The 72,089-nt window shown below is 35.9% G+C and overlaps 2 long non-coding RNA genes across 3 annotated transcripts; one reads left to right on the top strand and one right to left on the bottom strand.

The window, feature by feature from the left end:
* The first annotated feature begins 13,850 nt into the window (after positions 1–13,850).
* LOC137641550 (uncharacterized) lies at positions 13,851–51,135 on the top strand. Its single transcript, XR_011044546.1, has 4 exons — positions 13,851–13,886; positions 48,029–48,198; positions 49,365–49,451; positions 49,664–51,135. It is a non-coding gene; the product is annotated as an uncharacterized lncRNA (long non-coding RNA).
* Positions 51,136–59,785: 8,650 nt separating this feature from the next.
* Positions 59,786–67,308, bottom strand: LOC137640631 (uncharacterized). Of its 2 annotated transcripts, none has more exons than XR_011044426.1 (4): positions 67,251–67,308; positions 61,964–62,136; positions 60,420–60,507; positions 59,786–60,114 (listed from the first exon to the last, which is right to left on the bottom strand). It is a non-coding gene; the product is annotated as an uncharacterized lncRNA (long non-coding RNA). The 2 variants fall into 2 exon arrangements; XR_011044425.1 differs by having other exon boundaries at positions 60,440–60,507.
* Between the last annotated feature and the right edge of the window lie 4,781 nt (positions 67,309–72,089).

Here is a 72,089-nt window from a genome sequence, read left to right as displayed (position 1 = left end):
TGTGTGTGTGTGTATATATATACATGTGTTCATATAGCATGAATGTATATATATATATATATATATATATATATATATATATATATATATATATATATATATATATATATATATATATATATATATATACATATATACATATATATATATATATATATATATATATATATATATATATATATGTGTGTGTGTGTGTATAGCATGAATGTATATATATATATATATATATATATATATATATATATATATATATATATATATATGCATATGTATATATATATACATATATATATACATATGTATATATACGAGTATATATATATATATATATATATATATATATATATATATATATATATATATACATGTTTACGTAAGTATGCATGCATGTATAAATATATATGCAAATATGTTTGTGTGTGAATGTTGTAATCACGAACACATTTTGCACTCCCAGCAATTTAGAAACAAAAAAAAAATCCCTAATTGCCAAATTATCGAAAGCTTTTCAGTACCCTTCATCTGTATTGCTATTTCATTAAATATGGGCGCTGGCAATCAGCATTTCATTTGGAATTAAAACATTTTTCGATACCGTTTGCCCAACGGTGCAAATAAACAGCAATTGCACAAAATTCGATATCTTCATTACAACCGCGTTCTTCGTTATCTTTATTATCCGTAAGGAAAACATTTTGGGTAATTACATTAGGAATATTACTCTCTTCCACTTCCGGTAAAATAACTTGGATATGGAAGAAAAATATAAGTTGAACCTTTGTATATTAAATAACTTGGTCTCATTACGATAAAAGCAGATAGTTTTAAATATTTAAACGAGGCTCGCCAGTTCTTACGTGCAGAAGCAGACATATCAATTTACAGTGGATGAAAGCTGAAGCAGTAGATATATATAGATAGTAGTTTTCTGGTTAGAGACGTTGACTAGTGAGGACGGGTTACTGCAGTGCTCTGTTGAATTTTCGCCCTGAGCTATGTTTCAGCTTATATTTCTCGTTTGTGAAAGGTTTGAAAAAATTAGTTAATATTATGGAGAGACTTAAGTGGAAAGTAGGAGTACACCATGGCTGGTTGCAAATGTGTGGATTGTCGAGGGAAGACAGAAATAAAAGTGGATAAGATGCGGCTGTAAAAGATGCTACCACAATAAGTTTCTGTTTATAGAAGTGAACATCAGTGATGAATTCATAACAAACTTGAAATGGATTTGTCCACACTGTGAAGCCATTATGACCAAGACAACAATATTGAAAACGGAGAAGGACACTCCAAAATCAAACCATTGTACTCTTGTTTTAAATAGTGCCATAGTACCTGTACCATGGTCTTCCACTGTCTTGGATCAGAGTTCTCTTGCTTGAGGGTACACTCGGGCACGCTGTTCTGTCTTATTTCTCTTCCTCTTGGTTTTTTTTTTTTTATGAAAGATCTAATCTAAGGTTGTTACTGTCCTTGAATATTTTATTTTGATTATTTATTACTTCTCTTGTAATTAATTAATTTCCTTGTTTCCTTTCCTCACTGGGCTATTTTTTTTCTCTGATGGAGCCCTTGGGCTTATAGCATCTTGATTTCCCAGGTAGAGTCATAGCATAGCTAATAATAATAATAATAATAATAATAATAATAATAATAATAATAAACGGACATGAAGAGAAAGTCGCTGAAGTAGAACGCCAAATTGGGGAACTCACTGCAGGAACAGTAAATTCCACTCAGACCACTGATCTTACTGAGTAAGTTGATAATCTAGCGATGAGTATGGAATCAATTAAGTTAACACTTGAAATAATGATGGACCCCAAATAAAGCTAAAATTACATATACTGACAAAGCTAAGGAAAAAAATCTACTATTAATTAAATCGCCTAAAGCATCAAATAAAATCACTGATAGAAAAAATTATTTCGAACGTGCATTTAAAGGCATTCCAATTCTTTATACGAGGTCAACTTCAAATGGAATTGTTGTAAATTTTGTTGACAAAAAGATCAGAGAGGAAGCAGAAAACAAGATTCAAACCATAGTTGCCGACACCGAGACGAGGAAAATCTAAAACCTAATATAATGATATGCAATGTATACAATGATGAAGATTAAGAGGAAAAGAAATCGTTTCCTGGACCATATCCAAAACATAGAAGAGAAGATAAGTCTGGTATGCAAGAAAAGTGCTGCAGGTGGGCCTACCCACTACTTGTTGAAAAGTGATCCTGAAGTTCGGAAGGATATTCATGATAATGGAGACAAAGTTATGTTGCGATTGGGTACTTATAACATACGCGATAGGTACCATGTGATCACCTGCTACCACTGTCAGAGGTATGGATATTTTGAAAAAGGTTGCAAGTTTAAGACTGATAATAGAGTCTGCGGGAAATTATCAGAAACACATTCCACCAAAGAATGTAATTTGCAACAGATAAAATGTTTAAACTGTACTAGGATAAACAAACCAAATAAGCACATAGTGAATTCAAGAAATTGAAAAGCTTATGATTTGGAATTTATAAAACTAGCAGAAAGTACTGAACATGGAGACAAATTATGTCATAAGCTGTCACTATGTAAATATACAATCCGTTAGTAATAAAACAATTCATATTCGAGATTTGGCAAATGATAAATATTTTGGACATACTAGCATTATCTGAAACAGGGTTAAATAGCTATGACAAGGCTAAGAATGACACGCCCCACGCGTATGTTTTTTTTTTCATGTTCAGAAAGAGGGCAATTCTGGTGGTTTGGGGGGTTGGGTTCGGGCTCTTCATTCATAGGGGTTACTAAAATCTCAAGTTGTTAAAAAGAGCTAGTGTAACAAGCTTTGAACATATAGAAATAAACTTTATGTACAAAAAAATATATCCATTATAACAGTTTACAAACCTCCGAGAACAAATACTAGTATATTCTTTGAAAAATTCAGTGTACCCATTGAGATGATTATCATGGAAAAAATATTAATTAGTTATTTGTGGAGACTTCAAACTTTGGATGAATGACGCATCAAATCTTGATGCTTCAGCATTTAGTCTATTATTGGAATCATATCAATTGGTAAATAATGTTAACTGTGCAACTACCTTGACTGGGCATACATTCGACCTTGTTTTGGGTGATGGAATGATTAGTATCGTATCTAGTATAAATGTAGAAGAGAAGTGCACTATCTCTCCAGTGGACCATTTTATTACGTTTACGAACATGGTAAAATGACTGTGAAGGTCTTGTAGCCAGTAGTGTTCCCTTGCTGTATAGGACGAGAAGAGCAGCCCTTAAATTTAAGCAAAGTAAGCAAGGAGAAAAGTGGTTAAGTTGAACGACTCCAAAGTTATTATTTTAGAGCAAAGGAAAGGAAAAGTAAAGATATTAAACAAATTGATAAAGAAAACGCAGAAATAATATATACATACATATATATATATATATATATATATATATATATATATATATATATATATATATATATATATATATATATATATATAGAGAGAGAGAGAGAGAGAGAGAGAGAGAGAGAGAGAGAGAGAGAGAGAGAGAGAGAGAGAGAGAGAGAGAGAGAGAGAGTGGGGGTGTATGTATACATGCAAATAAACCTAAGACCTAAGACTGTCAATCACTGTCCAAAGGAAAGGGCAACCCTTTTTGGCTGAAGTGTTTGACAACAATCAGCAGGGTGATCAGAGTTTGAACATTAAAATAAAGGACACCTAAAATGGAGAGGTAGTTGAACAGTAGGCTATAGACAAACAATTTTAGGGAAGTTAGGCACGCAATGACATACCGCAAAGTCCTCAGTTGGGTCCAGATTGTCCAGGACTTACTTCATTGACTTTTCTTTTGTTTTAAAAAGAGTGCGTTCGTTGTGGATTTTGTCACAAACGTTAGTTTATTACACGCGTCAAAGCTTTACAAGACTGCAATTAATCATGTTCTTCAGCTTTAATGGATATTATAACTATAATTTCACTGGTATGTTGTATTTTTGTTTTAAATATTGAAAATACGGGGAAAAGGGCGTCCCGGTGAGGGTTGATATGGGACGATTATCATAAAAAGGGACAATACCGTTATATATGGGATGTCTGGTCACCCTAACTCAGACCCCAATGCTAGGCTATAGATATCAAATTCATCGATTGGTGAAAATCAAACTTTTATGAGAATGTTAGGAAGACTGAGCCTATCATGTAAATAGAGTACATAGGCCTACACCTGTAACTTTATCTCGACATCAGGATATGAATTTACAACCTATGTGTCAATCAATAGTTTGTTAAAGATACATGCACTTTATTGGTTAGGTTAAGAAATTGAGTGTTAAAGACCGAACATTTTACAAGTAGGCCTATTCGAATAATCAGTTTTGCTGATGCTATTTTGATTTCGTAACAGTTCTATCATTCCAGTTTATAAAGGAAACTGAAAAGGAAACAAGAAGCCTTTCGGCTGAGAAATAACTAACTTCTGAATGCAGGTTTTTTCGCTGATAAGACCACTTCTGTATTCAAGACATTGTTTTGTAATTTTATTCTTCTGAAATAGTCTAATCAGGTTTGTGTGAATTCGCTTTGTGTAAATTCAAAATTATTTATTTGGAAAATGTTTTCCCTTGTAAAAACTAGTTGTAACTACGGTTTTGGGGGTGTTTATGTAAATTATTGCCGGGGTTTTACTTTTATACTTATCTTTCTTTCATTTATGTAAATTAAAGATAGAGTGGGCTGTCTAGCAAGATCAATAGCTCGTTTTGACGCATTTTTACTTTCAACTTAATTGCAAAGGTTATGTCTTGATAGGCATTTATTTGTGATTCGCTTAGCTCAAAAACTATTTGACCGAATCTTATTAGATTTGGTTGGATGATTAGCCATAATACAAGGACAAATTTTAATAGATTTTGGGAGTGACTGGGCTAAAAGTCAAGGCCAAGGTCACGAAAAGGTCAAAAACGTCTTTATGCTATATCGTGGCCCTTTTTGTCTTATTTGCTTGAAACTAGTACCAAAATGTGCATAATTCATTTTCCTATCTTGTGATTGTACAACATGATATAGTGATGTCATTACCCTTGTTTATTTGTTTGTAACTTTGTTTGTTTGTGATTCGTATAACTCCAAAAAACTATTCGACCGAATCTCATGAAATTTGGTGTAATGATTGGCTAGATCCAAGGACAATTCATTAGTTTTCTTCGGAGTAAATGGGTCAAAAGTCAAGGCCATGGTAACCGAAAGGTAAAAAACGTCTTTTTCCTATATCATGGTCAATTTTTCTCCGATTTGCATGGGACTAGTTCCAAATTATGCATAATTCAATTATCTATCTTGCGACATACACATGATATTGTGACGTCATTGCCCTTGTTGGCGGTTTGGGTTCAAAGGTCAGCGGGTTCAATGAATTTGCAAAAGTGCAGATTTTGTCATTACGCGGACATTATTATCTGATTTGTTTGCATTAATATGGTAACAAAAGTGTCGTTGGCGGAGGTATGCGTTCTACCGAGTGCCCGTTCTAGTTCAATTCTGTATGTATTAATGTTCTCGTCAGTAGAATAGAATATAGGTGAACAAAACACTCAGGAAAATTAATACAAATTCTTTTGATATTTATTTCAAATTCAATTAATACTAACAACAACCTGTCTTTTCTGTATAATTTTTTTTTTATATATATGGCTGTTCTGTTAATAGCATTACACAAGACCTTAAGGTTCAGGGGAGAGAGAGAGAGAGAGAGAGAGAGAGAGAGAGAGAGAGAGAGAGAGAGAGAGAGAGAGAGAGAGAGAGAGACTTCACTCGATTGTGCACCTGAGCATTTTCTTTTTCATCATATCTTCTTCTTATTATTATTATTATTATTATTATTATTATTATTATTATTATTATTATTATTATTATTATTATTATTTCATAGTAAATATTGAAAGGAAAAAGGCTTCAATAAGATTTTTTTCATCTTTTACTTACCAACATATCCCTCAAGATCACGATTCGTTACCTTACTAAATATCGAATATATGATTTTTTTTTTTTATCACTGATATTTTTTCATAGTTAATTATGTAACCAACAGATGTCACTGGTTTTATAAGTGGTGGCGTAACGTCTTTTGAAAGCAACTTTTCTTAAAGATTCCTAGATAGTCTCTCGACCAATCAGGAGTCGTTTTCTCATTCTTCGTCTCGCAGTAATGACATGAACCCTTCTGATTGGTTGAAGCTTGGAAGAAAGCTGGCAAGAGGGAAATGTAGTATTAAGGAAATCAGGAAGCAATGTCAGTGAGAGTTGTGGTTGAGACATATTCAGACTTTGGTATAGATACTCCAGTCATTTGCATATCGTTTCGGATTTTTTTTTTTTTTTTTTTTTTTTTTTTTTTTTTTTTTTTTTTTTTTTTTTTTTTTTTTTTTTGTGGTTACATTAATCATCGATGTTTTATGTAGTGGTATGAAGGTGAGCATATTTTTACTAATCTGGTGTTAAGCGTTTGTGAGACATTTTAAGTTTTGGTATGATTTTTTTTTCTTCTTTTTAATTGACTTGCCGTGTTATATAGGAATCTTTTGATATCCTAACTCTAGAAGACATAGCCAGGATTCTTAAATGCTAGATGATGCCGGATAACCTCATAATCGGTGTATAGTAACGAATTTTTTGGTTTAAATTCCTATAAACTAAAGGTGAGATATAAAATAGTTTACCGTAATGTAATATACTATCGGGCATTTTTAACAGACTTTATGTAATTGAATTTGCCAAATTCTTAATGGCCAAACCCTTGGTTATAAGTCAAGTTGTGAACGTAAGTCTTTTATTCAGTATAGTAAGCATATTGCTTGTGCCCCTGCTAATTTATTAAGACTTCAACTAAATCATTCAAACATTTTGTTTAGAGTATTTACACGTGTAAATAAATCAAACTTGGATACATTCTCGTATCATATTGGCTAGTATTCAAATCTGAAGCGTTCAGTTCATCCTGTGAACTTTTATTCGGTAGCATTCGGTGAACTGCATAACTTGAAAGTAATTTATTTCCATTGAGACGATTTTTAAGTTTATTGGATGGGTTTTAAAACTTCCATTTAACCCATGCGGATATTTTGTAGTAATATAATTTTGACACTCGGAAATTTGAATTTTTTTTTTTTTTTTTTTTTAGCGATTTTGAATTCATGGTAAATTTTGCTACTTTATTTTTAAGAAACTTCGAATTCTGATATTAACATCTCGAGCAATGGCATAATTTGATGAGATTTTGAATTAAAATTTTGGTTTTCTATCAAGCCTTATGTCCACAGTGTTCAGTAGCAAGTCTTATACTCTATCGAGTTTCTAAGAGGTCCTATAACTTAAGGGACAAAAGTTACATAATGTAAATATGTGAAGTTTTGACATTGGTTGCAAAGTTTTCAGGATATTTTGATTTTTAATCTTAGTTGTGGTTGATACTATAAGTTTTCCCTCATTTAAGCGTATTATGCTGTTTAGTTTTTTATCTGATTCTGTGGAACTTGCCTTGGTGGTTCAACTAGATAGATAAGAGTTATTAAGTCTCATTTTAAGTGGTGAGATGTTAAAGCTAACGACTTGGACAATAGTGTTGTAAGAGATTAAAGTGTTAATCTGCTATTTTTTAATCTCATTATTTAGGCGGGTCTCATTTGTCAGTTTTGAATCTCTTGGCTTTTGTTCTCTGGAGTATTTTCTTTAATGATTTTAGCTTAAGAAATTTTTAAATCTAGGTATATTTATCATGAATTTGGTAGTCTTTATAGAATTTTCTATAGATTTCTGACAGTTTGATGTCTTACTAGGAAAAAAATTAATTTAGTTCGGGTAAACTGTTATTTGTAGTTGCTAATAGGTAGATTTGAGTAATGTTTAACATTATATTTTTTGAAGTTAGCGAGCACTCTTGCAGATCTCGCTATACAGTAATTGAGCTCGTGGAAAATAGCATTGTCCTGAGTTACATTAATTTTGAAAAGTTGAGAACCTTGGAAGTTTAGAATTAAATTTTACATGTTTTTTACCCCAATGCATTAGCAAATGAATGGATAGAAGATTTATCCTTTTATATTCTAATGTTACGTTCCCAGTGAATAGTTTTATTTAAATGCTGCTGTGATTTGATTTAAGCGTAGCTGCCATATTGATGCTTGAACCTTGTGGCTATTGCTCTTTAGTAAATTGCTTTCTCAGCCTTGGGATATCTTGTCTGGTTTTTATAAAATGTTTAAATCCATGATTTTTCTCATGATTTAAAATAACGTAAGTCTGATCTTTGTACCTTTTTGAAATGGAACACTATCCAAGTAAAGTCAAATTTGTTTGCTGTCAATATAATTGAGCTAATTTTGTACTTAATTCTTGCCTAATAAATTGCTTTAGGGTTTAATTATGGTTCTTTCCAACTTTAAAACCCGTTGAAACCTTTGACCATAATATATCATATCCAACATGTGTATATCAGGCTGTGTAATACAGAAATAATTGTGGTGCGTGGATAAATTGCAACTAGTGTGGACATAGATCTCCAAATCTGCAATAAATTCTCATAGCTTTTTAATTGCGAAGCACAGAAAAAAACGTAGGTTCATGCATCGTATATTCTTTTGTGCTTCTTATCTTGGAATTTATTTTAAAGGTCTATCAACGAGTTGGGATTTATTCACACCGATAAGTAATTCCAGAGACCTGACTATCTGCTGAAGCCCTGAATCCAGAGGACTAAGAGATGAATACGTAGTTTGCAAAAAAGAGAAAGCAACTAAAGACTTGTATGTACGTATCAATTTTCTCTTTGACTCCACTTACGCCAAATAGCCTGGCATATTCTTTACATAATCTCCTGTCCTCATACACCTGACAACAATGAGATTACCAAACAATTCTTCTTCACCGAAGGGGTTAACTGCTGCACTATGATTGTTCAGTGGCTACATTCCTTTTGGTAATGGTAGAAGAGACTCTTTAGCCTTGGTAAGCTGCTCTTCTCGAAGGACAGTCCAATATCAAACCATTGTTCTCTAATCTTGGGTAGTTTCATAGCCTCTGTACCATGGTCTTCCGATGTCTTGGGGTAGAGTTATCTGGTTTGAGGGTACGCTTTGGGCACACTATTTCTATATTTCTCTTCATCTTATAATAAAGAAAATATATCTTATATAGAATATATTTATTTTAATGTTACTGCTCTTAAAATTTTGTTTCCTTTCCTCACAGGGCCATTTTTTCTAATGGAGACCCTGGGCTTATAGCATACTGCTTTTTCAACTAGGGTTATAGCTTAAGAAATACTGTATATGCATACTACTAAAGAGCCTTTTTTCTATGTATATACTATTTGTTTTCTACTGCTGTTTTTCTAAGCTTCAATAAAATATCACCTTCTCTATTTGTTTTATATAATGTTTACGAAACGACTGGTTCTAATGTTTTGGTTTATTTTAATGATTTTTACCATGATCTTATTTGCACAGTCACGTATCTCTTAATTTTGTCCATCCTCTGAAGTTTCTTGTCACTTAAAACTGTATCTTAGAAAAAGTAATTTTAGATTAATTTCTTGGCAAAATTAACTTTTGTGAACTAATTCTTAGTGACATATTTCGGTTTGAAAAAAAGTTTAGGCTTCAAAATTGGTATTTACTCAGTCAAAAATTGATTGAATGTGAAATCTTAATTACAAAATTAAACTTTGAAACACTGAATTTTGAAACGACAAAATGAACATTTAGGATAATTTAAAGTTTGTTGAAAAAAAAATCATAAGTTTTGAAAAACTGAATTTTGAAATAATAAAATTAGTTTACCCTTTAAATAACTTAGTTTAGTGAAAAAAAAAATTACTAGATTACAGATTGTGATTATATATATGTATATATATATATATATATATATATATATATATATATATATATATATATATATATATATATATATATATATATATATATATATATATATATATATATATATATATATATATATATATATATATATATATATATATATATAAAAATTTATTAGAGCATTTATTTAGCATTTACCTTAGTTTTAGAAAAATTGCTTTAAGAATAACTTTGAAAAATATTAGAGCATTTAATTAGCATTTACTATAGTTTTGAAAAATATTAGAGTATTTAATTAGCATTAACCATAGTTTTGAAAAATTGCTTTAAAAGTAACTTTGAAAAATATTAAAGCATTTAATTAGCATTTACCATGGTTTTGAAAAATTGCTTTACAACGGGAAAAATCTTACCGAGTTATATAAAAATTAAGTTTGAAAAACTGAATCTACTACATTTTACATTTTCCATCTTCTTAACTGAATATATCCATTCTATATCCATTCGAAGCCAAATCGAACTTAAATGAAACTGCAATATGAAATAATGCAGTATTAGTTTAAAATGCTTTTTCTGCTAGTCGCATTGCTTGCCTTTAGTAGCTTAATGGCTAAAACAAAAATTTGAGCTTCAGAGTACTTAACTATGTTAAATGATAAATACCCAAATTAGCTAAACTAATAATGGATGGGTAGTAACTACCAATCCTTATGATAAACATTCACCAACACACCTATTTTCTACTCTTGTTCCCTTTAAACTGAATCTACAATGTTGGTTTTTCATATATTTAGTTTCCTTTTTCAAGGGCATTTACGTTAACTTTAAGTGACAGTTACATTTTCCAGTTAACAAAACTTTAATTTTTTGGTTGAAGTCTTTAATAATCAAACTTTAAAGCCTTAAATAATTAGCCATTAAAATTACGGCAATGAAACTTGAAAAAATAACTTACATATGGCTGACCACACACCCTAAAACACTAAATAAATAATTGCTTTCCCAATTTATGTCCACGTGCTACATTTAGTATTCCATTTTGTATTAAAGAATAAACGCTTTATTTTAGATTTTCAAATTTGCTTTTACAGCTAACGAAGACGTGAAAGATAAAGCTAAAGGTTTCATCCTATTACTTATACCAATGTTTCTCAATTGCACCAGTGAATTGGCAGAAAATTACTTTTTAATCAATGTCATTCCACAATACCTAAAGTATTTTATTGGTGAAAAAGCTGAGCTTGTCGTTTCCTATAAGCTCCTCTGCTATTAAAGACGCCTTAAAACTTGCCAAAGAAATTGAGCATTGGTGTGTGCAAATATTAATGTAAATCCTAAGTAGCCCTTTAAAATTGCTTTAATTTTATTATTTTTTACAATGAGGACTAATTTATATAGAGAAAATAAATTTCATACATAAGATATGTCTGTAATACCATTAGCATACTCAATTGCTATTACCATCTTGTCTAAATATCATGATGTAACTTTTAAGTATCTTTCTGTTCAACTTCTTTCTCACCTAAGCTTCATTACCGAAGTCCCTGATAGACACAAACTACTTTCTTGAGTATGAAGCTGAAATATTCACCTCCATAGACAAAGATGAGACAGATTAGAAATAATTTAGTTCCCTATATAAAATTCTTAAAAGAACGCGCTATAGTTTCTTCAATTGATATAATACTCCAAAATGGATAGTTTCCAAAGAGTTAAAACCTCGAAAATCAAAATGCATTTAATTAAAATCTTCCTCATTAATTTTAACTTTATAAAAACCATTAGCTTGAATCATTAGCTTGAATCATTGACATTAAAGTTATATTAACTGATTTTATTAAGTAGCATTTGCATTTAAATTTCCCCTAAAGCAATCGGTCAAACGTATCCAAAATTCACCAGAAATCTAAATATATCCAGAAAAGTCTTGTAAAAGAAAATAACCTCGCGTGTTAAGACCGTATTCTGCCTCGATATATATTTTGTCAATATCATACTTTTGGAAATTGAAATCTCATAATACATTAAACACTCGAGTCACGAAAACAAAGATAAGTGTAAAAATCTTCCAAAATCGATGGAAATTCAAACTGATTCATGTAGAGATCAACTAAAGAACAAAAACAAGGTTTGTAAGAGCTATAAAAACAGTATCATTAGTAGACATAAATGAGTATTGATCTTTTTTTTCGATTTATTTTTTTTTCCACTGATCTTTTCCCCATTGATGTCGATTTGCAGGAAAATTATTTTCTGGTCAAAATCTACAAAATCTAAAAATTTAATTATCTTAAATTACTATGATTTCATACCAATCGAAGATATTTCATAATATCCAAATGTTAAAATTTTGCATTGCATGAGATAATTTGATTACCAAGACTATCAAAGACCTGAAATTCAAAAAATACTTTAGTAGGAATACGAAAAATATTGAATATAAACTACAGGTTATGAAAAACAATTTTATAGGAAAGTTATACCTGCCACAAGAAATGTGTAAGGAAAACTTATACGATCTCTGGAAACTAAGTGTAGAAAGGAAAACATTAATTATAATGTCTAAAAATTCTGTGGCGAAAGGTCTCCTAAACTGCTGGAAATTACATTTAGAAAATAAAAAATCGACATTGTTGTATAGGAACGTCAACCAAAATCTCTTAACCTAACCCGCAGCTGAAAGATACTAGCCAAAATCAATATTCACAATGGTGTAACCACAGCCTCAAGAAACCAAGAGTATGCGAAGAAAAAGAACAAAAGAAAACTCAGAATGCAGAAAAAAACCGCTCTAGGAAAAGGCAGTATGAACAAGATAGACCAGAAGCGAACGCAATAGGTCGTTAAATGTTGCTTAATTTTTAGAGTAGTATATTTGTCTATTTGATCGAAGTGTTAAAGGAATTTAGTGTAAAGCCCTGTCCACACGATCGAGCATGACTGATGGGCAAATAGTGATACCAGGCTACAATAGTAAGTGAAAGTGGGGGTTGATGACGTCAAAAGCGGGGAAAACTAAAGGCAGGGATCTGGCAACACTGTATGATGCCAGATCCCTGTCTGTGGTTTTCCCGCTTCTGACGTCATTAACCCTTATTCTTACTATCTATTGTGGTCTAGTATCACCGTTTGCCCGTTGGGCATGCTCGATCGTGTGGACAGGGCTTTAGAGGGAAATGTGTGAATCTGTGTAGGAAACACTAATATTGTTAGCTGTAAAGTCACCTATTCTAGACTATGGTTGCTTCACTTGCGGATTGGTTAGCCGTTTCTCACATCTAAGATTCACAAACTATTTATCAGAATGTGTCCATGTAGATTGTAAACAATATGCAATAACGATGTGCGGAAAAAATAATTACTTTGAAGTAGAGTTTCAGGTAAACGCAGTTGTATCCATGCAAGGTAATTAAGAATAATAAAAAAAAAAAAAAAAAAACTACACCCAGACGATTCAGATTGTTTTACCTTACCTTGATTTCTAATGTTGGAAACAATGCTACCAAATTGATTGAAAGTATTGAAATTATTGAAATTATACTTGTACCCCATAAATTTGGAAGCAAAATGGCAAATTGTTTTAAGTAAGTGTAGATCTTGCCCAATGAGTCGCTTTAGTTGTCCTGTTTTTTAACTTTTTTTCACCTATGCAATTAGTGTTATCTTGCTATTCACAAAATGTTGAAAAAATTCAAAAATTTATAATCTTTTGCACCTGCTAAGGAGCAGAAACTTTTTCAATGATTTAATTGGAGGTGAAATAGTGCAGAAATTAAAATAAAACTATACAGTATGAATAAAATTGCTTCCAATGGACAATTCTATATAAATTTAAGATTTGCATAAGCAATAATAGTCATGAAGACCAAATACAGGTGGAGCCAACTGTCTCCCAAGGACGACAGAACAAGGAAATCGGCTTCCTTGATTTTCAAAGTTCTACATTCTGAACCTTTAGATAGGTAGCTGAGGATGTGAACATTAATCTTGGATATTGTTTGTAAGTATGCGTTTAAAAGATTTTTGTTATGAACTTAATTCATGACTTTTCATTTTCATATTATAATCACTACTCTTGGCAAAATTGAAGTACTGGTGTTGCGGATTTGATCTTCAGGGTGGCATAGCAGTCTCAAACTATACAAATTCCATACAATTCACACTGTTTTCATTTATACTTTCGTTTGGAGGCTAAAATTTGTTGTTTGTATCCTTCTATATTGTACAAATATTTTCGTGTGGTTTTTCAAAGTATTCTTTAACTACTTAATTAGGATTTGCCTTAATTTCCAGTTAAGAGCATTAAACACATGCTAAGGAATAAAACCAAGAAAAAGATTATCACGTGAACCTGTATTCAGTAACAGTCGTTGTAGTGCAAATTCGGTAAAACCTTTTCGCATAACTATCTTAGTTATTCGTTACCATTGTGAGGATTTGGATCTGAAATTTATTGAATAGCTTTTAAAACTTTGATATATTTTTCGTTTGCAGTAATTTAGTATTAAATTTTTGCGTAATATCTTTTGATGTCTATTGCTGGCTATTGTGTATTCATAACTTTTCTATTTGATTAAAAAAAAAACAATGTTATTTTGCAAGGTGAGTTTTCCCGTTATAGTTTTGGCTAGTTTTCTATCGTAAATGAGGTGTTATGATTAAAGTCAAATTATCTAGGTTACAAAAGAATATATCTATTTTGGTTGCTAGTAAATCTAGTTATGTTCATCAAACTTTTGAGTTTCTTGATACACAGCCTCCGGGGTTGGTTCTCAGTATGGACAAGAATAAATTTTTGATATATTTTATCCTTTATTAATTCAACGAACACATACTTACCCTTTTGTGTTCTTTTTGATAAGTTATTACATTGACTTCGATACTACTTTCATACTTCTGTTGCTGATGCTTTTTAGTGCTGGAGAATAAGAAAAAAGAAATTGATACTTTTAAATCGACAGTCAATTAAGTCTTCCCTCTCAACCAACTTGCACTAAATATCCCATAGTTTCAAACTTAATTCAAGCATGACACACATTCATGTTACACACACGCACACGCACAGCCTTCAAACTTGGCTACTTTAGAGTTACAATTTGAAATATTACACAGGAAAATGACTTTCAATATAAATAATCATAATACAATGGGGTAATCAACCAATCTCACACTAAAGAAGTTATTTTACTTTGCTTACACAAATGTGAATATTAAGTGACTTGGTTAAACGAATGGGAATATTTATGGGAATATTTAGTGACTTTGGTTACACAAATGTAAATATTTAGTGACTTTGGTTACACAAATGTGAATATTTAGTGACTGGTTACAAATATGGGACTACTTCGTGACTTTGGTTACAAAAATGCGAATATTTATTGACTTTAGTTACACAAATGTGGTTTTGTCTAGTTACACACATGTAAAAGCTTAATGATTTTTTTTACACAGTGGGCAGGTTTAGTGAATTATAACACTGACAGGTTTAGTATATTTTATTGAATTGCACACTTTTATTACACTAGTGAAGGTTTGGTGAATTTTATTACACTAGTGAAGGTTTGGTGAATTTTATTACACACTAGTGAAGGTTTGGTGAATTTTATTACACACTAGTGAAGGTTTGGTGAATTTTATTACACACTAGTGAAGGTTTGGTGAATTTTATTACACACTAGTGAAGGTTTGGTGAATTTTATTACACACTAGTGAAGGTTTGGTGAATTTTATTACACACTAGTGAAGGTTTGGTGAATTTTATTACACACTAGTGAAGGTTTGGTGAATTTTATTACACTAGTGAAAGTTTAATTAATTTGGTTACACTAGTGAAAGTTTAATTAATTTGGTTACACTAGTGAAAGTTTGATTAATTTGGTTACACTAGTGAAAGTTTAATTAATTTGGTTACACATTAGGGAAAGTTGAGTGATTTTTGTTACACAAACGTGCAGGTTAGTGAAATTTACACACATTTGCAGGTTTAATGAACTTTATTCGCACACTTGCAGGTTTAGTGAACTTTACTACACTCTTGTGAATGTTTAGCGAATTTGGTTACACACGTCAAGGTTTAGTGATTTTTGTTGCACACACGTGCAGGTTTAGTTAGTTTTATTCCACGCTTGTGAATGAGTAGTCAATTTTATTACACTAGTGAATGTTTAGTGAATTTAGTTATACACTTGTGAAGGTTTATGATTATTATTAAACACGTGCAGGTTTAGTAAATTTAATTACACACTTGTGAAGGTTTAATGACTGGTTACACACTTGTGAAGGTTTAATGACTGGTTACACACTTGTGAAGGTTTAGTGACTGGTTACACACTTGTGAAGGTTTAGTGATTTTTGTTACACACACGTGCAGGTTTAGGTAATTTTATCACACTTGTGATTGATTAGTATTTTATTACTATTGTGAATGTTTAGTGAATTTAATTATACACTTGTGAAGGTTTAGTGATTTTTATTAAACACCCGTGCAGGTTTAGTAAATTTAATTACACAACTGTGAAGATACAATGACTGTTTACTCACTTGTGAAGGTTTGATGACTGGTTACACACTTGTGAAGGTGGTGATTTTTATTACAGCTGTGAAGATTTAATGAATTTAATTACACAGTTGGGAAGATGGTGATTTTTGTTAAACATGTGCAGGTTTAGTGAATTTTATTACACTTGTGAAGGTTTAATGAATTTTATTACACACTTGTGAAGGTTTAGTGAATTTTATTACACGCTAGTGAAGGATTATTGAATAATTTTACACACTTTTTTAGATTTAGTGAATTTGGCTACACACTTTTGAAAAGTTTGGTGAATTTCGCTACACACTTTTGAAAAGTTTGGCGAATTTCGCTACACACTTTTGAAAAGTTTGGCGAATTTCGCTACACACTTTTGAAAAGTTTGGCGAATTTCGCTACACACTTTTGAAAAGTTTGGCGAATTTGGCTACACACTTTTGAAAGGTTTGGCGAATCTGTCTACACACTTTTGAAAGGTTTGGCGAATCTGTCTACACACTTTTGAAAGGTTTGGCGAATCTGTCTACACACTTTTGAAAGGTTTGGCGAATCTGGCTACACACTTTTGAAAGGTTTGGCGAATTTGGCCCCACACTTTTGAAAGGTTTGGTGAATTTAGCTACACACTTTTGAAAGGTTTGGTGAATTTGGCTACACACTTTTGAAAGGTTTGGTGAATTTGGCTACACACTTTTGAAAGGTTTGGTGAATTTGGCTGCACACTTTTGAAAGGTTTGGTGAATTTGGCTGCACACTTTTGAAAGGTTTGGTGAATTTGGCTGCACACTTTTGAAAGGTTTGGTGAATTTGGCTGCACACTTTTGAAAGGTTTGGCGAATTTGGCTGCACACTTTTGAAAGGTTTGGCGAATTTGGCTGCACACTTTTGAAAGGTTTGGTGAATTTGGCTACACACTTTTGAAAGGTTTGGTGAATTTGGCTACACACTTTTGAAAGGTTTGGCGAATTTGGCTACACACTTTTGAAAGGTTTGGTGAATTTGGCTACACACTTTTGAAAGGTTTGGCGAATTTGGCTGCACACTTTTGAAAGGTTTGGTGAATTTGGCTGCACACTTTTGAAAGGTTTGGTGAATTTGGCTGCACACTTTTGAAAGGTTTGGCGAATTTGGCTGCACACTTTTGAAAGGTTTGGTGAATTTGGCTGCACACTTTTGAAAGGTTTGGCGAATTTGGCTACACACTTTTGAAAGGTTTGGTGAATTTGGCTACACACTTTTGAAAGGTTTGGCGAATTTGGCTACACACTTTTGAAAGGTTTGGTGAATTTGGCTACACACTTTTGAAAGGTTTGGCGAATTTGGCTGCACACTTTTGAAAGGTTTGGTGAATTTGGCTGCACACTTTTGAAAGGTTTGGTGAATTTGGCTGCACACTTTTGAAAGGTTTGGCGAATTTGGCTGCACACTTTTGAAAGGTTTGGTGAATTTGGCTGCACACTTTTGAAAGGTTTGGTGAATTTGGCTGCACACTTTTGAAAGGTTTGGCGAATCTGTCTACACACTTTTGAAAGGTTTGGTGAATTTGGCTGCACACTTTTGAAAGGTTTGGTGAATTTGGCTGCACACTTTTGAAAGGTTTGGTGAATTTGGCTGCACACTTTTGAAAGGTTTGGTGAATTTGGCTGCACACTTTTGAAAGGTTTGGTGAATTTAGCTACACACTTTTGAAAGGTTTGGTGAATTTGGCTACACACTTTTGAAAGGTTTGGTGAATTTGGCTGCACACTTTTGAAAGGTTTGGCGAATTTGGCTGCACACTTTTGAAAGGTTTGGCGAATTTGGCTACACACTTTTGAAAGGTTTGGTGAATTTGGCTGCACACTTTTGAAAGGTTTGGTGAATTTGGCTGCACACTTTTGAAAGGTTTGGCGAATTTGGCTGCACACTTTTGAAAGGTTTGGTGAATTTGGCTGCACACTTTTGAAAGGTTTGGCGAATTTGGCTACACACTTTTGAAAGGTTTGGTGAATTTGGCTGCACACTTTTGAAAGGTTTGGTGAATTTGGCTACACACTTTTGAAAGGTTTGGTGAATTTGGCTACACACTTTTGAAAGGTTTGGTGAATTTGGCTACACACTTTTGAAAGGTTTGGCGAATTTGGCTGCACACTTTTGAAAGGTTTGGTGAATTTGGCTGCACACTTTTGAAAGGTTTGGCGAATTTGGCTACACACTTTTGAAAGGTTTGGTGAATTTGGCTACACACTTTTGAAAGGTTTGGTGAATTTGGCTGCACACTTTTGAAAGGTTTGGCGAATTTGGCTGCACACTTTTGAAAGGTTTGGTGAATTTGGCTGCACACTTTTGAAAGGTTTGGTGAATTTGGCTGCACACTTTTGAAAGGTTTGGCGAATTTGGCTGCACACTTTTGAAAGGTTTGGCGAATTTGGCTGCACACTTTTGAAAGGTTTGGCGAATTTGGCTACACACTTTTGAAAGGTTTGGTGAATTTGGCTGCACACTTTTGAAAGGTTTGGTGAATTTAGCTACACACTTTTGAAAGGTTTGGTGAATTTGGCTACACACTTTTGAAAGGTTTGGTGAATTTGGCTACACACTTTTGAAAGGTTTGGCGAATTTGGCTGCACACTTTTGAAAGGTTTGGTGAATTTGGCTGCACACTTTTGAAAGGTTTGGCGAATTTGGCTACACACTTTTGAAAGGTTTGGTGAATTTGGCTACACACTTTTGAAAGGTTTGGTGAATTTGGCTACACACTTTTGAAAGGTTTGGCGAATTTGGCTGCACACTTTTGAAAGGTTTGGTGAATTTGGCTGCACACTTTTGAAAGGTTTGGTGAATTTGGCTGCACACTTTTGAAAGGTTTGGCGAATTTGGCTGCACACTTTTGAAAGGTTTGGTGAATTTGGCTGCACACTTTTGAAAGGTTTGGCGAATTTGGCTACACACTTTTGAAAGGTTTGGCGAATTTGGCTACACACTTTTGAAAGGTTTGGTGAATTTGGCTGCACACTTTTGAAAGGTTTGGTGAGTTTGGCTGCACACTTTTGAAAGGTTTGGCGAATCTGGCTACACACTTTTGAAAGGTTTGGCGAATTTCGCTACACACTTTTGAAAAGTTTGGCGAATTTCGCTACACACTTTTGAAAAGTTTGGCGAATTTGGCTGCACACTTTTGAAAGGTTTGGTGAATTTGGCTGCACACTTTTGAAAGGTTTGGTGAATTTGGCTGCACACTTTTGAAAGGTTTGGCGAATTTGGCTGCACACTTTTGAAAGGTTTGGCGAATCTGTCTACACACTTTTGAAAGGTTTGGCGAATCTGTCTACACACTTTTGAAAGGTTTGGTGAATTTGGCTGCACACTTTTGAAAGGTTTGGTGAATTTGGCTGCACACTTTTGAAAGGTTTGGTGAATTTGGCTACACACTTTTGAAAGGTTTGGTGAATTTGGCTGCACACTTTTGAAAGGTTTGGTGAATTTGGCTGCACACTTTTGAAAGGTTTGGTGAATTTGGCTGCACACTTTTGAAAGGTTTGGTGAATTTGGCTGCACACTTTTGAAAGGTTTGGTGAATTTGGCTGCACACTTTTGAAAGGTTTGGTGAATTTGGCTGCACACTTTTGAAAGGTTTGGTGAATTTGGCTGCACACTTTTGAAAGGTTTGGTGAATTTGGCTGCACACTTTTGAAAGGTTTGGTGAATTTGGCTGCACACTTTTGAAAGGTTTGGTGAATTTGGCTGCACACTTTTGAAAGGTTTGGTGAATCTGGCTGCACACTTTTGAAAGGTTTGGTGAATTTGGCTGCACACTTTTGAAAGGTTTGGTGAATTTGGCTACACACTTTTGAAAGGTTTGGTGAATTTGGCTGCACACTTTTGAAAGGTTTGGCGAATTTGGCTGCACACTTTTGAAAGGTTTGGTGAATTTGGCTGCACACTTTTGAAAGGTTTGGCGAATTTGGCTGCACACTTTTGAAAGGTTTGGTGAATTTGGCTGCACACTTTTGAAAGGTTTGGTGAATTTGGCTGCACACTTTTGAAAGGTTTGGCGAATTTGGCTACACACTTTTGAAAGGTTTGGTGAATTTGGCTACACACTTTTGAAAGGTTAAGTTTAGTGTATTTTTTACATAATTGTGAAAGTTTAGTTAATTTTATTAAATGTTTTAAGTTTAGTTAATTTTATTAAATGTTTTAAATTCAGTGAATTTCATTACACTTGTGAAAGTTCAGTGAATTTCATTACACTTGTGAAAGTTCAGTGAATTTCATTACACTTGTGAAAGTTCAGTGAATTTCATTACACTTGTGAAACTTCAGTGAATTTTATTACACTTGTGAAAGTTCAGTGAATTTTATTACACTTGTGAAAGTTCAGTGAATTTTATTATATACTTGTGAAAGTTTAGTGAATTTTATTATATACTTGTGAAAGTTTAGTGAATTTTATTATACACTTGTGAAAGTTCAGTGAATTTTATTATACACTTGTGAAAGTTCAGTGAATTTTATTATACACTTGTGAAAGTTCAGTGAATTTTATTATACACTTGTGAAAGTTCAGTGAATTTTATTATACACTTGTGAACGTTTAGTGAATTTTATTATACACTTGTGAACGTTTAATAAATTTTATTATACACTTGTGAAAGTTAAGTAAATTTTATTATACACTTGTGAAAGTTTGGTAAATTTTATTATACACTTGTGAAAGTTTGGTAAATTTTATTATACACTTGTGAAAGTTTGGTAAGTTTTATTATACACTTGTGAAAGTTTGGTAAGTTTTATTAACACTTGTGAAAGTTTGGTAAGTTTTATTAACACTTGTGAAAGTTTGGTAAATTTTATTAACACTTGTGAAAGTTTGGTAAATTTTATTAACACTTGTGAAAGTTTGGTAAATTTTATTAACACTTGTGAAAGTTTGGTAAATTTTATTAACACTTGTGAAAGTTTGGTAAATTTTATTAACACTTGTGAAAGTTTGGTAAATTTTATTAACACTTGTGAAAGTTTGGTAAATTTTATTAACACTTGTGAAAGTTTGGTAAATTTTATTAACACTTGTGAAAGTTTGGTAAATTTTATTAACACTTTGAAGGTTTAGTGAATTTTATAAACACTTGTGAAGGATTATTGAATTACATGTGCCAAGGTTTCGTTAATTCTATTAAAACTTGTGAAGGTTTAGTGAATTTAATTATACACTTCTGAAGTTCTAATGAATTTGGCTACACACTTGGTGAACGTTTAATGAATTTTATTACACGTGCGAAGGTTTAATGACTGGTTACACCTGACAACAGTGAGATACTAAACACTTCTTCACCCAAGGGTTTAATTACTATACTGAAATTGTTCAGTGTACTCTCCTCTTGGTAAGGGTAGAAGACACTTTTAGCTATGGTAAGCAGCTCTTCTAGGAAGGACACTCTATTAAACCCTTGTTCTCTAGTCTTGGGTAGTGCCATAGCCTCTGTACCATGATCTTCCACTGTCTTGGGTGAGAGTTCACTTGCTTGAGGGTACACTCGGGCACACTATTCTATCCTATTATTTTCTTTTTCTTCCTCTTGTTTTATTGAAATGGTGTGTTGGGCAGGCTTAATAGAAGGGCCATGGATGCCTGCTGGTTTATTAAGAGGTTGTCTTTTCCTTTTCTGATTCTTTTTCTTCTCAAAACCATCTTTACTGTCCTCTCTTCAGTTGAAGTGGCTATATTAGAGGGTACTGTATTTAGCCTTGCATAGTGTATCGGCTCTTCCATGTTGATCGGTTTTTCAGACTTTTTACTATAGTCTATGGGTTTCATCAATCACTTTTATTTATAATTCTGTACATATTGTTTTTGTTATAATTCTTGTTTTTCTAGTTTTTTATTTTGTCTTTTTTATTTCTATTAATTCTTATGCTGTCTGGAGACATGGGGTGAAATCCCGGACCAGTGCGTCCTAGATTTCGTCAATTTAGTCTTCAGTATTGCAATATTCGTGGTCTTCATGCAAATATTCAAAACCTTACAGTTGTGTCCAGACAGTATATTTTTTTGTGCTCAGAAACTTTGGTTTCTAATATGAGGCACTCATCTGAGCTCCTTATAACTAGTTTTAAGAAGCCAATAATGTTGAAACGTGCTGCCATCCCTAGGACCAGGGGAATGGATGTGTATATTAGGACTGAGTACCCTGATTCTCATAAGTCCTGCTATCAATGTGGATGTCATGAGATTCAGGTAATAAAAGTTTGTGGCATGCATAACTACTTTTATTTTGTTCGATCTACCGTAATCCAGACATGGATGATTCCATCTTCGATTGTTTTCTTACCATTATGGCTAAGATAAAAGATGATAGAAAGGCTTTTGTCTTTGTTGATGATTTTAATGCTCACCGTAGGGACTGGTTAAGTTCTCTCTCTCCTACCGATCGCCATATCTTAAGAGCTTTAGACTTTGCCTCTGAATCGGGCTGTGAGCAAAGCATAAGTGAAGCTACTCACAGGTCTGGTAATTGCTTGGACCTCGTATACACAGACTCCCCTGGCGTTATAACTAGTAAGGTTGGTTCTCCAGTCGGGACATCTAATCATGCCTTGATTTTATTAGTAGTGAAGACTAGGCAGCCTGTCCCTGATATATCATGCTCTTGTAAATTTTATATAAAATCCCAACCTGACTGCAGTGGGATTTTTCATGATCTTTTGTGCTTGAATTGGTCACAATTATATAGTAGTGTAGATCCTGTTGTCCCTTTGAATGAGAATATAGTCAACATAATCGACAGGCGTATCTGTTCTCGTGTGCTAAGGTACCGAGTGAAGGACAAACAGTGGTTCAATGATTGCAGACGTGCTTTTTTGACGAATCAATAGGCCTATCATCTTTGGAAGGGTAATGGATCAGTTTGACATGGACTAACTCTACTCAGCTTCAAGCTTTTGCTGAGTTTATGCCTCAACTGAAAAAGAGTACAATTTAACCTTAAAAGGAACCCTTTCTGGTACAACTCAGGAACATAAATGATCTACCCTTAAATCTGCACTCTTTAGTGTAGATGCAAAAGTTCCTCCTTTACTTAAACCAGATGGCTCAGTCACTCACTGTCCAAAGGAAAAGGCAACCCTTTTGGCTGATGTTTTTGACAGTAAACAGTTTAGAGTAATGAAAAACTTGAACTTCTCATTCATGTTTTCTTGAGGCTAGATTAACTAGTTTAGCTTTTCGAGCTCGTGAAATTAAAGCTCTGTTGATGACCTGGATGCTTATGGAGGTATAGACCCAAATGGTATTCCATTGTTTTTTATAAAGACACCAGATTTCTTAACTCCGAAGTTGTTGTTTTGCGTAAGTTAGCAAGAGGAGGAGCTTTTAGCACTTATTGGAGGATTGGTAATGTTACTCCTCTATGTAAATGTACTTGTGGTAGCTCAAGTCCCACTGATTACCGCCCAATTTCCATAACTCCCATATCAAAAGTTTTTGAGCGTCTTCTGGCAAAACGTCTTAATAGGTTTGCTGAAGGTAATAATCTATTCCTAAGTTTGCAATTTGGTTTTCGTAAAGCCCTTGGAGCATGTTATGCCCTTCTTACAATCTCCAATGCTGTACAGAAATCCCTCTATTGTGGTCAGGAAGCTGGCAAGATTGGCCCTAATTTTAGTGCTGCCTTTGACAGTGTTAATCATGAGACCATTATTTTCAAACTCAGTTGGGAGTGGGTTGGTCGTTTCTTAGTAGTATTGATTTTTTAAGTAATAGATCTGTTGTTGTTGATGGGCACCATAATGAGTATAGGAATGTGATATCCGGTGATCTACAGGGTAGTGTTCTTAGCCCATTACTTTTCATACTATATACACATGACATGTGGTTTGGCCTAGTAAACAAGCTTGTTGCATATGCTGATGATGCTACACTCTTTGCATCTATTCTATCCCCTGAATGTAGATCTGGGGTTGGTGAATCCCTTAATAGAGATTTAGCTAAAATTAGTACATGGTGCAAATTATGGGGTATGAAGTTGAATACTAACAAAACTCCTAAGTATAATTGTAAGTAGGTCAAAGACGGTGGCTCTTCAACATCCGGATCTCAGTATTGATAATGTTTCTTTAAATTCGTATGACTTAAAATTTTAGGTGTGATTCTCGACAGCAAATTTACTTTTGAGGAACACATTAGGTCTTGTCTTCTTCAATTGCACAAAAAATTGGCTTATTGAGAAAGTCTTTCAAGATTTTCGGTGATCAATCTATTCTCAAGAAGTGTTTTAATTCTTTCATTCTACCTTGTTTTGAATATGGTTCTCCTGTGTGGTGTTCAGCTGCTGATTCTCATCTTAATTTGTTGGACACAAACTTACGGTCAATTAAATTTTTTATTCTTGATCTAGATATTAATCTTTGGCACAGTCGCTCAATTAGTTAATTATGCATGTTGCATAAGATTTTTCATAACTCTGACCATCCTTTATATTCAGATCTCCCTGGACAATTCTACCCTGTTCGTAATACTAATAGCCAGGTTTCTCCATCATGAGGCTCAATACTACACTGTATTCTAGAAGTTTTATTCCAGCTGTCACCAAGTTGTGTAATGATCATCCAAATCGGGTAGTTGAATCAGTAGAACTCCAAAAATTCTAAGTTGGAGCAAATGTTTTTATGTTGACCAGGCTGACATGAGTCATTTTTTTTAGTTTATATAGGACATATCTGTTTTGACATTGTTACTGTTTTAGAATTATTTGTTAACTTGTTCTCATAATTTATTTATTTCCTTATTTCGTTTCCTCACTGGGCTATTTTTTCCTATTAGATCCCTTGGGCTTATGGCATCTTGCTTTTCCAACTAGGGTTTTGGCTTGGCTAATAATAATAATAATAATAATATTATTATTATTATTATTATTATTATTATTATTATTATTATTATTATTATTAATTGTGTAGGTTTAATGACTGGTTACACAATTGTGAAGGTTTAATGACTGGTTACACAATTGTGAAGGTTTAATGACTGGTTACTCAATTGTGAAGGTTTAATGACTAGTTACACAATTGTGAAGATTTAATGACTGGTTACACAACTGTGAAGGTCTAGCGACTCTGCTTACACGATTACACACTTGTGAAGGTTTAGTTTATTTGATAGCACACTTGTGAAGTTTTGATTAATTTGATTACACACTGTGAAGGTTTAATGACTGGTTACACACTTGTGAAGGTTTAATGACTGGTTACACACTTGTGAAGGTTTAAAGACTCTGGTTACACGATTACACACTTGTGAAGGTTTAGTTTATTTGATAGCACACTTGTGAAGTTTTAATTAATTTGATTACACACTGTGAAGGTTTAATGACTGGTTACACACTTGTGGAGGTTTAATGACTGGTTACACACTTGTGAAGGTTTAATGACTGGTTACACACTTGTGAAGGTTTAATGACTCTGGTTACACGATGACACACTTGGGAAGGTTTAATGACTCTGGTTACACGATGACACACATGGGAAGGCTTAGTTTATTTGATAGCACACTTGTGAAGGGTTAGTTTACTTGATAGCACACTTGTGAAGTTTTAGTTAATTTATTACACTTGTGAAGGTTTAGCTGATTTAATTACACACTTGTGAAGGTTTAGCTGATTTAATTACACACTTGTGAAGGTTTAGCTGATTTAATTACACACTTGTGAAGGTTTAGCTGTTTTAATTACACACTTGTGAAGGTTTAGCTGTTTTAATTACACACTTGTGAAGGTTTAGCTGTTTTAATTACACACTTGTGAAGGTTTAGCTGATTCAATTACACACATATGAAGGTTAGTTATTTTCGCTAGACATGTGCAGGTTTAGTGAATTTGGTTACTCTATTATGAGATTCAGGGCCCCTGTAACACGGTTTTTTCGCAATAACTTTTTTCTATGAATTTCATAAATATAACGCTTATTCAGAATGCACATTATATCTACACATAAATTTTGACTATATTCTGCATTACGTAGGTTGAATAAATTTGGTACTTTATTAAGTAAAAGTGACGATTTTTGAAAACGGGCCAACTTACTCAGAGAAAAGGTTTCGAACGCACTCGTTACGTAACTTATGACGGCATTTCTTCTCTTTCTCGATCGATGATTGGTTATACGTAACGAAGGCTATACCTCTGCCAACAATAACACAAAAGTGTAAATAAGAGCAAAGCAGTACACCTTTATGAACTCTGAAACCTCTCCACTGAGAATTGTCATAATGAACAAACGAACAAAATATGTTAATAAATACAAAAACACTTCGATTATTTGTCTAACTCCCAAAATAAGTTTCCTAAGAAATTACAGTCTACTTTATAGGTCACAATCAGATTGACAAAGTGTATGGAATAGTTGGTAATTTTCAAAAACGTAGTAGACCAGCTTGATTTGATAACTGCTATATCCAATGTCAAGCAATTTTTATTCATTGTCTATCTACCTACCTATTTACTGTAAAAAAAAAAAAATAGCCGGTACTGTATTTTCGCTTTAAACCTTCACCAATAATTATCATCAGAATGATGACTTCATGAGACTCCACCCACTTTGGCCTCGTTATGAATCAGGATAACACTGAAGGCTATCATGGGCATTGTTGGATCAGAAAATTCAAATTCTGGCTATAAAAACTCATTTCTCGAGTAGTTGTAAGAAGTGCTAAATGATCCTCAATGATCCCAGCAGTTGGCCTAAACGTTTAATTCATGCATACTACTGTTGCGGCAGTACTGCTACAGTATTATTACTACGCCAGCACTGATACCCCACCCACATCTATGTATTGTTCCGCCATTCATAAAGTCTTTGTCATGTTTTTTCACTGTGCAATAAGCCATGGCCTCCTCAGAAATTAAGTTTAACATTAGATGATAGGTTATTTCATTAAGCTGACAAATTATGGCAACTGGGTATGTTATTGCCGACGTTGAAGCTAAAGATAAAGTATGGTATCATTCCTTCATTGCATTATCATCTTTACTACTATTTGTTTTGCTACATGTAGTAGATATTTTAAAGGATAAATGAATTATGTTCACTTTACTTCTAAAACTATTCATGATTTATTTACAAAATGCAGTCATGCCCAAAACATAGCCAGCACGTTCGTACGGCCTAAGAAGAAGAAAAAAAAAATTATATCGGATGATCCGTTGGGCTGATGGAGATTTTAGCACAAAAATCTTATTTTAACAAAAAAAGTTATATAAAGACTGTTTACATACAATCTCTCTCTCTCTCTCTCTCTCTCTCTCTCTCTCTCTCTCTCTCTCTCTCTCTCTCTCTCTCTCTCTCTCTCTCTCTCTCTTGGTGGCATAGTGAATAGTTAATGGAAATGTTCAAAAGCCTGAATGACATTACAAGTATTATAATCATGTTACGCTAAATACAAATCAGACCATAAACATTGGATTTAAACTAGAAACTGAATAATTACCTATTCAGGCTATAATAGATATGGCCAAGGGCTTTCTCATGACTGTATAAAGTTGCAAGTCGTAAGAAAAATGCAGGTTTGCAACCACGGGGGCAATTCCAAATCCTGTTACCCATTCTTGACTGTTATGGGTTTCAGAGCAGATGGGAGAAGGTGAATGGGTGTCTGGTGGATGGGCGGGGCAAAATTTTGTCCAAAGGTGTTTACATTGCTTACGTAATGAATGTTTTCGACTCTTGGCTCGGTATCACTGGCCATGGCGTCGGCTGGATCATTTTTACTCTATAAAAATTAAAACCATCGGGTTTAGGTTATTGATAATGCTGACAAAATTTGTGTGTGGTTGTAAAATATACATATGTCAACTTTCAGCTACACCCGATGCTTTGATAAGGAGCAAAGTCCAAAAAACCGTGTTACAGAGGCCCTGAATCTCATAGTAGTGTAGGTTTAGTGACTCTGCTTACTCACTTTTGAAGGTTTAGCGACTGGTCACACACTTGTGCAGATTTGGTCAAGCTGATTTCAAATGAGTGGAAGTTTAGTGAATTCAATTAGACTTTTGAACGTTCAATGACTTTAACCAAACTTGTGCTGGTAGTGACTTTGGTTACAGACTTGTGCTGGTAGTGACTTTGGTTACGGACTTGTACTGGTAGTGACTTTGGTTACGGACTTGTGCTGGTAGTGACTTTGGTTACGGACTTGTGCTGGTAGTGACTCTGGTTACGGACTAGTGAAGGTAGTGACTCTGGTTACGGAATTGTGCTGGTAGTGACTCTGGTTACGGACTTATGCTGGCAGTGACTCTGGTTACGGACTTGTGAAGGTAGTGACTCTGGTTACGGACTTGTGCTGGCAGTGACTCTGGTTACGGACTTGTGCTGGCAGTGACTCTGGTTACGGACTTGTGAAGGTTGTGACTTTGGTTACGGACTTGTGAAGGTTGTGACTTTGGTTACGGACTTGTGAAGGTTGTGACTTTGGTTACGGAATTGTGAAGGTTGTGACTTTGGTTACGGACTTGTGCTGATAGTGACTTTGGTTACGGACTTGTGCTGGTAGTGACTTTGGTTACGGCCTTGTGCTGGTAGTGACTTTGGTTACGGCCTTGTGAAGGTAGTGACTTTGGTTACGGACTTGTGAAGGTAGTGACTTTGGTTACGGACTTGTGAAGGTAGTGACTTTGGTTACGGACTTGTGAAGGTAGTGACTTTGGTTACGGACTTGTGCTGGTAGTGACTTTGGTTACGGACTTGTGAAGGTAGTGACTTTGGTTACGGACTTGTGAAGGTAGTGACTTTGGTTACGGACTTGTGCTGGTAGTGACTTTGATTACAGACTTGTGAAGGTAGTGACTTTGGTTACGGACTTGTGAAGGTAGTGACTTTGGTTACGGACTTGTGAAGGTAGTGACTTTGGTTACGGACTTGTGAAGGTAGTGACTTTGGTTACGGACTTGTGAAGGTAGTGACTTTGGTTACGGACTTGTGAAGGTAGTGACTTTGGTTACGGACTTGTGAAGGTAGTGACTTTGGTTACGGACTTGTGCTGGTAGTGACTTTGGTTACGGACTTGTGAAGGTAGTGACTTTGGTTACGGACTTGTGAAGGTAGTGACTTTGGTTACGGACTTGTGAAGGTAGTGACTTTGGTTACGGACTTGTGCTGGTAGTGACTTTGGTTACGGACTTGTGAAGGTAGTGACTTTGGTTACGGACTTGTGAAGGTAGTGACTTTGGTTACGGACTTGTGCTGGTAGTGACTTTGATTACAGACTTGTGAAGGTAGTGACTTGTGCTGGTAGTGACTTTGATTACAGACTTGTGAAGGTAGTGACTTTGGTTACGGACTTGTGAAGGTAGTGACTCTGGTTACGGACTTGTGCTGGCAGTGACTCTGGTTACGGACTTGTGAAGGTTGTGACTTTGGTTACGGACTTGTGAAGGTAGTGACTTTGGTTACGGACTTGTGAAGGTAGTGACTTTGGTTACGGACTTGTGAAGGTAGTGACTTTGGTTACGGACTTGTGCTGGTAGTGACTTTGGTTACGGACTTGTGAAGGTAGTGACTTTGGTTACGGACTTGTGAAGGTAGTGACTTTGGTTACGGACTTGTGCTGGTAGTGACTTTGATTACAGACTTGTGAAGGTAGTGACTTTGGTTACGGACTTGTGAAGGTAGTGACTCTGGTTACGGACTTGTGCTGGCAGTGACTCTGGTTACGGACTTGTGAAGGTTGTGACTTTGGTTACGGACTTGTGAAGGTTGTGACTTTGGTTACGGACTTGTGCTGGTAGTGACTTTGGTTACGGACTTGTGCTGGTAGTGACTTTGGTTACGGCCTTGTGCTGGTAGTGACTTTGGTTACGGACTTGTGCTGGTAGTGACTTTGGTTACGGACTTGTGCTGGTAGTGACTTTGGTTACGGACTTGTGAAGGTAGTGACTTTGGTTACGGACTTGTGAAGGTAGTGACTTTGGTTACGGACTTGTGCTGGTAGTGACTTTGATTACGGACTTGTGAAGGTAGTGACTTTGGTTACGGACTTGTGAAGGTAGTGACTCTGGTTACGGACTTGTGCAGGTAGTGACTCTGGTTACGGACTTGTGCAGGTAGTGACTTTGTCTACGGACTTGTGCAGGTAGTGACTTTGTCTACGGACTTGTGAAGGTAGTGACTTTAGTTACGGACTTGTGCTGGTAGTGACTTTGGTTACGGACTTGTGCTGGTAGTGACTTTGGTTACGGACTTGTGTAGTTTGTGACTCTGGCTACGGACTTGTGCTGGTAGTGACTTTGGTTACGGACTTGTGCTGGTAGTGACTTTGGTTACTTACTTGTGCTGGTAGTGACTTTGGTTATGGACTTGTGCTGGTAGTGACTTTGGTTACGGACTTGTGCTGGTAGTGACTTTGGTTACGGACTTGTGAAGGTAGTGACTTTGGTTACGGACTTGTGCTGGTAGTGACTTTGGTTACGGACTTTTGAAGGTTGTGACTTTGGTTACGGACTTGTGAAGGTAGTGACTTTGGTTACGGACTTGTGTAGGTTGTGACTCAGAGTACACACGTGTGGGTATTATTTTAGTAAAACTGGGGAGGGGGTGCAAACATTACTAATGAAAAAAATGGGTTATATATAGGAAGACTCGAGTTTTTTTTTTTAATGACCTTTAATTTCCTCGCAAAAAAAAATATTAAGATACACCTAATATATCCTAGGTAATAGGGGACACCCAGCGGGAACTATTGGTATGGATGGGGAAAATTTACTACCGAAATATGGGGATCCTCGGTAAAACTTTAGAAGCATGCTGCCCTCAATATTGAAATAAATAATAATCACCTACATGGAAAGAGAATTTGAAAAACTCTATAGATAGCTTTTATTCGATTGAACGAGGTAGAATTAATGATGATTGATAAGTTTTACCTCAGTTTTCCTCAAGTCGGTTGAGACGTTTCCTCTATGGTAATGTTTACTTTTAATGAGCCCCTTGTCTCACTTTCTTACGCAAATACAAGCAGTTCCAATTATAGTTAATTGGCCGAGAGCTGTGACATCCTTATGTCGTAACGGCTTCATAACCTATTACGAACAACCTAAGTAGAAAGCAGTTCTACAAAGATTTCAGCGGAGTAATAAAGTTACCTTAATGTCCACTGGTATCAGTGCTTGACTGAATAATTGGAATGAAGGAAAGCCGCCATAAGTGTAGTTGCTATGGCAAAGGCAGCGGCTGGACTTATTGGCATTGATTTTGACAAAAACCTAATTTCTACGGATGGTGTGCAGTGCAAGTTGGTTATGAATCATTTTCTTATTTTTCTAGTGGTTATATTGAACTAGTCGATGAATATACTAAAGATACTTAACTCTTCAGGAAAAGTGTTGCAAGTGCTATGGTTTATTTGTAGGATTGACTAAACCGGAACGCCTTTAGTGAACAAAGGACAAGAGGGAAGTACTGTACAATCTATTTCGAAACTTTGTTATAGATATATGGGATAACTTTACTAGTACAACGCTTCTGTTGGGATTGTCTAGACTTGAAGTGTCAACCATAAGATAAGGAATTATTTGTGATTTGGTTTATCATGTGTGAAGATTTATTTGAATTACTTTTTGTTAATGATCTGAGAAGAGGGATCGGGGGAGAAAAAAAAGTCCCCGGGCTTGGGGTTGTGATCTGGGAAGGTTTGTGACTTAGGAATGGGGATCCGGAGCGCTTGCCCCTTGTTAGGAGTTGTGACCTGGGAACTACTAAGTTAGGTGGGTCTGTTTGGTTCTGTATCCCTTTACAAATCTCGTGTTAAATAATCATGTTTTGCCCTATTTTCGCACACCCAAAATCCCAGGTTCTCACCTGTCCTTTGGGAAGGGTGTTGTTCATTACAGCGGAATAGCTTATTTTGTGGAAATAAAGGTAATTCGTTAAAAGCACATCGTTTACTCTGAAGTTTTTTTTTTTTTTTTTTTTTTTTTTTTTGTCTAGGTTGTGACGTTCGTTACAGACTTAGGAAGGTTGTGACGTTGGTTACAGACTAAGGAAGGTTGTGACGTTCGTTACAGACTTAGGAAGGTTGTGACGTTCGTTACAGACTTAGGAAGGTTGTGACGTTCGTTACAGACTTAGGAAGGTTGTGACGTTCGTTACAGACTTAGGAAGGTTGTGACGTTCGTTACAGACTTAGGAAGGTTGTGACTTTGGTTACGGACTTGTGCTGGTAGTGACTTTGGTTACGGACTTGTGCTGGTAGTGACTTTGGTTACGGCCTTGTGCTGGTAGTGACTTTGGTTACGGCCTTGTGAAGGTAGTGACTTTGGTTACGGACTTGTGAAGGTAGTGACTTTGGTTACGGACTTGTGAAGGTAGTGACTTTGGTTACGGACTTGTGAAGGTAGTGACTTTGGTTACGGACTTGTGCTGGTAGTGACTTTGGTTACGGACTTGTGAAGGTAGTGACTTTGGTTACGGACTTGTGAAGGTAGTGACTTTGGTTACGGACTTGTGCTGGTAGTGACTTTGATTACGGACTTGTGAAGGTAGTGACTTTGGTTACGGACTTGTGAAGGTAGTGACTTTGGTTACGGACTTGTGAAGGTAGTGACTTTGGTTACGGACTTGTGAAGGTAGTGACTTTGGTTACGGACTTGTGAAGGTAGTGACTTTGGTTACGGACTTGTGAAGGTAGTGACTTTGGTTACGGACTTGTGAAGGTAGTGACTTTGGTTACGGACTTGTGAAGGTAGTGACTTTGGTTACGGACTTGTGCTGGTAGTGACTTTGGTTACGGACTTGTGAAGGTAGTGACTTTGGTTACGGACTTGTGAAGGTAGTGACTTTGGTTACGGACTTGTGCTGGTAGTGACTTTGATTACAGACTTGTGAAGGTAGTGACTTGTGCTGGTAGTGACTTTGATTACAGACTTGTGAAGGTAGTGACTTTGGTTACGGACTTGTGAAGGTAGTGACTCTGGTTACGGACTTGTGCTGGCAGTGACTCTGGTTACGGACTTGTGAAGGTTGTGACTTTGGTTACGGACTTGTGAAGGTAGTGACTTTGGTTACGGACTTGTGAAGGTAGTGACTTTGGTTACGGACTTGTGAAGGTAGTGACTTTGGTTACGGACTTGTGCTGGTAGTGACTTTGGTTACGGACTTGTGAAGGTAGTGACTTTGGTTACGGACTTGTGAAGGTAGTGACTTTGGTTACGGACTTGTGCTGGTAGTGACTTTGATTACAGACTTGTGAAGGTAGTGACTTTGGTTACGGACTTGTGAAGGTAGTGACTCTGGTTACGGACTTGTGCTGGCAGTGACTCTGGTTACGGACTTGTGAAGGTTGTGACTTTGGTTACGGACTTGTGAAGGTTGTGACTTTGGTTACGGACTTGTGCTGGTAGTGACTTTGGTTACGGACTTGTGCTGGTAGTGACTTTGGTTACGGACTTGTGCTGGTAGTGACTTTGATTACAGACTTGTGAAGGTAGTGACTTTGGTTACGGACTTGTGAAGGTAGTGACTTTGGTTACGGACTTGTGAAGGTAGTGACTTTGGTTACGGACTTGTGAAGGTAGTGACTTTGGTTACGGACTTGTGAAGGTAGTGACTTTGGTTACGGACTTGTGAAGGTAGTGACTTTGGTTACGGACTTGTGAAGGTAGTGACTTTGGTTACGGACTTGTGCTGGTAGTGACTTTGGTTACGGACTTGTGAAGGTAGTGACTTTGGTTACGGACTTGTGAAGGTAGTGACTTTGGTTACGGACTTGTGAAGGTAGTGACTTTGGTTACGGACTTGTGCTGGTAGTGACTTTGGTTACGGACTTGTGAAGGTAGTGACTTTGGTTACGGACTTGTGAAGGTAGTGACTTTGGTTACGGACTTGTGCTGGTAGTGACTTTGATTACAGACTTGTGAAGGTAGTGACTTGTGCTGGTAGTGACTTTGATTACAGACTTGTGAAGGTAGTGACTTTGGTTACGGACTTGTGAAGGTAGTGACTCTGGTTACGGACTTGTGCTGGCAGTGACTCTGGTTACGGACTTGTGAAGGTTGTGACTTTGGTTACGGACTTGTGAAGGTAGTGACTTTGGTTACGGACTTGTGAAGGTAGTGACTTTGGTTACGGACTTGTGAAGGTAGTGACTTTGGTTACGGACTTGTGCTGGTAGTGACTTTGGTTACGGACTTGTGAAGGTAGTGACTTTGGTTACGGACTTGTGAAGGTAGTGACTTTGGTTACGGACTTGTGCTGGTAGTGACTTTGATTACAGACTTGTGAAGGTAGTGACTTTGGTTACGGACTTGTGAAGGTAGTGACTCTGGTTACGGACTTGTGCTGGCAGTGACTCTGGTTACGGACTTGTGAAGGTTGTGACTTTGGTTACGGACTTGTGAAGGTTGTGACTTTGGTTACGGACTTGTGCTGGTAGTGACTTTGGTTACGGACTTGTGCTGGTAGTGACTTTGGTTACGGCCTTGTGCTGGTAGTGACTTTGGTTACGGACTTGTGCTGGTAGTGACTTTGGTTACGGACTTGTGCTGGTAGTGACTTTGGTTACGGACTTGTGAAGGTAGTGACTTTGGTTACGGACTTGTGAAGGTAGTGACTTTGGTTACGGACTTGTGCTGGTAGTGACTTTGATTACGGACTTGTGAAGGTAGTGACTTTGGTTACGGACTTGTGAAGGTAGTGACTCTGGTTACGGACTTGTGCAGGTAGTGACTCTGGTTACGGACTTGTGCAGGTAGTGACTTTGTCTACGGACTTGTGCAGGTAGTGACTTTGTCTACGGACTTGTGAAGGTAGTGACTTTAGTTACGGACTTGTGCTGGTAGTGACTTTGGTTACGGACTTGTGCTGGTAGTGACTTTGGTTACGGACTTGTGTAGTTTGTGACTCTGGCTACGGACTTGTGCTGGTAGTGACTTTGGTTACGGACTTGTGCTGGTAGTGACTTTGGTTACTTACTTGTGCTGGTAGTGACTTTGGTTATGGACTTGTGCTGGTAGTGACTTTGGTTACGGACTTGTGCTGGTAGTGACTTTGGTTACGGACTTGTGAAGGTAGTGACTTTGGTTACGGACTTGTGCTGGTAGTGACTTTGGTTACGGACTTTTGAAGGTTGTGACTTTGGTTACGGACTTGTGAAGGTAGTGACTTTGGTTACGGACTTGTGTAGGTTGTGACTCAGAGTACACACGTGTGGGTATTATTTTAGTAAAACTGGGGAGGGGGTGCAAACATTACTAATGAAAAAAATGGGTTATATATAGGAAGACTCGAGTTTTTTTTTTTAATGACCTTTAATTTCCTCGCAAAAAAAAATATTAAGATACACCTAATATATCCTAGGTAATAGGGGACACCCAGCGGGAACTATTGGTATGGATGGGGAAAATTTACTACCGAAATATGGGGATCCTCGGTAAAACTTTAGAAGCATGCTGCCCTCAATATTGAAATAAATAATAATCACCTACATGGAAAGAGAATTTGAAAAACTCTATAGATAGCTTTTATTCGATTGAACGAGGTAGAATTAATGATGATTGATAAGTTTTACCTCAGTTTTCCTCAAGTCGGTTGAGACGTTTCCTCTATGGTAATGTTTACTTTTAATGAGCCCCTTGTCTCACTTTCTTACGCAAATACAAGCAGTTCCAATTATAGTTAATTGGCCGAGAGCTGTGACATCCTTATGTCGTAACGGCTTCATAACCTATTACGAACAACCTAAGTAGAAAGCAGTTCTACAAAGATTTCAGCGGAGTAATAAAGTTACCTTAATGTCCACTGGTATCAGTGCTTGACTGAATAATTGGAATGAAGGAAAGCCGCCATAAGTGTAGTTGCTATGGCAAAGGCAGCGGCTGGACTTATTGGCATTGATTTTGACAAAAACCTAATTTCTACGGATGGTGTGCAGTGCAAGTTGGTTATGAATCATTTTCTTATTTTTCTAGTGGTTATATTGAACTAGTCGATGAATATACTAAAGATACTTAACTCTTCAGGAAAAGTGTTGCAAGTGCTATGGTTTATTTGTAGGATTGACTAAACCGGAACGCCTTTAGTGAACAAAGGACAAGAGGGAAGTACTGTACAATCTATTTCGAAACTTTGTTATAGATATATGGGATAACTTTACTAGTACAACGCTTCTGTTGGGATTGTCTAGACTTGAAGTGTCAACCATAAGATAAGGAATTATTTGTGATTTGGTTTATCATGTGTGAAGATTTATTTGAATTACTTTTTGTTAATGATCTGAGAAGAGGGATCGGGGGAGAAAAAAAAGTCCCCGGGCTTGGGGTTGTGATCTGGGAAGGTTTGTGACTTAGGAATGGGGATCCGGAGCGCTTGCCCCTTGTTAGGAGTTGTGACCTGGGAACTACTAAGTTAGGTGGGTCTGTTTGGTTCTGTATCCCTTTACAAATCTCGTGTTAAATAATCATGTTTTGCCCTATTTTCGCACACCCAAAATCCCAGGTTCTCACCTGTCCTTTGGGAAGGGTGTTGTTCATTACAGCGGAATAGCTTATTTTGTGGAAATAAAGGTAATTCGTTAAAAGCACATCGTTTACTCTGAAGTTTTTTTTTTTTTTTTTTTTTTTTTTTTTTGTCTAGGTTGTGACGTTCGTTACAGACTTAGGAAGGTTGTGACGTTGGTTACAGACTAAGGAAGGTTGTGACGTTCGTTACAGACTTAGGAAGGTTGTGACGTTCGTTACAGACTTAGGAAGGTTGTGACGTTCGTTACAGACTTAGGAAGGTTGTGACGTTCGTTACAGACTTAGGAAGGTTGTGACGTTCGTTACAGACTTAGGAAGGTTGTGACTTTGGTTACGGACTTGTGCTGGTAGTGACTTTGGTTACGGACTTGTGCTGGTAGTGACTTTGGTTACGGCCTTGTGCTGGTAGTGACTTTGGTTACGGCCTTGTGAAGGTAGTGACTTTGGTTACGGACTTGTGAAGGTAGTGACTTTGGTTACGGACTTGTGAAGGTAGTGACTTTGGTTACGGACTTGTGAAGGTAGTGACTTTGGTTACGGACTTGTGCTGGTAGTGACTTTGGTTACGGACTTGTGAAGGTAGTGACTTTGGTTACGGACTTGTGAAGGTAGTGACTTTGGTTACGGACTTGTGCTGGTAGTGACTTTGATTACGGACTTGTGAAGGTAGTGACTTTGGTTACGGACTTGTGAAGGTAGTGACTTTGGTTACGGACTTGTGAAGGTAGTGACTTTGGTTACGGACTTGTGAAGGTAGTGACTTTGGTTACGGACTTGTGAAGGTAGTGACTTTGGTTACGGACTTGTGAAGGTAGTGACTTTGGTTACGGACTTGTGAAGGTAGTGACTTTGGTTACGGACTTGTGAAGGTAGTGACTTTGGTTACGGACTTGTGCTGGTAGTGACTTTGGTTACGGACTTGTGAAGGTAGTGACTTTGGTTACGGACTTGTGAAGGTAGTGACTTTGGTTACGGACTTGTGCTGGTAGTGACTTTGATTACAGACTTGTGAAGGTAGTGACTTGTGCTGGTAGTGACTTTGATTACAGACTTGTGAAGGTAGTGACTTTGGTTACGGACTTGTGAAGGTAGTGACTCTGGTTACGGACTTGTGCTGGCAGTGACTCTGGTTACGGACTTGTGAAGGTTGTGACTTTGGTTACGGACTTGTGAAGGTAGTGACTTTGGTTACGGACTTGTGAAGGTAGTGACTTTGGTTACGGACTTGTGAAGGTAGTGACTTTGGTTACGGACTTGTGCTGGTAGTGACTTTGGTTACGGACTTGTGAAGGTAGTGACTTTGGTTACGGACTTGTGAAGGTAGTGACTTTGGTTACGGACTTGTGCTGGTAGTGACTTTGATTACAGACTTGTGAAGGTAGTGACTTTGGTTACGGACTTGTGAAGGTAGTGACTCTGGTTACGGACTTGTGCTGGCAGTGACTCTGGTTACGGACTTGTGAAGGTTGTGACTTTGGTTACGGACTTGTGAAGGTTGTGACTTTGGTTACGGACTTGTGCTGGTAGTGACTTTGGTTACGGACTTGTGCTGGTAGTGACTTTGGTTACGGCCTTGTGCTGGTAGTGACTTTGGTTACGGACTTGTGCTGGTAGTGACTTTGGTTACGGACTTGTGCTGGTAGTGACTTTGGTTACGGACTTGTGAAGGTAGTGACTTTGGTTACGGACTTGTGAAGGTAGTGACTTTGGTTACGGACTTGTGCTGGTAGTGACTTTGATTACGGACTTGTGAAGGTAGTGACTTTGGTTACGGACTTGTGAAGGTAGTGACTCTGGTTACGGACTTGTGCAGGTAGTGACTCTGGTTACGGACTTGTGCAGGTAGTGACTTTGTCTACGGACTTGTGCAGGTAGTGACTTTGTCTACGGACTTGTGAAGGTAGTGACTTTAGTTACGGACTTGTGCTGGTAGTGACTTTGGTTACGGACTTGTGCTGGTAGTGACTTTGGTTACGGACTTGTGTAGTTTGTGACTCTGGCTACGGACTTGTGCTGGTAGTGACTTTGGTTACGGACTTGTGCTGGTAGTGACTTTGGTTACTTACTTGTGCTGGTAGTGACTTTGGTTATGGACTTGTGCTGGTAGTGACTTTGGTTACGGACTTGTGCTGGTAGTGACTTTGGTTACGGACTTGTGAAGGTAGTGACTTTGGTTACGGACTTGTGCTGGTAGTGACTTTGGTTACGGACTTTTGAAGGTTGTGACTTTGGTTACGGACTTGTGAAGGTAGTGACTTTGGTTACGGACTTGTGTAGGTTGTGACTCAGAGTACACACGTGTGGGTATTATTTTAGTAAAACTGGGGAGGGGGTGCAAACATTACTAATGAAAAAAATGGGTTATATATAGGAAGACTCGAGTTTTTTTTTTAATGACCTTTAATTTCCTCGCAAAAAAAAATATTAAGATACACCTAATATATCCTAGGTAATAGGGGACACCCAGCGGGAACTATTGGTATGGATGGGGAAAATTTACTACCGAAATATGGGGATCCTCGGTAAAACTTTAGAAGCATGCTGCCCTCAATATTGAAATAAATAATAATCACCTACATGGAAAGAGAATTTGAAAAACTCTATAGATAGCTTTTATTCGATTGAACGAGGTAGAATTAATGATGATTGATAAGTTTTACCTCAGTTTTCCTCAAGTCGGTTGAGACGTTTCCTCTATGGTAATGTTTACTTTTAATGAGCCCCTTGTCTCACTTTCTTACGCAAATACAAGCAGTTCCAATTATAGTTAATTGGCCGAGAGCTGTGACATCCTTATGTCGTAACGGCTTCATAACCTATTACGAACAACCTAAGTAGAAAGCAGTTCTACAAAGATTTCAGCGGAGTAATAAAGTTACCTTAATGTCCACTGGTATCAGTGCTTGACTGAATAATTGGAATGAAGGAAAGCCGCCATAAGTGTAGTTGCTATGGCAAAGGCAGCGGCTGGACTTATTGGCATTGATTTTGACAAAAACCTAATTTCTACGGATGGTGTGCAGTGCAAGTTGGTTATGAATCATTTTCTTATTTTTCTAGTGGTTATATTGAACTAGTCGATGAATATACTAAAGATACTTAACTCTTCAGGAAAAGTGTTGCAAGTGCTATGGTTTATTTGTAGGATTGACTAAACCGGAACGCCTTTAGTGAACAAAGGACAAGAGGGAAGTACTGTACAATCTATTTCGAAACTTTGTTATAGATATATGGGATAACTTTACTAGTACAACGCTTCTGTTGGGATTGTCTAGACTTGAAGTGTCAACCATAAGATAAGGAATTATTTGTGATTTGGTTTATCATGTGTGAAGATTTATTTGAATTACTTTTTGTTAATGATCTGAGAAGAGGGATCGGGGGAGAAAAAAAAGTCCCCGGGCTTGGGGTTGTGATCTGGGAAGGTTTGTGACTTAGGAATGGGGATCCGGAGCGCTTGCCCCTTGTTAGGAGTTGTGACCTGGGAACTACTAAGTTAGGTGGGTCTGTTTGGTTCTGTATCCCTTTACAAATCTCGTGTTAAATAATCATGTTTTGCCCTATTTTCGCACACCCAAAATCCCAGGTTCTCACCTGTCCTTTGGGAAGGGTGTTGTTCATTACAGCAGAATAGCTTATTTTGTGGAAATAAAGGTAATTCGTTAAAAGCACATCGTTTACTCTGAAGTTTTTTTTTTTTTTTTTTTTTTTTTTTGTCTAGGTTGTGACGTTCGTTACAGACTTAGGAAGGTTGTGACGTTGGTTACAGACTAAGGAAGGTTGTGACGTTCGTTACAGACTTAGGAAGGTTGTGACGTTCGTTACAGACTTAGGAAGGTTGTGACGTTCGTTACAGACTTAGGAAGGTTGTGACGTTCGTTACAGACTTAGGAAGGTTGTGACGTTCGTTACAGACTTAGGAAGGTTGTGACGTTCGTTACAGACTTAGGAAGGTTGTGACGTTGGTTACAGACTAAGGAAGGTTGTGACGTTGGTTACAGACTAAGGAAGGTTGTGACGTTGGTTACAGACTAAGGAAGGTTGTGACGTTCGTTACAGACTTAGGAAGGTTGTGACGTTCGTTACAGACTTAGGAAGGTTGTGACTTTGGTTACAGACTTGGGAAGGTTGTGACGTTGGTTACAGACTTGGGAAGGCTTAGTGACACTTTTTACACTTGTGAAGGCTTAGTGACTGTTTACACTTGTGAAGGTTTAGTTATACACTTGTGAAGGTTTAGCAACTCTGGTTACACACTTGTGAAGGTTTAGTGACTTTGGTTACACACTTGTGAAGGTTTAGTGACAAATGTTTTTAAGGTTTAGCGACTCTGGTTAGACACTTTTGAAGGTTCAGCGACTCTGGTTAAGACACTTTCGAAGGTTTAGCGACTCTGGTTAGACACTTTTGAAGGTTTAGCGACTCTGGTTAGACACTTTTGAAGGTTTAGCGACTCTGGTTACACTTTTGAAGGTTTAGCGACTCTGGTTACACTTTTGAAGGTTTAGCGACTCTGGTTAGACACTTGTGAAGGGTTAGCAACTCTGGGTACACCCTTGTGAAGATTTAGCAACTCTGGGTACACCCATGTGAAGGTTTAGTAACTCTGGGTACACCCATGTGAAGGTTTAGTAACTCTGGGTACACCCTCGTGAAGGTTTAGTTAATCTGGGTACACCCTCGTGAAGGTTTAGCAACTCTGGGTACACCCTTGTGAAGGTTTAGCAACTCTGGGTACACCCTTGTGAAGGTTTAGCAACTCTGGGTACACCCTTGTGAAGGTTTAGCAACTCTGGGTACACCCACGTGAAGGTTTAGCAACTCTGGGTACACCCTCGTGAAGATTTAGCAACTCTGGGTACACCCTCGTGAAGGTTTAGCAACTCTGGGTACACCCTCGTGAAGGTTTAGCAACTCTGGGTACACCCTCGTGAAGATTTAGCAACTCTGGGTACACCCTCGTGAAGGTTTAGCAACTCTGGGTACACCCTCGTGAAGGTTTAGCAACTCTGGGTACACCCTCGTGAAGGTTTAGCAACTCTGGGTACACCCACGTGAAGGTTTAGTAACTCTGGGTTCACCCACGTGAAGGTTTAGCAACTCTGGGTTCACCCACGTGAAGGTTTAGCAACTCTGGGTTCACCCACGTGAAGGTTTAGCAACTCTGGGTTCACCCACGTGAAGGTTTAGCAACTCTGGGTTCCCCCACGTGAAGGTTTAGCAACTCTGGGTTCACCCACGTGAAGGTTTAGCAACTCTGGGTACACCCTCGTGAAGGTTTAGCAACTCTGGGTACACCCTCGTGAAGGTTTAGCAACTCTGGGTACACCCTCGTGAAGGTTTAGCAACTCTGGGTACACCCTCGTGAAGGTTTAGCAACTCTGGGTATACCCTTGTGAAGATTGGGATGGTTTAGTCAATCTAGTTACACACTTGTGATGGTTTAGTCAATCTAGTTACACACTTGTGATGGTTTAGTCAATCTAATTATACACTTGTGAAGGTTTAGTGACTTGTTACACCCTTGTGAAGATTTAGCAACTCTGGGTACACCCATGTGAAGGTTTAGCAACTCTGGGTACACCCTCGTGAAGGTTTAGTTAATCTGGGTACACCCTCGTGAAGGTTTAGTTAATCTGGGTACACCCTCGTGAAGGTTTAGCAACTCTGGGTACACCCTCGTGAAGGTTTAGCAACTCTGGGTACACCCTCGTGAAGGTTTAGCAACTCTGGGTACACCCTTGTGAAGGTTTAGCAACTCTGGGTACACCCTTGTGAAGGTTTAGCAACTCTGGGTACACCTACGTGAAGGTTTAGCAACTCTGGGTACACCCTCGTGAAGGTTTAGCAACTCTGGGTACACCCTCGTGAAGGTTTAGCAACTCTGGGTACACCCTCGTGAAGGTTTAGCAACTCTGGGTACACCCTCGTGAAGATTTAGCAACTCTGGGTACACCCTCGTGAAGATTTAGCAACTCTGGGTACACCCTCGTGAAGGTTTAGCAACTTTGGGTACACCCTCGTGAAGGTTTAGCAACTTTGGGTACACCCTCGTGAAGGTTTAGCAACTCTGGGTACACCCTCGTGAAGGTTTAGCAACTCTGGGTACACCCTCGTGAAGGTTTAGCAACTCTGGGTACACCCACGTGAAGGTTTAGCAACTCTGGGTACACCCACGTGAAGGTTTAGCAACTCTGGGTTCACCCACGTGAAGGTTTAGCAACTCTGGGTTCACCCACGTGAAGGTTTAGCAACTCTGGGTTCACCCACGTGAAGGTTTAGCAACTCTGGGTTCACCCACGTGAAGGTTTAGCAACTCTGGGTTCACCCACGTGAAGGTTTAGCAACTCTGGGTTCACCCACGTGAAGGTTTAGCAACTCTGGGTACACCCTCGTGAAGGTTTAGCAACTCTGGGTACACCCTCGTGAAGGTTTAGCAACTCTGGGTACACCCTCGTGAAGATTTAGCAACTCTGGGTACACCCTCGTGAAGGTTTAGCAACTCTGGGTACACCCTCGTGAAGGTTTAGCAACTCTGGGTACACCCTCGTGAAGGTTTAGCAACTCTGGGTACACCCACGTGAAGGTTTAGTAACTCTGGGTTCACCCACGTGAAGGTTTAGCAACTCTGGGTTCACCCACGTGAAGGTTTAGCAACTCTGGGTTCACCCACGTGAAGGTTTAGCAACTCTGGGTTCACCCACGTGAAGGTTTAGCAACTCTGGGTTCCCCCACGTGAAGGTTTAGCAACTCTGGGTTCACCCACGTGAAGGTTTAGCAACTCTGGGTACACCCTCGTGAAGGTTTAGCAACTCTGGGTACACCCTCGTGAAGGTTTAGCAACTCTGGGTACACCCTCGTGAAGGTTTAGCAACTCTGGGTACACCCTCGTGAAGGTTTAGCAACTCTGGGTATACCCTTGTGAAGATTGGGATGGTTTAGTCAATCTAGTTACACACTTGTGATGGTTTAGTCAATCTAGTTACACACTTGTGATGGTTTAGTCAATCTAATTATACACTTGTGAAGGTTTAGTGACTTGTTACACCCTTGTGAAGATTTAGCAACTCTGGGTACACCCATGTGAAGGTTTAGCAACTCTGGGTACACCCTCGTGAAGGTTTAGTTAATCTGGGTACACCCTCGTGAAGGTTTAGTTAATCTGGGTACACCCTCGTGAAGGTTTAGCAACTCTGGGTACACCCTCGTGAAGGTTTAGCAACTCTGGGTACACCCTCGTGAAGGTTTAGCAACTCTGGGTACACCCTTGTGAAGGTTTAGCAACTCTGGGTACACCCTTGTGAAGGTTTAGCAACTCTGGGTACACCCACGTGAAGGTTTAGCAACTCTGGGTACACCCTCGTGAAGGTTTAGCAACTCTGGGTACACCCTCGTGAAGGTTTAGCAACTCTGGGTACACCCTCGTGAAGATTTAGCAACTCTGGGTACACCCTCGTGAAGATTTAGCAACTCTGGGTACACCCTCGTGAAGGTTTAGCAACTTTGGGTACACCCTCGTGAAGGTTTAGCAACTTTGGGTACACCCTCGTGAAGGTTTAGCAACTCTGGGTACACCCTCGTGAAGGTTTAGCAACTCTGGGTACACCCTCGTGAAGGTTTAGCAACTCTGGGTACACCCACGTGAAGGTTTAGCAACTCTGGGTTCACCCACGTGAAGGTTTAGCAACTCTGGGTTCACCCACGTGAAGGTTTAGCAACTCTGGGTTCACCCACGTGAAGGTTTAGCAACTCTGGGTTCACCCACGTGAAGGTTTAGCAACTCTGGGTTCACCCACGTGAAGGTTTAGCAACTCTGGGTACACCCTCGTGAAGGTTTAGCAACTCTGGGTACACCCTCGTGAAGGTTTAGCAACTCTGGGTACACCCTCGTGAAGGTTTAGCAACTCTGGGTACACCCTCGTGAAGGTTTAGCAACTCTGGGTACACCCTCGTGAAGGTTTAGCAACTCTGGGTACACCCTCGTGAAGGTTTAGCAACTCTGGGTATACCCTTGTGAAGATTGGGATGGTTTAGTCAATCTAGTTACACACTTGTGATGGTTTAGTCAATCTAGTTACACACTTGTGATGGTTTAGTCAATCTAGTTACACACTTGTGGTGGTTTAGTCAATCTAATTATACACTTGTGAAGGTTTAGTGACTTGTTACACAATTGTGAAGGTTTAGTGACTGGGTACACTCTTGTGAAGGTTTGTAGTGATTTGTAAGCAATCTTAGTACTTTTTTATTTTTTTTTTTTTTTTTTTTTTTTTGCTGATTTACTTCATTTACTACCGTAAGTGGAATTGCTGAGTAGTTTGACCTATTTAATGGGGACTTGGGCAAAAAACTTGAGTATCGGTCGATTAAAATGAAGTATATTTCTCACTCTGTTTACTATTGGGAGACTGGTTCATGCACAAGTTCCCTGGGTTCTAAAACGGACCGTGGCTGATTCGGACCAGGCTGACTCGGACCGTTTTCTGGCTCTTTCAGACCTGTATTAAGGCTGATGCGGCCCTTCATGGTTGGTTCATTCGGACCTTATATACACACCTATTACTGAGCATACATTTCAAAACAGCCTAGAAAATGGTCCAAATGAGCCTTACTAGTTATCCGAATCAGCCTAAATACATGGTCCGAATCAGCTTAGGACCGAATCTGATCCGAATCAGCCGCATTCACCAGCATGACTATAATCAAATGAAGTCTCTTAAGATGGAAGTAAAAATTATTTCTAATTTTGTTTAATGATGTTATAAATACTAGTGAAGTGAAATTAGCTATAAGAAATGGACGTGTTGGCTATATTGGTATTTTTCTGATTAATGGGGGCTGGGGCATAGAAACTTGGTATCGGTTGATTAAAATGTGAAGTCTCTCTCTGTCCATTGTTTTAGAAGACTGGTGGGGAGTTATTGGCATTGTGCATGCGTTGCTTGCATTCGCTTGTACAAGCAGTTTTTTCTAGGATGTAATTATTACCTAGCTTTTTTAACCAGTTATGAGCTTCCAAATATGTATTCATAAGTTCCTTGATGTTGTCCAACAGCCCTTTTTCCAACCCCGCCCCACTCCCTTCAGTTTAAACTTTGACTACCTTCACCAGAGAGACTTCTCCAAGAACGAAGTAAAATCGTTATTTCGAAATTCAGTCGAATTTAATCTTTTGGTAATTGATTTGAATGAAAACTCCTTCCGTTTAGTATATAGCTATTGTTGCTCATGTGAAAGGAAAAAATATCCCCGAAATAATTATCAACGGGCTGCTGTGCGCAGCACATGCCTACCACTTACCAGAACATAGGAGCAGTGAGTTTTATTTGCAAGCGAAGCGAGCCACTGCTGAGCAAAAACCATTAGAAGGACCAAGTGAATCAGAAAATAAAAATTTTAATTTTCATCCACTTATATGAACCATATATCTTTTTAATCGCTTCTCTTGTGTTAATTTTTAAATTCGGTCCCTTATTATTGCTGCAAATCGCCTTTTTTTTGCATTCCCCCGTCAAAAAAAAAAAAAAAAAAAAAAAAAAAAAAAAAAAAAACCTGGTTTCCCACTAGGGTCCCCATAATTCTTTATAAGGGGGTACAAAAACTCATTGTTTGCCCAAATAATCCTGTTCATAAAAGCAAGAAACATAAGATAGCGATTACGAAAAATATATGGTTCATGTATTTGGCTAGAAATTAAGGTATCCTATGTCTACCCAAAGTTTAGTTTAATTTAATCCATTTAGTTTTTCTATTGTTGAAAATGCTCTCCCTTCAATATATATATAGCTTTTGTTGCTCATATGAAAGTGAAAATATTCCTGAAATAATGACCTACGGGGCTTGAGTGTAGTTCAAAATGAACCGCTTGCGAACACACAGCAGTGATGTAATAATTTCACAAGCGTAGAGACACGGCAGAGCAAAAACCATTAGAAGTGAAGTGAATCATTGACAAATGCTTTAATTTCCAGCTACTTGAATTAACTATATTTTTTTTCGAACTGGTCATCTTGTGTTTATTTTGCATTTCTAATAATAATTATTGCTGCAAATCACTTTTTTTGGAAATTTCTTCACCCATAAACCACGGTTTACCACAGGAGTCTCCCATTATTGTCTTAAGGAATGGCGATCCAAAACTCTTTAAGAGTAGTTTGACCAATAATCATATTAAGAAATGCGTAAAACACGCATAGAAAAAAATTTAAGTTTTATGTAATAGGCTCGAAATCAAAGTATCCTATATTTACCCTATTGAGTGATATTACAATATTTTTCTGCAAAAGAAACTTAGTTTCTAGTTTTCACTTTTCTTTAGCACTTCCATAAAAGGTTAGTTTTGATATTGATAACCTACATGTCTTCGATTTTGTTATAATATTTAACCAAGAATGTCGGCTTCAGTAACGCTGAAATGTTCTAATAACTAAGTTTATCTCTTAATTTTTTTTTTTTTTTACAACTTTATCTTCCGCTTTTAGGATCAATTTTGGTGTTAATGTGACGTTTTACCTACCGTAAATTTCTCGGGACAACTTTCAGAGATTTGAGCTTTCCTGGGGATTTTGACTGCATTTAACTTTACTTTAAGTTGGACGCAACTACCTGTTATTAGAATTAGTAAACAAAGTTCGGTTTTTTAATGTTGACAAAGAAGTATAGAAGTTTTTCACAGAATTAGTGAGGATGAAGCGAATGAACTTTTTGGAATTTGACGCAAAATGTTTAAAATCTTTAAAGAATGATTTATATGGAATTTGGAAGTCAGTGTTACTAGCGTTTTTGTTAAGTTTATGAATATTACATTTGTACATTTGAATTTTCAATTTGTCCGAAAGTTATTTCGGCAGTTTCATAAGTTAAACTTTTTATTTTAGTCATGCCGTTTAAGCGGGTTAGCAAATTAAGATTCTTTGAAAAAAAAAAAAAATTAAAAAATTGATATATTCGGCATAAGTTATAATGGAAATTTAGTATTTTAGTTATTAGTTAACAAAATACATTTCTTGCTAGATAAGAATGATCAACTTTTTCTCGCTAGTAATAAATGTTTTCAAGTGAAGTCTTTTAGGTGGCAGAAAAAAATTGCCGAAATATTTGGTTTGATTAATCAGTTTTCTTTTCCAGACTTTTAATGATGATAGCGATTGAGGTGCTGAAGCTTGAACGATGAACTCGATGGAAACAATCTTAAAGAAATTTTAAAAAGGAGGATTTCATTCAGGTGAAGTGGAGCAAATTGATTAAAAGAACTTTCACTTGGAAAGTGACCCATAAATTCAAAAACTTCAGTACTGGTAGGTGGACAAACTTCATGTGACTTTACCTTCATGGCTGTTATGTAAATAACAATGAATGTTATTTTAAATTTAACTTTTAAAACTTTAAAATTAAGATTATCGTTTAAATTAGGAGTTAGAATTTGGGCAGATTTAAATGGGAGTCATTCCTGGTAAAATAATTTATTTCTTAATTTCTACAATTTCTGAATTACTTTGATGCAACTTTAATTATCAGAAGGGGCACAGTAATAGGGAAATCTAATACATCAGAAAAAGAATCTTAATAAAAGAATATTAAATGTACAATAGGTATCCAGCTCAGGTAAATGGAAATGTAGACTTGAAAATGCCTTTATATATGAACATATTGTTTGGCGTTAGTTATCGCAAAGTATTTCTAGGATCAATTTAGTTTTGATGGGCAGATATTTTGTTGACAAATGTAAATGCACCTGAAATAATAACTAAATTGTCTACTATAGAAAAGAATATAAAATATTTATATTATAGAGAGAAGGAAATTAAGTGACAATGTTTTTTCTTCATAGATTTCGGCACAGTTTACTTGGGTAATTTATCAGTCTATTGCCATTGAGTGGAGATACCTTAAATCAGCAAAGTTGTATTAGTCATGGTTACCCATACTAGGTTGGTTTGCTGTGAACGATGAGACTAGCAAGTCTCCCCCATTACCAATCCGCACTGGTCAGCTTGATGGAAAATGGCCCGACCTCAGACATAAGGACATTTCTGAGGTTTTTATATTGCAGTGGATTAGGAACAGCTGCGTTTTTTGTTGTGGTATATTATAAATTTAATAAGTTACTTTAGTGTTCTAAGTTTTTATTTCTAAGCCGTTAAATAGATCTTTGCATGTCATTCAATGAAAGACTTATCATATAACGAACGTCTTTTCTGCGAAATATAAAATTTGTGAAAGTACTTGCATAATGCGATTCAGAATGTGAATCTCTATAACTTGTAAGAGTGGGAATCTCTATAACTTGTAAGAGTGGGAATCTCTATAACTTGTAAGAGTGGGAATCTCTATAACTTGTAAGAGTGGGAATCTCTATAACTTGTAAGAGTGGGAATCTGTATACTGTAGCTTCCAATATAGCGAATGTGTATACTGTAGCTTGAAAGGTTTTGAATTTTTTTTTTTTTTTTTTTTTTTTCAGATTGGTCAGATGTTCAGCTTCATGCAAAAGAAAGTGTTGAAACTATGGGTTTTCAATTATTAGAATGACACAAATCTATTTTGAAATGTAAGAGGAACTAGTCATTTACTTTTTATAAAAACCCATAATGATTTTTTTTTACTTTGATCTGGTCCAATGTGATATATGAAATATTCTTATTTAATACAGTTAACAAATATTGCTTGATCCTTCCAAGGTAAAGAGTAGGTTTGCTTCTGGCAAAGATGGGATTAGTCAAAAGATCTAATGTGTACACTATATGCTTTGATTTCCTCCAGGTGTATTTGAAACTCTTGTTTGAAGCTAGGAAAGAAAGGAATTGCATACAGGTTGAACATAAAACGCCAACAGTAAACAGATTAAGAAAAGTCAAGAACGAAATGATTCGGAGAAAAATGATAGAAAAGACTACCAAAAAATCTATGAAATGAATTAAGACTATTGTAGCAAAAATACTTAGTTTGCATTTAAAGTTACTATTGGTGTTTATCAGAATGTAATAAATAGCCCTTTACCTATTATTGCAATTTGATTATTTCAATATGATTTTCCCATCTTTTCATAACTTCTCTGATCCCGTTTTTTTAGCATTCTGGGTTTTTAATATTTCTATTGCGGAATTTTCTTCATGCAATGAGTTTTCTCTTTATCTGTTGTACTTGTCATTTCTATTGCCTATTGAGTTGTCTTCTAATCTAATCTATATTTTTCATACTCAGTGGAAAAACTCTATACATTGTGTTCAAGAATTTCCTATATAGAACTATTGAAAATTTTATTTGAAAGTGTTACCTATATGAATCTTCTTGGCATATAAGAAAATTGGTTTTTCTTTAGATTAGCCCTTTCAAGTAGGTCTTTTAAATTGAAATTTTTCCTTTAAGGGTTAGACTAGATTTTGATAACTATTTGCCCTCATTAATGCTTAATTCTTTGCCATGTTTTAGGAGAGCTTAATAATAGAGGAGCTTATACGGAAATGGCTAGCTCAGTATTTTTGTACCAAAGAAATAGTTTGATATTTCAGGTATTGTGGAATTACACTGACTGAAAAGTAATTTGCTGCCATTTCACCGGTACAATTGAGAAACATAGGTATAAGTGAATAATACCTTTGAATTTTTTTCTTTGAAACAAAATTGAAAACGAAATGAAATGTAGCACATGTAAGATTCTGTTTATTCTTTGAAACAAAACTGAAAACGAAATATAGCACATGTAAGATTCTGTTTATTCTTTGAAACAAAACTGAAAACGAAATATAGCACATGTAAGATTCTGCTTATTCTTTGAAACAAAATCTAGAAAGAAATGTAGCACATGTAAGATTCTGTTTATTGTTTGAAACAAAATTGAAAACGAAATATAGCACATGTAAGATTCTGCTTATTCTTTGAAACAAAATCTAGAAAGAAATGTAGCACATGTAAGATTCTGTTTATTCTTTGAAACAAAACTGAAAACGAAATATAGCACATGTAAGATTCTGTTTATTCTTTGAAACAAAACTGAAAACGAAATATAGCACATGTAAGATTCTGCTTATTCTTTGAAACAAAATCTAGAAAGAAATGTAGCACATGTAAGATTCTGTTTATTGTTTGAAACAAAATTGAAAACGAAATGTAGCACATGTAAGATTCTGTTTATTCTTTGAAACAAAATTAAAAACTAAATGTAGCACATGTAAGATTCGGTTTATTCTTTGAAACAAAATTGAAAACTAAGTGTAGCACATTATTAGATTAAAGTAAATTCATTATAATTTAATTAAGTTGTTTATACTTGTCCAACCTTTTGATCTTGTTTTAGTTTTAAGTTTATTAAAGTTTTTTTTTTTTTTTTTTTTTTTTAGTTTAATGAACTCTGTACGAGTCATATGACTTCAGTTTTGCTTTGTTTTCCACCTTCTCCCCCGGTATTAGTGAACCACTGAAGTTCCTTATTAACGATCGTTGTTTTCTTTCCTATGAGCTGTGTTGACTCGAGTGGAAGGCTTGATCGAATAGTGTTGATAAGTGACGGGCAGTTAGTTCCTCCTCACAGCCTGACGCTTTGCCACTTCCTTTGGGGAATTTTTGGATTTTAAGGAATCACGTCCTTCGATACTTTGTGTGTGGTCGCTGGTGTTTATCACCCGCGGCATTCATCAGCCACGTTCCTTCCCTCGTTCGTAGGAGGATATACGAACGAGTTGGCCCGGCGTGCGAGATCCGTTGACGTCCCGGATTCTCGGAGGCTACCACCTTTAGTGTTCCCGTGGCATTTTGGATTGCCTTCAGGCATTGCAGCTTGACCCGGTTGACCTGCTCATCGCCGTCAGTGAGTTCTTGGAACTCGTGGAGATACGTAGGGTGGCATACTACAGGTATGAGATATTTTTAATTGTTATTTACGACGATCGTGGATCGCCGAGTACCTGTAGGTGTGCACGCCCTTGTTTGCAGTACGGTCTTCTGGACCTTGTATGGCCTGATGGGACAATCTACCGAGCTTTTTGTGATGATTCCCATTGTATAATTTGTAAGATAATTATTTTCATAATTCATTGTTTATTAAGTTAAGTTTAACGTTTAAGTTAGTTTGTGCTAGGTAGGAGTAATATTAAGTTTCCCACTTATGTTCTCTTTCTTCCTTCTACCTATCTCAGTTTGTTAGTTTAGATTTTTCTGGCCAGTAATTTGGAAGGTAGCTGCCTGAAATGTCATATTTAAAAATTTCCCATTTCTTAGTTTAGGGTTTAATTTAGCTGTAGGTGATCTTTTAAAGATCTTAAGGTTGGTTTTCCTTTGATTAGTATATTGATTTATTTTGCTTATTATTGTTACCAACCCATTACTTTTTTTGTGTGTTTGTAAATATTGTAACTTTTGTTGGTGTTTGTTCTCTTGTTCCCAAGTTGCTGTGTTACATTTTTACTGACCGCAAATTTCTGAATGGAAAGAACCCTTGAAATTACGGCCGTAACACGCATGTAAGATTCTGTTTATTCATTGAAACAAAATGAAATATAAATGTGCAAAATATTTTGTTTCATTGCCGTAACTTGTCTAATACTTAAGCAAAGAATAGGAAGTTTGTAATTGGAAAATGTTGTAAAAACTGACACGTTTGTGTGGATAGGTAGTTACCAATATGTAAAGCAGAAGTATAGTCATAAGTTCATGTATGTAAATTTACTTGAAAAGTAAAACTAAATTTAATATTTAGTTATATACTCGGGTTAAGTGGAGTGGGAGTGGAAAGTTGATTTGTCGCTGTAATAAACCAGAGTTTTTAGCTTTTATTTATTCAACATGTATTAAATAAAAGTACTTGGATCCTTTTATACTCATTATTTCAGATTGCATTGTTCAAGTTAAATTTGACTTGGTGGATAATATTTAATCAAGATACTGCAGATAGGTAAATTTTACTAAATTCAGTTTCTGAAATCTTGAATTTTTTACGTAGTCAAGCAATTCTAAATTTTGGTAAATGCTAATTTTGTAATCTAATATTTTTAAAGTTCAGTTTTGTAATCTAGCATGGTTTATCACATAATAAATTTTTCAGACCTAGGTACTAAATGCTTATTTTGTAGCCTAGTCATTTTAAAAACTAAGTTAATGAGAATTAGCTTACAGAAGTTTTGCCGTTTTGCCAATTTATTAATATTTCATTTGCACCCGTAAGTTGCATAAAAACTTCAGAGGATTGTGAGACGAGATGTATATTGGAGCAAGAGAACAGGCCTAAAATATAACACAAGTTGTGTGGTAAACATGTTGAAGAGTAAATCTAATAGAAAATCTGATTTTTTCATTAACCATTTTAAACGCTTTATTTGAAAAATGCAGTAATTTATTAGTTGGACATACTACTAAATAACGACTTTAGTAGAAAAAAAATTTAACGGTATATACAGTAGTACATAAAGGTGTTTCAATACATATAGCTGTTCATATGTTTTCCTATTTTGCATGCTGCATATTTTTTATTCTTCTGGATAAGTCTTGTCTTCAGAATTTAATTACTTCAATGTGTGGATATATCGCAACCTGTTGATTAGTTCTCTCCAATACGTTCTTATCTCTTAATTGCGGAGCAAAAAGAACGCAAATGCAAGAACCTACTACGTTCTTTACAGAGTTTCGTAATGAAAAGCTGAGAGAACTAATTGGAGATCTACGTCAAGACAGTTGCGATTTATCCACACCCATAAGTAATACTGCATTACACAACCTGAAAAGTTTTTCTGTACTTTTATATCATTAATTTCATTCACGCCACTGATTTTTGAAGTTTTATATTGAACATGAGCAGAAACTAACATAAGCTACTCTCTTTAAGATTTGACATATGAGCAACACTTACAGGATTTGACAAATTTTCTAAGTTTTCTAAGAGGTTGAATGTTCAAAATTCTATAATAAAACCCTAAGTTTATTACTAAATTGGATACAAAATTATTTCCATTATAATAAGCAAATTTTGGTTGATTTAAAATTTTCCATTTCAAAATGTACGAAGAGGGAAGAGACTTGAATCGGAGAAAAAAAAAATTGATTGAAAAATTTGACTTCCAAACCATGACAAGATATTCCAAAGGTGAGAAAGCAATTTACTTAGGAACATTAGCCCAAAATATTCAAGTATCAACATAATGTAGCTACGTTTAGATCACATCATAGCAGCATTTAACAAAACTATTTACTATAAACGGTACATTAGAATGTAGAAAAACTTTGTATACCTAGTCACTTGTTAATGCAATGGTTAAAACCGTTACTTAATTATTAACTAATTCGGCTATCGTAGCTTTTGAAAGTTAATTTAACTCGGGACAACTTGCACAAGTTTAATTATAGGGAGGTCAGTGAAACTTCAAACTCGCTTACAGCATTATAGTCTTAAGCCGTCAGTTTTATAACACCTTACCACCTGAAATGCAGACTTGATAACTACTTTGTGTGTAGGTTTACCAACAAGACCACTTTCATAAGATCAGATGGGAAACTAAACACCGTAATACGCTTACAATCAAGGAAAAATTTGAGTATCAATCATAGCTGTTAAATTAAAAATCAAAATATCTTGACTTAAAACGTGACATGCCTGTATTATGTAACTTGGACTCTATAAGAAGATATACAGACTTCTGCGCACTCGCTGGAATTACCGGTTATCCCAAAAATATTTTTTTTATCAAAATAGACATGTGACTTGAGAATTAAACCTATGCGTAAGAAAAATCTCAATCCCAGATTTGGAGTTTTAAAAATATCAAAGCAAAATTAACTGAATTCACAATTGCTCCCCCACCCCTCGCCAAAACAAAAACGAAAGTTTATGCTAAAATTTCAGGACGCTAAAATCAACACTAAATTACTACAAAAGAAAATACATAAGGGTTACATGGAAGTTTTTAAACCTATTCAATGAATATTCTTTTAAATTACTTTAAAAGTTTTGCAGTTCACCGAATGCTAATGAATAGAATTTCACAGGATATGCTGAATGCTTCAAAATATAATGCTAAAAAGTGATATAATAATTATATCCAAGTTTTACTCCTTTGCTCAATTAAGTAGTCTAAGAACCCCAAACAATATACTTATTATACTAGATAAAAATAAAACTGCCTTCACAATTATAACAAAGGGTTTAGCCATTAAGAATTTGGCGGAATCAAGACCCCAAGACGGGTAAAATGTCTTGATAGTTGGAATTTCTTTACATTTGAAAAAATAAAATACATTAAATTTTTAAAAATTGAATCCAAAATGTTCGTTATTAAATTACTTATGAGGTTAACCATTATCTTCGCACAATTAAGAATCCTGGTTATCTCTTCCAGGGCTAGAAAACTTTAAATAATCCCTATACAAAACTGCAAATCGGTTTCAATTTTTTTTTTTCAAATACTTAAATGTCTAACTCGCAATAACCCTGAACACCATTTCGTAAAAACAAACTTGCCACCTTAACACAAGCCCATAAAATGCCGAGGATAACTGGAACCACAGATCCAAAGCAAAAGATTCAAACACGATATGCAAATAACTTGCTAAATCAAGTTTCGAATATGTCTTAAGTCCTAAAACACACTTCAAATGCTTCTTAATTTCTTAAATTCTACAATTCCATCTTGCTGGCTTGCTTCCAAGCTTCAGCCAATCAGAAGGGTCTGTGTGATTATTTTAAGACAAAGTATGAGAAAAAGACTCCTTATTGATCGAGATACGACCAAGGAATCTTCACAAATACATTTTTTTCTAACACGTAACGTCCCCACTTAAAAAACCAGTGAAATCTCTTGGTCTGTTTATGACATTATACAAGACCTTAGGGTTCAGGAGAGAGAGAGAGAGAGAGAGAGAGAGAGAGAGAGAGAGAGAGAGAGAGAGAGAGATTTTGTTTTAATCAATTTATTACGCCCTTTGGCGTCAGGCATTTGAGTACATGGTCGATCCATCCATATACCAAGGCACCAACCCCCAATTCATATGGAATACAAATTAAATTTAGTTTGAGTTCGTATGTAGGTTGTACCTATCATTAGTTAATATCACAAAACAGTTGATTATTTAGTATCCACCAAAATGAGGATCTCATCGAGCAAATTATTATCTGTCAATTTTTCTACATATATCAACTACTGTGAGTCTTTGGGGTAATATGTCACTAACAAGTGGACATTCCAGACAATAGTGTTCCAGGGTTTTTGAGTTGGGTGCGTAACATAACCTACAGGAGGAGAAGTATGGAACTCCATCTTGCTCAGCCACCTGCCAAACTTTTCGCTAAGCCAGCCGAAGACCCGCACAAACCACATTATTTTGACGAACCATATAGACCAGTGCGGCGAGACTTGTGTTGGTGAGGAAAGAAGTGTTCATAATGCTGTATTGATACACTGGTGGCTCTTTCGGCATTACTACGATGAGTAGGTGAGCGAGCAGCTTGGCGCACAATTTCTCTGCAGCACAGGAGAGATGGAGTGGGAGCATCAGCCTCTGGAGGAACCAGTTGACAGGCAGCCTTTGCGAGATGGTCAACAGTTCAACGGTGTTGTTAGCCAGAAGACCCACGAGAGAGAGAGAGAGAGAGAGAGAGAGAGAGAGAGAGAGAGAGAGAGAGAGAGAAGTTTGCCTCCAATAGCCTCACATGATTGTACACCTGGACGTTTTCTTCGTATTATTTTTATTTTCATTATTATCATCATCATCATCATTAGTTTTATTTTCATTACAGGGCAGGCTTCAAAGTTCAAACAGGATTTGAGAAGTAAAATTTCACAAGTCTAAGGGACCAAATATGAGAAAAGATGTCTGCTACGAAAGAAGAAACAGTAGAATAAATAAGAAATTATAAAAAATTATAACATGAACATGATTATAGGCGCCAAAATCATTGTTATTCCCCCATCGAAAATTGTAACATAACTTATGGAACATCAGATATTTGTTAATGAAATTATTAGTTCACTTTAAAATAAAAATCAAAATTTTGACCAGAATATTGTACATAGTACCCGATACACTATTTAGCTAAACAAACCGTACCTATTTCATTGTGAATTTTGAAGTGAAAAGGGGTACACTAACATTGTTTTTTTTAATCATTGTCACGCATCAAAATTTCCCATAAGATAATGAATTGTATCCTTATTGAATACATGTTTTTTTCACTCGTTTTCTTTTTCATAGTTAATTACATAACCAACAGATGTCACTGGTTTTGTAAGTGGTGACGTAACGTCTATTGAAAGTAACTGTTTTCTTGAAGAGTCCTTGTTAGCCTCTCCACCAATCAGGAGTCGTTTTCTCATTCTTTACCTTCAAAATAATCAAACGGACCCCTCTGATTGGTTGAAACTTTGAAGGAAGCCGGCGACATGGAACTGTAAACGGTGAGAAATCAGGAAGCAACGTCAGTGCGTGTTGGGGGCGAGGCGTATTCCCACCTTGATTTAGCTGCTCAAGTTATTGCCATATCGTGTTTGAAACCTTTGCTTTGGATTTGTGGTTGCAGTAATCGTTGCCGTTCTTTGTACGTGTGGATAAAGGTAAGCTTTTTTTCTTCTTTTTTTTTATACAAATTTAGTGTTCAGAGTTTGAGAGTTACTTCGTTTTCCATTGTATTTTCTAAATTGGGTTGCAGTTTTGTAAAGGGATCTGTAGATGTTATCTAACGCTGGAAAACATGGCCAGGATTCTTAATTGCTGAAATATATATTAACCTCATAATCAGTGTTTAGTAACGAACGTTTTAGTTGAAAATCCTATAAACCAAAAGTGTTTCTACAATTTAGTTTACCGTGATCTGTATTTGTTTAAAATTTAAAGAAATTTCTTTTAGACCTTTTTAAGTCAGTCCTGAATGTGGCAAATTTTTAACGGCAATCCCTTGTTTAAAATTATAACTTGCATTGTGAACGTAAGTCTCTTTCTGGTATACAAAATACTGTACATTGCGTGGGGTGATCATTAGAAACTGCTGATATCGTTTTAACTAAATCGCTATTTTCTTTATTTGGGGGGAGGGCGGGATAGAGTATTTGCACTCACAAAGTAACAGAGGTAATATAATCTTTTTTTTTTCCATTCTCTTGTGAAGAGTTTAGCATATCTTGTTTACTTTAATTCGGTAGCATTTGGTACAGTGCAAAGCTTGGTAATTTCTTGTTGCAATTGACAGGACTTTTAAAAGGGGAATTTATTGGATAGGTCTTAAAACTTCCTTATAACCCTGAAGTAGTTTTTGTAGTAATCTGGTGTCCTGATATTTTAGCGTAAAAAGTTTCGGTGTTTTTTGGGGGTCCATTATGAATTTATAGTTTATTTTTTTTATTTTTTAACAAGCTTAAAAATCTAGGATTAAGGTCTTAGGCAAAGGTGTAATTTCCAGTTATTTTGAATAGAATTTGGGAAAGTTTTATAATTTACTTGATGTGATTAATCTGTCATAAGTCTTGTTGATTTTTTATTTATTTTTTCTTTTTTTTTGGATAACCGGTAAATCTAACGAGTGCAAGGAGGTCTCTATAGAGTCCAAGTTGCATAATGTGAATAGGTAGTTTTGACTTTCAAGTTCTCCTGGATTTTTTAATTGAAAAGCTATGATTAAATACTCTTGTTTTACCCTTATTGTAAGTTTAATAGGGTGTCTAGCTTCCTATCTAATCTTATTAAAGTGGTCTTCGTGGTTAAACTAGATATATATGAATTAGTAAGGTTCTATTTTGTGTGGTGAGGTGGTAAAGCTAACGAATTAGACAATATTGCAGCAAGTTTATATTAGCAAAGTGTATTAATGTTATATATTAGCAAAGTGTATTAATGTTATTTTTTTTAGGAGCACTTTGATTTAGGGGGGTCCCATTTGTCAGTTTTATAGCGCTCAGCTTTAATATGTTCTTTGAAATATTTCAATGTCTTTAATGATTTTAGAGCTATAGCTTTTTAAGTCTAAGTAAACTTAGCATTAATTTGGTAGTTTTTATAGCAATTAGCATTAATTTGGTAGTTTTTATAGCAAGTGTCTAGCTTTCTTTACCCTTTTAACTGTTTTTAAGGTTTTCTTGGAAAAAAAAAATTGTTTGGACAAGATGATTGTGGCTGCTATCTTAGAGTAATGGTTGAAGTTAGTGAGATTTAAGTGTAAAAGATTTAAACTTTATTGTTTCCAGAGTCGAGTTAATTTGTTATCACTACATTTAGCAATTTGACTATATAGTAAAATACGTTCTCAGTCTCTTTTATATCTTGTTAGGTTTTTTAGTAAAGTTTCTATTTTTTCCCACTAATTTTACTTAGTTTGGTCATTAACACACTGTTCAGGGTTTTTAGTTTTATTGAAGATTGATGATTATAATTTTCAAAACATTTGTTGTAACATTTGTCAAATTCTAAAGTTTAAGTAGCACAATAGTTAATTTTCAAATTATGCTCATTTGTTTTGGGGTTTATGAATTTAGTCGAAAATAAAAAAGGGACGTAGTAGCCTAATTAAGTATTTTCTGGTTTCAGGATGTGGAATGCAGTGGAGAGAAATGGGGCTAAGGGTAAATCGAAACTCTCGTCCAACAAGTTTTCGTCGGGAAGCATAAAAAGGACGAAGAATCTTGCATATTTCTTATCAACTACGTTCAGTGAACGGTATGGGTTGGGTTATTGCGGTCATTTTGGAAACACATTTGTGTCCAACTTTATGAATGGATCAATGACAGGTTGGAAAAGGGCCAACCAAGATTTTGTGGATTTTATTTACAAAAATTGATCAGTATCAGAAAACCTTCTGAACTCTTCAATCAGCAAGTAAGTAGTTGATTGGACGCCTCTGTGGGAGGGATATAGAATACCGGTGTCACACATGGTGGTGAAATTGAACACTGTTTTAGTAAATAAAAACACTAATATTCTTATTTTGCATTTTATTTTTTCAAACAAATTCCAATTTGTACAATTGTACAACTACATATATATAATGTCCCTTATCCGTTATACTTTTTCTCTTCCTACTTTTCTCTAAAATGTCTCGTGTCTGTCTTCTTCCTCCGCCATTTCTCCTTTCTGGTCTTTCGTATAGTCACTTTCCTTCGTCGTTGCTTCTCTCTCTTACACTGCTTTTTCATCCTCTACTACCTTACTATGGACACGATTTCGTCCTTAGCTGTTTTTGCTCCAATGTCTCATCATCTTCTTACCATCCTCGGCATGTACAGTAACAACTTGTAGTTGTGTATCTGAAAGAAATTAAGAATAGTTCCATGCCAAAAAAAAAGTAGACTACCTATGACAAAACTTGTAGCTATTATCAATTCCTAGGCAATCGAAAGTGATATATTACTATAGTGTTCAAGAAAAAGTTTGAAAGCCTGACTAGTGTTATTTAAAGCGCTTCTAGTAATTTCAAAAAAGTGGCCAGGCACATTAGCTTTTTCCAGTATACAAAACTTTAAATCTCGAAAATATACTTTCACCTAAAAACTTTTTTTTAAATTAGATGACAAAAATTAATTTACTTGGTACAAAATTTAAGTTTGACAACCTGCATTCGGGAAAATTTACCCTTTCGTAATTCTTGACTGAATATATCCATACAGTATTATCCATTTATATTAGAAGCCACTTGCAATCTGAAAAAACAATGCAGTAAATAAATTAATACTTCTACTAGGCACCGAAGTGCTTTACATATGTTAATAAAATTCTCAAATGAGCTAAACACTAATAATGGAAGGGGATCATCATCCTAATACCAAACATTCCTCCAACAAAACCAACTACCTATATCGTCCTTATTTACCTAGTTTTCCTTTTACATAAATTAATTTTTTTTCAAGTATATTTACATGAACCTTAACTGGTATAGTTTTAAACTTTATATATCGGCAGCTAATTACCTATTCACATATACGTGAGTTTTCCCATTTTCCTATAGCAAACGTACTTTTTGCTTAGAGCTTTAATCATCCAACTTGTGAAACCTCATCTTTGAATCAAGCCCATAAAGTTGCAATGATGAAGTTTGCAATTTACACATACCTCCACACCTTAAATTCCCAGTTTTATATGCATAGGCTACATTTACTGTAGCATTATATTCTGTAAAGAATAAAAAGTTTTGAAGTTTCAAAATTCTTCGCAAAACTTTTTTTTTAGCTAAGGAAGACAAAAGCTAAAGTTTTATCCACTTACTATTGTTTCTCAATTGCACCGTTGAAATAGCAGCATATTAATCAATTCCGTTCCATAATACCTAAGTGGTAATCTTTTTATTGGTGAAAAATCTTGACTTATTCCCGTAGTAGCTCCTGTATTTTAAGTCCGTCTTAAAACCAGCCAAAGAAAATTAGCATTTGTCTTTCCAAAATCCCGCAAAACTCCTTGTAACTCTTGAATGTATTACTTTAGGTTTTTTACTAATTACATAGCGAACTTGACTTAAATACATGCAAAGATCTAATATAGGTCAATAACAATTAGAATATTAAATTGCTATTACCAGCTTGTCTGAATAACCTAATATAACCTTTTAAGTATATCGTTCAATTCAACTTCCTTTCACAACTAAACTCCGTTACTAGAGTCCCTACTAAACACCAATAACTTTCTGGAGTATGAAGCCGAAATTTTCACCTCCATAGACAACAATGAGGCTGACTTAAGGTTATTTTTGATAGTCCTATATATAAAATTCGTGAACGAACACAATAGTTTCTTTCATTAATATTACGCTCCCACATGGAGAGAGTTAAACCCTCAAAAATCAAAATATCTTTTTACTAGAGCCGGGTACCTAATGAACATCTAATATTAATTTATTACGCTTCCGTCTCTAATGTATTAAATTTCTCTATTACTGTACCTCCTCTGATATAAAAGTTGCGGACAGGTAATTTAAGAATTATATAACTTCAGAATTTTTTCATCAGGAATGACTAACACTTATATCAGGCTAAATTCTCATTTCTAATTTAAACTTTAATAATCATGTTTTTCAAAGTTTAATTTGATCTGACTTTTTTTCAATATTCTTATTTGCATAATAGCCATGAAGCTAAAAGATAAAATAAAGTTTCATCCACCTACCAATACTGATGGTTTTGAAATTGAGGGTCAATTTCCAAGTAGGACTAAATATTCTTTGTCAATTGACTCCACTTCAGCCAAATGAAATCCTCCTTTTAAAAATGTCTCTGGTTCGTATGCATAGAGCTCATCGTCCAAGCTTCAGCACCTCAGTCACTATGGTCATTACAAATCTGGAAAAGAAAATACATAAATGTTTGGAAATATTTCTGCCATAAAAAGACTCCATTTGAACACATTCATTACCAGCGACAATGATTAGCACAAAGTGTTTTTTAAAGTAACAGCATTATTAGAATACAAAATTTCAATTACAAATTGTGCCAACTATGTTGTTCAAGAATCTCTTAATTTGCTTACCAACTTAAACAGCATGACTAAAAAAAATCGGTAAAAACGCAAAACTACTTTGTATGAAGCTGCCGAAATAATTTTCAAAGTTTAAACATTTAAATGCCCAAAGGTTAGCCTATAATAATAAATGACAAAAATTAATGACAAGGCATTAACTCCAATTCCATATCAATCACTTCTTGCAGCAAATTCCAAAACAAGTTCATTCACAACATCCTCACTAATTTTTAGAAACCTTCTTCACATCTTTGTCGGTATAAAAAATTAAGCAAACTTAATTTACTAATTATAGTTACTAGTATCTGCGTCTGACAAGATATCACGTAAAGCAATCTAAGTCAAATGTAATAGAATACCTCGGAAAGTAGTCCTGAGAAATTTAAAAGAACGTCCTGCATTAAGACCAAATCAACTCAAATCAAGAGATTTTTGTAAAAATAAAAAAATAAAATTAAGAATAAATTTAATGGGTACCTAAAACTCTTTAGTGTTGCCGAGGCAGAGAAAACCTTTAGTTGAAAACTACCCAAAATCGATGATACGTAGGGTGTCAAAACTAACCTTAGTGGGTTTGCTAAAGAAATTTATGTCGAGTTCCTTTTGTAGGAAGTTTTTTTTTTTTTTTTTTTATTTTAAAACCCCAAAACGGTAAATATATACTAATTTATAGACAAATACATGAACCATATATTTTCCCTACACTATCTTATTTCATGCATTTCTGACTATGATGATTGGGGCAAACTACTCATTTACAAGCTTTTGGACAAAATTACATAAAGACAATTATGGGGGACTCAGTGGGAAACAAGGGTTTGTGTTTTGGGAAATGAACAAACAGTTATTTCCAGTAATAATAATGGTCACAAATGCAAAATGAACAAGATAACCACTTGGAAAACTATTGTTCGTGTAAGTGGCTGAAAAAAAAATTTTGTCAATTATTTAGGATTCATTTAAAAGGTTAAAGGTTCTTTGGTCTCTGTTCCACTTTCATCAGAATAGATGCTGATCAAAATAGATGCGCACAAGAATGTCCAACGACAGCAGGGGCCTCCCCAGTAAACAGCTCAAACTCGAGCTCTCAGGATGGGATCGATCTGCTACTATACGAATGCTAGACGAACGTATTGTCACTAATGTTTATAGCTCCGTTGTGGTTCGCTATGCTCGCAAAATTAACATTACATCACCGCTCCTCTGTTCAGGCAAGCTGTACATAATATGCTGCACATGCAAGCATCGTAGGTCATTATTTCATGGATTATTTTTACTTTCACATGAGCAACAATAGCTACATACTAAAGTAACAAAATTTTCAACATAACCAATTACCCTTCAGATAAAATTTCACTTTTTCGAAAGTTTAATTTTCCATTGGAGACTTCTTACTGTGATTATACACATGTTAGTACTGAAGTGTGGTGGAAAAAAATCGGCGGTTGTAGATCATCCAGGAACTTATGAATAAATATTTGGAAGCTCTTAATAGGTTAAAAGCCAGGTAATAATATCTAGAAGCTCTTAATAGGTTAAAAGCCAGGCAATAATATCTAGAAGCTCTTAATAGGTTAAAAGCCAGGCAATAATATCTAGAAGCTCTTAATAGGTTAAAAGCCAGGCAATAATCAAGGGGGAAAAAAAAAAAAAAAAAAAAAGAGCAGCCGGGGTTAAGTAGTACAAACAACGCACACTCCTAATAAGTCACACAAAAGTAAACAATGAACTTGCGAGTGCCCCGATTAAACAGAAAAATACCAAACTAGCCGGCACCCTTCAATTTCTTAAAAATAATTCCAGTTGCCCTAGTAATTAAGTAAACATTAACCCACAAAAGTGTCATTGGACATAAAAATGCAGGAAAATTCTTATATTAAAATCCTTTCAAATGAAAAGCAAATATAACTAAGATTGCTCACAAAAACCTTCACAGGTGTGTAGCCAGAGTCACTAAACCTTCACAGGTGTTTAACCGGAGTCACTAAACCTTCACATGTGTGTGACCATACTCAATAAACCTTCACAAGCTTAAAAGAAAATAACTAAACCCTCACAAGTGTAATCAAAATCACAAAACCTCACAAGTATGTAACCAAAATCACTAAACTTTCAACACTTTTGTAACCGAAATCACTAAACCTTCAACACGTATATAACTGAAATCACTAAACCTTCAACACTTATGTAACTAAAATCACTAAACCTTCTCAAGTATGTAACCAAAATCATAGCCTCCACAACTGTAACCAAAATCACTAAACCTCAAGTGTGTAACCAATATCATAAAATATTCAAAGTAATAAAATTCAATAAATTTTTACAAGTGTAACAAATCACTAAACATTCACAAGTGTGTAAAAAAACAAGGAGCCTTTGTAGGGTGACGGCCAGATCCCGTAGAAAACGGGAATATTCTGAACTGTGGCAGTCGTTCTAAAAACGATTTTGGCGGGAGAAGCTAACTTTAAAAACCCACCTAACCTATGCTAAAAGCCGTATCCTTACCCAGGAGGGCTTCGCCCCCCCTGGACACCCCCCCCCCCCCCCCACTTACACAGTTTCCTTACCTACGAGTACGACGGGAGAAGCTAACTTGAAAAACCCACCTAACCTATGCTAAAAGACGTGTCCTTACCCAGGGGGCTGCGGCCCCCGGATCCCCCCTTACACAACATATTTAAGATCCGTAGACCATTTCCAAACGTTTTATTCTATACAAGATAACAGTCGGAGCGATAAGCAAATTAGGACGCTTGGCCGTAGCGCTACAAACTACCCTAAAACAATTAGACATTCACAAGTGTGTAACTAAATTCACTAAAAACCTTCACAAGTGTGTAAATAAAGTCACTAAACCTTCACATGCATGTAATCCAATTCACTAGTCCCTCATAAGTGTAACCAGTCTTTCTAAACCTTCACAAGTGTATAAACAAAGTCACTAAACTTCACAAGTGTGTATGACCAAAGTCACTAAACTTCACAAGTGTGTATAACCAAAGTCACTAAACTTCACAAGTGTGTATGACCAAAGTCACTAAACTTCACAAGTGTGTATGACCAAAGTCACTAAACTTCACAAGTGTGTATGACCAAAGTCACTAAACTTCACAAGTGTGTATGACCAAAGTCACTAAACTTCACAAGTGTGTATGACCAAAGTCACTAAACTTCACAAGTGTGTATGACCAAAGTCACTAAACTTCACAAGTGTGTGTGACCAAAGTCACTAAACTTCACAAGTGTGTGTGACCAAAGTCACTAAACTTCACAAGTGTGTGTGACCAAAGTCACTAAACATTCAATTCGTGCAACCAATGTCACTAACCATTCACAGAGTAATTCACTACACCTTCACAGGCGTGTAAGCTAATTCACTACACCTTCACAGGCGTGTAAGCTAATTCACTACACCTTCACAGGCGTGTAAGCTAATTCACTACACCTTCACAGGCGTGTAAGCTAATTCACTACACCTTCACAGGCGTGTAAGCTAATTCACTACACCTTCACAGGCGTGTAAGCTAATTCACTACACCTTCACAGGCGTGTAAGCTAATTCACTACACCTTCACAGGCGTGTAAGCTAATTCACTACACCTTCACAGGCGTGTAAGCTAATTCACTACACCTTCACAGGTGTGTAAGCTAATTCACTAAACCTTCACAGGTGTGTAAGCTAATTCACTAAACCTTCACAGGTGTGTAAGTCGGTAAACATTCCCTTTTGTATAACGAATGTCATTGAACATTCAAATTTTTTTAACCCAAGTCACTAAACATTCACAAACTTAACCAAGAGTCAAAATTCACTATCAAGTTACTTGTCATGGAATATTTTATGTTTAAATGTATTTATATAGAGTGATTGTCCAAAGATCTCAGATTTTAATTTCAAAGTGGCCAAGTTTGAAGACACTGTAACCTTTATGAATAAGTTTGAAATGGGCTTAATTGACCAAAAATATTAATTTTTCAGGCATCTTCAACAGTGTAGAAGCATCACAGTTGTATGAAATTAGTACCCAAGTCGATGTTATTACTTTCACTCAAAGTGAATGAGTGTTTAGGTTGGATAGATTGATATGAAATAAGTTAGTTTCCTTCTTGTCTATATAGACCCAGACCTTGGAACATGTGTAACAAGCCATTCAAAGTTAACACTAGATTCCCTCGTAACTAAACTAAGACAACTTCAATCACAACAGTTGAAATAGAAACCCTGCCAAATTAACATTGAAAGCCAAGGATTAAATTTTTCACTGGAAAAATTATAGTTCCATAAGAAAGAACTCTATTTCAAATTTATTTTTCATCAAATAGAATTATGCTGTAAGTTCATAACAGAAAAACGCCGCAATATCAAAACATTTACGCAAATTTCAAACACTATATTATTGCAAAAGAAAACATCAGTATTAAGAGTTACCCAATAAATTTTACTTAAAAAAATCCTTTCGATGGCAACAAACAATTAGGAAAGTTATACGAATGTTTTCCCCAGTTTTGCCCTACAACGAATGTCACCGAATAGTTTCACCGGATATACTGTAAACCAAGTAGAAAATTTCATAATATATGAATTATATTGTTTTATTGCTTCGCACGTTTAGGTACTCATAATTAGAAATTGCTAGGCAAAGCTCAGTTAAACAATACTTTCAATACTTTCAAAATGCATACGAGAACACTTATTTGTACAATACAAAAAAATATGAAAACTCTTTAAGGAAGGACAGCTCGCAAACGAAAGTATAAAGAGGAACTCTGTGAAAGTGTGCATTTTTGGATAGTTTGACACGGCGATGCCAGAATAAAGATTAAATTAGCAACACCAGTACTTTAACTTCACCGAATGTGATACTTGTCACATGGGAACGAAACACTTGGAATGTAATATCCTTGCAATAAAACTTTTGAAAAAAATACTTACATATAATATCCACGATTGACGTTCACAATCTCAGCCCCATGATACAAATGGCGCTGAAGGTTCAGAGTATAGAACTTTGAAAATCAAGGAAGCAGAAACCCTTGTTCTGTCGTCCTTGGGAGACAGGTGGTGCCATCTGCATTTAGTCTTCATGACCATTATTGCTTATGCAAATCCCAACTTATATATATATATATATATATATATATATATATATATATATATATATATATATATATATATATATATATATATATATATATATATATATATAATATATATATATATATATAGAATTGTCCATTGGAGGCCATTTTATTGATACTGAAAAATAGTTTTAGTAAGATTATAGCCAAATTTTGCCTCCAATTGAATTATAAAAAAAGTTTGTTCCTTACTTAGGACAAAATATCAAATATTAAATCTTTTTAAAATTCTTTTATGAATAGCAGAATAACACTAATCGCAAAGGTGAACAAATTGAAAATAAAAACAAGAAATAACTGAAGTAAATCACTGGGCAAGATCCACTCTCTTATCTGGTTCATTTTGCCAGTTTTCTTAAAATGTATGGGACACGAGTATCATTTTGCAACCAATTTGGTAGCCTTGTTTCGAGCATTTTAGGAACCAAGGTGTGTGTTTTATAATTTACGGAGTGAAGAAATAAAACTGCGTTTAGCTCAAAATCGCCTTCAAAATAATTTTTCTGCACATCGTTATTGCATAGTGTTTATACTCTTCCATTGACATTCTGATAAGAATAGTTGTGAATCTTAGATGTGAGACATCTAGCCACTCTAGAGTTAAAGCAATCATAGTCTAGATTTGATGACTTAAGCTAACCATATTTGTGTTTCCTACACAGACACTCACTCACTCACCCACTCACTCACTCACTCACTCAGCGATGTGGGCAGGAAGAGAACTCACTCACTCACTCTCACTCACTCACTCACTCTCACTCACTGACGTGGGCAGGATGAGAACGCTTCCTATTGCCTCTGAAGATTTTTATTTTACTTCTAAAAATTGAACAGGAAGCCCATTCACTTGTATAATTCAACAATTGAATAGTTATCAAAACTTCAGAAGTTAGCTAAACTAGTTTTTTATCTTTGTTAGAACAAGAAACGGTAAAATTATATAGTTTTGGAAAGTTTGAACTTTTCCCGTCCTTAACTATAATACCCAGGAGGATGATTACAAGCTACACTAGCACCGAATATTTTCACGTATTAAAATTTGAAATGTTCATTATAGATAATCTAGCTGTGATAGTTCTTAATATGTTTGCTTAATAAGTATTAATAAGATACTACGACTGGACCGATGATAGTTCAATTTCAAAACTGAAGACCAAGTTTATCGGGTAATTCTATACAAAATTACCGTTTATCGCATTAGTGAATACACTAAATAAGTTACCCTTATATGAAATACTCAATAAAGAAAACGAATTTATCAGCTTCAAAGAAAATATAAAATCGACCTTAGAAAGCATAAACTAATATAAAGCAATGCAATTTAAGATTTATTCAGGTACTGTTCAATTGTTGGAAGTTCACTTGTATAACCGTAATGTATAATTTTTTCATTTAATACTTAGTATTATAATTCACCTTCAATTTTGTATCAATAATCAATGAATCCCTGATTTTTTTCTATTCTGTCCTAAATCCCAGGCCATTATGAATAGCAGCAATTCAGGCATTTGTTATGAAGGATAACATTTAAATAATGCTTGACATATTTCCGGTTAAGTACTCTGGTGAATTTTTGCATTAAAACAATAGCTTTTTCGGTTTAAAAACCGGAACATTATGCCATTACATAGGTTTTAAATGTTTCTAATGCTTTAGGCTGTCGAAAAAAAAAGACAGTTTTTGAGCGATTTTACTCCAGATTCCAAATACCCCCCAAAAAGCACAAAATTCATAGAAAATGTATTCTCGAGAAACACGAAAAATTGTATTATTTACGTGCTTCCCCCACCCCTCCCTCACAGGAAATGACGGCAAATGGGGTTTTTTCGTTATGGGACTCCAGATTTCAGCATCCAAAAAACGCCAGGTTCACAAAGAAATCCGTAATATCAAGAAAACACGAGAAAAGCGCATTCTTACGCAAACACCAACCCCCCCCCCCCCTTCCCCTTGGGAAATGTTGCCATGTGGCAGTTTTTTTTTTAGTATGGGACTAGAGATTCCCACTATCCCAACTACCAAAAAATGCACTAACTTAAAAAAAAATTAAAAACAAAAATAAACCAAAAGAGTGAGAAAACACGATATACCAATTCCGACAAGCATTAGAATAAAACAAGAAAAATTTATTTCATCATTGTCAATGCTAAGCAGTATGGGCTAAACACTTATTTCAATCAGGCCTATATCGGCGACGGAACACTCATTCAAAAAAGTCTAAATCTCACTTCTAAGTTAAGTTTGAATAGAACGTCTTCACTTTTGATGACGAGACGAATACTGTCACCGTCAAATAAATCCAGTAAAAATAGAAAAGGCACGATCTTACCCTCAATAACACACAGAACCAGGAAGTATTGCCGGTGACCATAATTCGAAGTTTGAAGAATGCAGGTGTTCTGTAATGAAATTCAATATCAATGAAAGGAGACCATTTAAAATGAGGTAATTATTTTTATTGGGTTTTCAGATACTACAGCAATAACTTATATGGGAACAATTTTAAGACAATACCAAATCTTTTCTGGCCAATATACAGGTAAAAATTAGGATTAATAAATAAAAAATCACTTTCTCAATAATGAATAGAATTAATAGATTCTATGGGGAACACATAGTTTGGATAATAACTTACCTTGTTGGAGAAACGCATGAAAACTGTCAGGGTAGACAATGGAACATCGAATGGTGCTTTACATGGGGTCTATGATTCTATATTCTGTAATGGAATAGAATATTAGTGAACGCCACTCAAGAGGAATAATAGGTTTAACAAGAACAAGAACACTACCCAACTAAAACTTCCAAATCTAACCTTAACCTACAAGCCGTGCCCTTACCTAACGGGGTGGGGGGGGGGGGCCGCCTAACACCTCCCTGCGATCCCCTTACATTGCCGTATTCTTCTTCACTAATTGACCTAACGGGGACTAACGCCTCCCTGCAACCCTCCCCCTTAGACTTCTATATTCTTAACCATCATCCATACATCATACACACACCACCATATTCTCTTTTATATAAAATCAATAAATTAAACACGGACTGATTATGAAGAATTAACTTACCGCCAATTGAAGAAAAGTAGAAAGATGGCATATTCAGGGTCAGGTCGAGTTCGGCAACGGTGGGACTGATTGGTGGTAGGAAAAATGTCTGTAATAAAGTATAAGCATTTGTTTACAGCACTAGTAAACAGCACTCACAGGTAAAATATTTCACTTGAGTGTTTGATAATTAGCAAACAATCTTTCAAATATTATATTTAAATAAGGTGGGAATATATGATATATATAATAATCAAATCGGGAACGTATGTGAAGATTTACCTTACCATCAATTGATGAAGAATCGTGGAAAGAGGGCATATTCAGGTCATGTCGGGTTCGGCATCGGTTGGACTGATGGCGGTAGGAAATGGGTTTGTATTCTGTAATAGAGTATAAGATTTAGTGAAAAGCACTCACAGATCAAATATTTAGCTTAATCTTTCATATATTCGTTTAAAGCCAATATAATTAAAATAGGGAACAATAAGAGGCAATTACTTAATATAATTGATAAAGACACCTGAGGAAAGTTGAATAACCTTAAACGGTCGAGTCTTCGTAGGGGTCGTAAACAGGAGGACGGTGATGGATACCTTGCGGTCTGTATAATTTTCCAGCTTTCAAGAAAAGCTGATGGAACTCATCGGATATGACTCGATAAACAGATACCTTGAAAAGTACAGATCAAAGTATTTAGTTTTCATCCTATGTGTGTCTGGCCATTCTTTTAGGTTCCTCCAATGCCGTTCAATCGCCTGAGTGTGAATACTTGGATCGTTTGGATCTACAAAGTTCTTAGAATGGTCAAAGACCTTATGGACATATCCTACAGTCAACAACCGTCGCTTATGATGACTGACCCGGCATTAATATATTGCCGTATCAATGAAATTAAAGTTTCCGCACTACGATCTTGACCTTCTCTATGCTGGGGAGTTGAATTTTTTCTTTGTTGCACCGAACAGCCAGACGTGGCCCAATTGTCTACCACGATGGTATTTGCGTTTCACAAAAAGAAAAAAAAAATCAATTCCCATGATAACGTCTTGACCACCAAAAGGTTCCTGGTTGTACAGCTAGTTCAGCGTAACTTTAGAACAGAAACTGCGTCAATCAACGCTAGTTCTGGAAGAAAACTGTAGAGTTCTGATAATCAGGTTTTTGAGGAAGTAGTTCACAAACGACAATTTTTCATGTTGGCACGCGCGCATTTTCCAGAAAAGTACCCTTGAAGAGGCTATTCATATTTATGGGCTTAAACTTGTGTACTACTAATGATTAATTGAAATGTTTAAGATTGTTTTGGGAATAAAAGCTTAATCTGAAATAAAACTCTAGGGCATTCTTACGCAACCCCCACCTTCCCCCTCGGGAAATATCGGCAAATAGCAGTTTTTTCAGTATGGGACTCCAGATTCCAACATCCCAAAAAAATGCACTAAGATCACAAAGAAACCCGTAATATCGAGAAAACATAGATTCTAATTCTGACATAAGCATTAAAATAAAACAGACAAACTGATTTCACCATGGGCAATACTATACAGTATGAACTAAACATTGATGCTCTTGTTATGGGTCAA

This window comes from Palaemon carinicauda, chromosome 5 (genome assembly GCF_036898095.1).
Source record: "Palaemon carinicauda isolate YSFRI2023 chromosome 5, ASM3689809v2, whole genome shotgun sequence".
In the NCBI taxonomy this organism is placed as follows: Eukaryota; Metazoa; Arthropoda; class Malacostraca; order Decapoda; family Palaemonidae; genus Palaemon; species Palaemon carinicauda.
The sequence above is the reverse complement of the archived record's forward strand: the minus strand, read 5'-3'. Positions and strand labels throughout refer to the sequence as shown.